This window comes from Desmodus rotundus, chromosome 10, assembly GCF_022682495.2.
Source record: "Desmodus rotundus isolate HL8 chromosome 10, HLdesRot8A.1, whole genome shotgun sequence".
Taxonomy (NCBI): domain Eukaryota; kingdom Metazoa; phylum Chordata; class Mammalia; order Chiroptera; family Phyllostomidae; genus Desmodus; species Desmodus rotundus.
In genome coordinates, this window is record NC_071396.1 from 16,554,937 (window position 1) to 16,627,025 (window position 72,089).

The 72,089-nt window shown below is 43.5% G+C and overlaps 2 protein-coding genes and 1 pseudogene across 2 annotated transcripts; 2 read left to right on the top strand and 1 right to left on the bottom strand.

The window, feature by feature from the left end:
• Window positions 1–8,919: 8,919 nt before the first annotated feature.
• LOC112306090 (disintegrin and metalloproteinase domain-containing protein 20-like) lies at window positions 8,920–11,118 on the top strand. The gene has a single exon (XM_053913120.1). The coding sequence runs from the start codon at window positions 8,920–8,922 to the stop codon at window positions 11,116–11,118; it is 2,199 nt and encodes a 732-aa protein (XP_053769095.1).
• A 944-nt stretch (window positions 11,119–12,062) lies between these two features.
• On the top strand, window positions 12,063–20,447 carry LOC112306091 (RNA-binding protein 39-like; annotated as a pseudogene).
• Window positions 20,448–23,779: 3,332 nt separating this feature from the next.
• LOC112306094 (disintegrin and metalloproteinase domain-containing protein 20-like) lies at window positions 23,780–43,666 on the bottom strand. The gene is made up of 4 exons (XM_053913121.1): window positions 43,078–43,666; window positions 41,517–42,663; window positions 38,113–38,161; window positions 23,780–23,845 (listed from the first exon to the last, which is right to left on the bottom strand). The coding sequence occupies exons 1-4, from the start codon at window positions 43,664–43,666 to the stop codon at window positions 23,780–23,782; spliced, it is 1,851 nt and encodes a 616-aa protein (XP_053769096.1).
• Window positions 43,667–72,089: the final 28,423 nt, after the last annotated feature.

Sequence of the window (72,089 nt, forward strand, 5' to 3'; positions counted from 1 at the left end):
CAAAACCTACAGGAACACAAACAAGCGAAGCCCAGAGCAAGAAGAAGGAAGGAAACAATCAAAATCAGGGCTGATTTAAATCACATAGAGACTAAAAGAACAATTCAAGGGATCAATAAATCCAGGAGCTGATCCTTTGAAAAGATAAAGAAAAATGACAAGCTTTAACCAGACTCATCAAGTAAAAAAGAGAGAGGACCCAAATAAATAAAATCACATATGAAAGATGAGAAATGACAACAAATACCACAGAAAGACAAAGGATTGTAACAAACTACTATGAGCAACTTTGTGCCAATCAACTTGAAAACCTTGGGTAATGAACAAATTTCTAGAAATATATAATCCTCCAAAACAGAGTCAAGAACAAGCAGAAAGCCTGAATAGACTGATAATAACTAGTGAAATTGAAGCAGTAATCAAAAAACTCCTGGAATACAAAAGTCTTGGGCCAGTCGTATTAACAGGATTTTACTAAACATTTTGGAAAGATCTAACCCTGACTCTTCTCAAACTGTTCCAAAAAATCCAAGAAAAGTGAAGACTCCCAAACTCTTTTTATGAAGCCAGTATTATCTTAATTACGAAATAGACAGAGAAAAAACAAAGAAAGAAAACTACAGGCCAATATCACTGATGAACATAGATGATAAGGTCCTCAACAAAATACTGGCAAAGCAGATCCACCAATACATTAAAAAGGTCATACACAATTATCAAGTGGGGGATTCATCCCAGGGATGCAAGGATGGTACAATAATTGCAAATCAATAAATATAATACATCACATAAACAATATGAAAGACAAAAAATCACTTAATTATATCAATAGATGCTGAAAAAGTATTTGATAAGATACAGCACCCATTTATAAAACACTCAGCAAAGTGGGAGTAGAGGGAGCATGGTTCAACATAATAAAGCCATATACAAGAAACCTACAGTCAACATTATACTCAACAGGAAAAAATAAATGTTCCTCCCTAAGATCAAGCACAAGACAAGGTTGTCCATGTTCACTGCTTCTATTCAACATAGTATTGGAAGTTCTAGCCACAGCAATCAGGAAAAAGAAAAAAGAAAGAAAGAAAGAAAAGGGATCCAAATTGGAAAGGAGGAAGCAAAACTGTTATTGTTTGCAGATGACATGTTAGTGTACATAGAAAACCCTATAGACTCCACCAAAAATCTACCCAACCTAATAACTGAATTTAGTGAAATGGCCTGGGTAAAGTCAATATTCAGAAATCAAACGTGTTTTTGTACACTAACCATGAAATATCAAAAACAGAAATTAGGGAAAAAGTCTCATTTACTATAGCAACAAGAAAAATAAAACACTTAGGAATAAACTTCACCAAGGAGGTAAATGACCTGAACTCAGAAAACTACAAAACACTGAAGGAAGAAATGTAAAGACACAGTAAATGGAAGCACACACTGTGTTCACGGATTTAAATAATTAATATCATTAATTATTTGATGGACAATTAAAATGGACATTGATTTGGGTTCTATGGACAATTAAAATGTCCATAGAACCCAAAGCAATCTATAGATTCATCAAAATCCCTATCAAAATACCAATGCCATATTTCACAGATATAGAACACATATTATCTCAAAAATTTATATGGAAGCACATGGTAACCAATGTCCCCAAATAGCTTCAGCAATCTTGAGAAAGAAGAACAAAGTATGAGGGATCCCAATACCTGATATCAATCCATACTACAAGGCCAATGTAATAAAAACAGTCTGGTACTAGCATTATGAACAGACACATGGGAAATGGAACAGAGTAGAGAACCCAGAAATAAACCCAAGTATCTAGGTAAGTTAATATTTGACAAAGGGGGCATGAGCATACAATGGAGTAAAGATAGTCTCTTCAATAAATGGTGTTGGGAGAACTGGACTGGAACATGTAAAAAAATGAAAGTAGACCACCAACTTACACCACACACCAGAATAAACTCAAAATGAGTAAAAGACTTAAATATAAGTTGTGACACCCTAGCAATCCTAGAGGCAAACAGAAAGGGAATTTTCAGATATCCCATGTTGCAATATATGTTTTGATATATCCTCTGGAGCAAGGAAAAAATAAACAATTGGCACTACATCAAACGAAAAAGCTTCTACACCACTAGAGAAACCATCATTAACATGAAAAGGGAACTGACTATATGGGAGAACAGATTTGACAATGTTACATTGGACAAGGGTTTGATCTCCAAAATATACAAAGAACACATACAACTCAACACCAGGAAGACAAAAAATCCAATTAAAAAATGGGCTAAGGATATGAATAGACACTTATCCAAGGAGGACATGCAGATGGCCCACAGACACTTGAAAAGATGCCCACATCACTAGCCATCAGAGACATGGAAATTAAAACCACAATGAGATACCATCTCACACCTGTCAGAATGGTCATCATTAACAAATCAACAAACAACAAGAGCTGAGGAGGATGTGGAGAAAATGGAACCCTAGTGCACTGTTGGTGGGAATGCAGACTGGTGCAGCCACTGTGGAAAACAGTATAGAATTTCCTTAAATAACTAAAAATAGAACTGCCTTTTGACTCAGCAATTTCACTGCTGGGAATATGCCCTAAGAATCCAAATAACCAATTCAAAAGAACCTATGCACCCCTATGTTCATAGTAGCATTATTCACAATAGCCAAGAGGTGGAAACAGCCTAACTGCTCATCATTAACTAGTAGATCAAATACTGGTACATTTACACAATGGGATACTATGCAGCAGAAAGAAAGAAGGAACCCCTATCCTTTGTGACAGCATGGCTGGAACTGGAGAATATCAGGCTGAGTGAATCAAGCCATTCAGTAAAAGAGAAATACCACATGATCTCACCTATAGGCAGAACCTAATAAACAAAGTAAACTAATGAACAGAATAGAACCCCAGGGATGGAAACATGGAACAGACTGACAGTGGCCAGGAGGAGGGGCGATGGGGATAATGGTGGAAAGAAGGGGAAAGAGCTAGACAAATAACATGTATGAGTGACTCACCAGCATGGACAACAGTGTAGTAATTAACAGTGTAATAAAGGTGCAGGTGAGGAGGACAAAGGGGGAAAATTGGGACAACTGCAGTGGAATAATAATAAAAATGATTTAAGTTAAAAAAGATGAAATAGTGGACTAAATAAGTAGATGACACTTTTAAATTCTCATGCATATTTCAAACAGAATTTAAAAGTTTTATTAGCATTTTTTCACACTTTCTGGATCCTAACAGTCTAGTATATCCACAATTTCCAAACTTTTACATTATAATTTAATGTTCACATAATTTCTAGTTTGAAGTATAATATAAAAAGTGTACCACCATGTGCAGTATAATATTGCTACATTTTGATGGAATTTTGATCTGAGTGTCTACCACCCAAGTACAGGCAGCTGGGACATTCTTGATTCTTGATGTTGGAAGTTTTGTGATGGTATGGACAGCTCCCTGTGGAAACTCTTCCCTTATGAAAACCCAGGGCACATTGAAGAGACTCCAAATTAATCACATCAGAAATAATCACATTTGTACCTGGAAAAAAGACTGTCAATTAAAAGCATAAGTATGAATGCCTATAATTATCTTCAAATGCAAACATGATTATGGCAGCGGATTTATCCACCTGTTTTCTCAGTCTAGTGTTGTCATTGATTTTGGGGTTCAGAGGGAGAGTTCCTACCACAGATTTGATCACAGAAAGGCAACTTCAACCCCTCACTCCCAGCCTCCCCCATTGCTGTTTCTAGGGATGGTCACTGGGATCAGAAGGTGGTGGTCTCTCTCACGTAGCATAGAAAATTATTAATGAGTGATAAACACTTTCTTTCATCAGACATATATGTTGCAAATATATTGTTCCTGTCTAGGCTTGTCTTTTAATGCCATTGATAGAATTTTGGTGTGTTGGTTGGGCAAATATATATTTTTGATTTTGATAAAGGTCAATTCATTACTATTTTATTTAATGGGTCTTTCACTGGGTGATTTTACAAATGCTCCTTAGAAAAATGGTCAGCTTCCATTCTTCATGTTCATTGCTTACAGCAGCCACATGGACTAGGACATGCTCTGGTACCAGGGGAGTGGAGACAAGCTGGAAAACTTACCCACAAATCTGGAAGTGATTTTAGAACTGGTTACGGGGAAGACGCTGGACTTAGTTTGAGTCATATATAGAAATATGCTTATTTTAATGAACAGAGTATTACTAAACATGTGGGTTTGAAAACTTTTTAATTGAGGATCCAGAAGTAAGTACAAGACAAGATACAGACAGATTTAAAACGTTTTAGAGAATACCTAAATAATTATAAACAGGAGTTTGTTAAAAATATAACTACTTAAGATTCTGTAGGTGGAAAAGAGCACAAAAAAGGAACATGAGCGCAGAAAGATTCCTCATTACCCACATTCACATTTTCACAGTGTCTCTGTTACATTGGGTGACAATGCCACAGGCCCTGGATAGGAGTTGACACCTTTGAATTTTTACTCCTTTGGTCACACCATGAATCACCCAAGTTGAATAATCCACAGGGACTCCATTTATGAAATTTCTCAACATTTACAGGGAAGAAAGGACACCCCTGACTGGTGGTTCAGTGGAGATGGTGTGTCAGTATGAGGACCAATAGTTTCATTGCACAAAGAACACTGCTTAGTCCATCATTACCATCATCATCCTCATCACATCACCATCACCATCATCTTCAAAATAACCATCATCATCATCATCACGGTCATCACTGTCATCATTATCATTTCCTTACTTATAACCATTCTTATTATTTTCTGTATACATGGTGGGTGTCCACACACCATGATCCTTTATGTGAAAATAAATCAGGTGCCTCCTCTTTATATGACCCTGGGAGATTACAATCACAAGGACTCCACCTGTAAATTGACCCAAGGCCTTCCACAGAGTGGAGGACCTTGGATAGGGAACAGGCTGCATCTAAAACGTTGTGAAAAGACCCCTATCCAATTCTGCCATCACCACCACCATCATCACCACCATTTGATTACTTATAACTGTTCTTCTCAGTTTCTATAGAAGTGGTAGATGTCCCCACTAAGTGACCACTTATTTTTTTTTTCTTGCTTACTTTTTATAGTTGTTACGTGGAATAGGTAGACAGACTCTATTTTATTTTACATTTTCACTGCTTACAAATGAAGACTCTTCCATCCTCTTCTCTATCCGCCCCACATGAGGAAATCTGATAAGAGATGCTGGGTCTCTACTTTAGATGTTATTAGGAGATTGAAACCACACAAACCCCTGTAAGAAGAATTGCCCCTCCACCACCACCTCGACAAAATAAAAGCCCTGAGTGTGCCTCCTTTCCTGGCTCTGTCAAAGCCCATCTGACTTGCTGAAGGGATGGGACTTGCCTTTCCTATCCCTCCCAGAGATTTCAACTATGTGAGTGATGAATGCTCCATGTCCCCTTGGTGTGCCTGCTTGTTCTCAGCATGAACATATCATGATGCAGTGAGTTGCTCTGCTTCTGTGTGGTGTCATCTGCTCTTCGTACTGTGACCATGATGCTATATCAATCACCATCACTACTGGGAGTCTTTCTCCTCTTGCATTGGGTTCATTTCCCTCTGGTACCTGCTGTCCAGCATGCATGTGTCCTGCTTCTTACAGGCTTGGATACTGAGCTGTGCAGGGCTAGTATTCACTGTTGGGTCCAGCAGAACTTCTGGTTAGATTCAGCTGATGTGGGTCAGAATGTGTGATGATTCTCTGGAATTTGGAATAACAGTGTCTGAAAGAGACATGAGAGACTGTTGTTTTACTTTACAACAGACTTTTCTAAATCAGAGACTTTAAAGGCGTGCACAGAAACAGAAATCTAGAAAGGTTCCCTGAAGGAAACTGTTACAGGAAGAGGAACCCGCACAGGAAACCAGCCCAAACATCCTACTGCACATTCTCCTGGAATAGTCCTTGTGTTCAGGAGCCCAGAGCAATTACTGGTGGTCACAGCCTCTCTTCAGGGAGGTTGGAGACTGGGTTCATGCTGATTTCCCTTCACTCTCTTTGTCATAGTCATACACAGTTTTCTTCTCAGATCTCAGGCTGTTCCTTTGGAGGCACAGTGTGTTCTTGCCATTCTCTCCAGAGACAGTGAATCATCTATCATAGACTTGGCATAGTATGTGGTACTTCCATCAGAATTCATTCAGCAAACCCATTCCAGCCCATCTCTTGTTCCTGCATATGTATCTTCTGTGTTGATCTTGTCATTATCATGCATTATCACACTTGGGATTGCATCAAGAGAACATCCTTCTAAGCAAATGTTCACAGTGATCTGATGAGTTAAATAAATCTCTATCATTAGTGTAATGGATGTCACAAATGTTCCAAATGAAGGCACATTGCAGTTGTTCTTCATCCAATAATTCTGATGGAGAAAAATCAATTGCAAGATCAATAACTGCTTCCTGGAGTGAAGTTCACATACTAGTCATCACAGCCCTTACTGCAGGGAGGTTTCTGTCTGCGCTCACACTGACTTCTCCTCTCAGTGTCTCTTCCACAGTAATGCATGGCCCTGATCTAGGTTCTCAGACTGTTCATTTGTAGGCAGAGTTCATTCTTCACTTCGTCTCTGGATATGGTGAATAGGCCCCTCACAGAGTTGGCAAAACTTGTGGTACCACCACTACTATTAACGTATAAGACCCACTCCAGGCTCTTCCTGGGAGCCTGCGGTATCAGTTCATGGTATCTAATGAAGTTGAATTCAGCGGCCAAGCAGAAGACTCTCAGAGACTTTCCAGGATGCACCAAGTCTACCCCAGATTCCACCAGCTGCACCTGACACTGGACACCTGGAAACACAAGGATGTTGGTTAGGACACTGTCACCTGCCCACTGTTAATCTCAGTCATACCCACTCACATACTCAGTGCCTCTAATGCTCCATGAATTACCCCTTAAAAATGCAACAAGGAAAACCCAGCTGAACTCAAACCCCATGGTGAGTGGTCTGTGTTCTGTCCTGAGCAGAGACTGGCAACAGTTGGGAATCCCAGGCTGGACTGTTGTCTCAGAGCTGCAGGGTTGCGGCTGGGTTGCTTTCCATGAGCTGAGGGGTTCTATTTGCATGTCCTCCCACTCTACAGGAAACTCTGGGGTTGGACACTGACATGAAGGACATGACCACAAAGTGTGACTTCTCAAAGGTGAATATCTGTTAGGCATTACTCCCAGCCCTGGCCACAGGACACCCAGCCTTTCTCTGACTGCTTTCTGACCACACCTGCTCACAGGCTTGTCCAGCATGATGCTCTTCAACTCAGGGGGCCACCCGGAGATTCTCTCAGCGCCTGTGTGCATTGCTGCAGGTGCTTTGAGATCACTAGTCAGCTCTGTCCCCAACTGAAACAGGCCTTTCCTGCAGTAGTGTCTGAGTGACATGGATACACATGTGTGTGCTGAACATGGACTCAGAGGGTGGCTGATTCAAGCTTCAGGTCACCTGAGTATAACTGGCCCTGGGTTCTCATGGAGGGACTGACATAGGAGATGGACATGAGGGGATGAGGGGTGTTGTGTTTAAGGTACAATGTACCAGGGCTGGAAAGGAGAGAGAAGAAACCCAGTCACATGGGGCTTCATACCTAGGGCAGATTTAGTGAGTGTTTGGAGAGTAGAGGACAGGGGATGATGATGAGGTGGGTTTCTGGGGATCCTGGATGAACAAGAGAGGGTGGGCGGGGATCAGGTCCACACCCAGGTAGTTCTCGTGATCCACGTGAGTTCTGCATGTGAAGCTGAGACCCTCGTAGGTCTTATCCCCCAGGACCGTGCTCAGAGACCTGCTCAAAATGCTTCCTAGCAGCCTTGTGACAGGGTTCCATCTCTGTGCTGGCCTCCTGCCTCTGTCTTGGGGACACACTGAGAGCTGGGTCTGTTCCCAGGCTCAGTGTTCCCCCATCCAGGACACTGATGGCAGTGACAGAAGGGGTTAAACTCTGAGCATCAAAATTCAGGCACGCGGGGGAGAGGCAAGTGGCTCACTGCCCCCAAAGAGGACAGGGATCCTTACAGGACAGAAAGCATGGGGCTGATGAATCTCACGTGGGATGGTCTGCACTGTGTGAAGAAAAGAGTGTGACTCAGCACATAGATTCAGAATCACTGCCTCAGCACTGCACTGGAGTGTGGGAGAATCATTCTCATTCAGGGCACAGTGAGAATTCCTAACATGTTTGTCAGCCAGGAAAAGCAGACTGTATGGCCATAGGGTGACAATGAGGACTAGATGAGAAGGCAACCACAGTTACTTCCTATGTTCTTGCCTGCAGAGAATGGAAGAAATTAAAGACACATAAAAGAAAGCTGAAATTGCCCCCGGACGCAATAGGAGGAGAAGAAGTCATTGACCCCAAAAGGAAGCCCTTCTGCAACCCCTCTAGGAAGCAGCTTCTGAGCTGGACCACTCCATTTAGTGACACTGATGTCTCTGCTGTTCCTGAGTGCCTCCTGGTGTTGGGAGAGCCCCCTGGTGACACTGATGTCACTTGTGCTCCTGAACACTCCTGAGGGACACTGATATCTATCTCCTGGTATTCCTGAGTACCTCATGTCTCTTGAGCCCAGCCCTCCTGTCTCCCTCAGGGAGGTTTGTGTTTGGACTCACACTGACTTCCCAGCTGACTTCATGTCCAGCCCCACCCTCTGCCACACCCTGTCATTGTTACCTAGCCCCCTCAGTGGACCCTCCCTGGGTAGATTCTCTGTCACTATCTCCTTGGTAGTAAGTGTCCTTGGCAGATGGTTGGGACCTGGCTTCTCTGAGGATCCTTCCTTTTTCCTTTCCCCCTGACAGTTGTCCCCATGTGGAGACATGAAACGGTCAGAGGGTTTGGTCACCCTGAGGATGCCCCTCTTGCTCCTTGGGCTCTGGGTGGTGCTGGCTCCAGCCCAGCATTCTCAGGGTCGTCCATCATGGTACTACATCTCCTCCGAGGTGGTGATTCCACGGAAGGAGCTGCACCATGGCAAAGGGATTCAAACACCAGGTTGGCTCTCCTATAGCTTGAGTTTTGGGGGCCAGAGACATGTCATCCACATGCGGCGCAAGAAACTGTTTTGGCCCCAACATCTGGTGATGATGACTCAGGATGACCAGGGGGCCATGCAGGTGGATTACCCCTTTGTCCCTCTTGACTGTTACTACTTTGGCTACCTGGAGGAGGTTCCTCTCTCTACAGTCACCATGGACACCTGCTATGGAGGCCTGATAGGTATGATGAAGTTGGATGACCTTGCCTATGAAATCAAACCCCTCAAGGATTCCCAAAGGTTTGAACACGTAGTTTCTCAGATAGTGGCAGACACCAATGCCACAGGACCCATGTATACACTGAAGTACAAAGAAGAGAGGCGCTCAAGGTTCTCTCAAGTGAATGCCAGTGCAGCCTCCAGGCTCAGCAGTAAGGTGTATGCAGGCCACCAAGGATTTTTCAAAGGATGTCTTATAAGTTCCAATTCAGTTTATACTCAGTACAACAATGTGTCAAAATGTGCCAAATTCCTGGTAAGTCTAGGTAGTTTAATTGACTCTATGTTCCAAGGTATTAATGTAAGGTACTACATCAGTTCCCTCATCATTTATAATGTGAGAGATCCAACCGCCATGAACAACTATAGGGTACCAGGGAGTCCATTTCATGGCCATTATATAAATAACATTTATAATCCTCTTAAGCCACATACAAGCTTAATTATGATTAGAAATGGGCCCCATGAAGTTAATATTAATCCAACCATATATGGTATGTGCAAAAACACAAATCTCCTCATGCTGGGTGTTCTGTCGAGACATTATTTTTTGTTATCAATTATAGCCACCCATTTAATTGGGAGAACTTTTGGTCTGTATTATGATACGGACTTTTGTTCTTGCCAGAGAAGGGCCTCCTGCATCATGCAAAGGTACCCTATGATCACAGATGCCTTCAGTAACTGTTCCATGAATGATGCAGGAAATATAATTACATTTGTTAGACCACACTGTACACTTGACAGTGACGTTCAGTATTTCAATAGAAGCCTGACACTGGCTCTATGTGGAAACTCTGTGGTGGATGACGGAGAGCAGTGTGACTGTGGCTCCTTCAAGCAGTGTTACAGCAACCCCTGCTGCACAAGTGACTGCAGCTTTACACCTGGAAGTGCTTGTAACTCAGGCAGGTGCTGCACAAACTGCACCTACTCACCTCCGGGGACACTCTGCAGGACAATCCAGAACATATGTGACCTTCCAGAGTACTGCATTGGGCAGACCTTCACCTGCCCTGAAGATGTTTATATACAAGATGGAACCCCCTGTAGTGAAGACGGCTACTGCTATCATGGAAATTGTACTGACCGCACTATGCACTGCAAGGAGATCTTTGGTGAAGGCGCAGTGAATGGTCCAGATGCCTGCTACAGGATGAATACAAGGGGAAACCGATTTGGACAGTGTACAAGTGATAGTCGCTCCCAATTAATGCGTTGTGCTGACACTGATGTTCAATGTGGACGCTTACAGTGTACCAATGTCACGCATCTGCCTAGGTTGCAAGAACACGTTGGATTCCATCAGTCCGTGATAGAGAGGTACTTATGTTTTGGGGTGGATTTACACATTGGGTCATACACGACTGATGTTGGTCATGTGAGACCTGGTACACCCTGTGGTGGTGGGCATTTCTGCAACAACAGTATATGCAGTGGCTCTGTGGCTGCCATAAACTATGACTGCCACCCTTCCAAATGCAACCTCAGGGGAATTTGCAACAGTAAAAGGAACTGCCACTGCCACGTAGGCTGGGACCCTCCCCAGTGCATCCACAAAGGTGCTGGAGGGAGTGTCGACAGCGGACCCCCTCCAAGAAGAATGCGGTCAGTGAGGCAAAGTGACATGTCTGTGGTGTACTTGAGGGTGGTCTTTGGGCGCATGTATGCCTTCATAGCTGCCCTCCTTTTTGGAGTGGCCACCAACGTGAGAACCATCAAGACCACTACAGTCAAGGAAGTGACACCTGATAAAAACTAAGCAGCTTTCTTACCCCTATGAAACTATAGACAATATAGAAGACACATTTGCAAAAAATCACCACAACCAGCTGTAGAGCTGATGTTTACATTCCTCCATGTGCTCAGGGGACCTGCTGTACATCACAGGGACATAAGAGGAGTGGGCATTTTCCCACCAGCCCTCCAAAATAAACCTTGAACATCACATGATGGTGTCTGTACAGATTTTGTGAGCTTTTCAGGACCCTCTGGGCCTGAAACTCCAGCCTGGAGAGGAGACATGCTCAGCATCTTGTCTGAACTTGTGGCCACTGGCTACAGGACTAGGGACAATTGCCACAGATTCCTTCAGGGCCACTTCCTGATGGGTCACTGCAGTCCTGCTCCTCCAGACTGAGGCCATCCTCAGTCTGTAGGCACCTCTTCTTCTCTAACAATTCAGGTTCAGGACAATGGTGTGCTCCTCCCAACCAACCTGACATGCTTCCCCTTGGCCTGTCTGTGGGTGGTGGGGTGAGTGTGGCCCACTAACTGCCTAGTGACACCAGTGTCACCCTAGAGAGCACACTTCCCCATGCTGAGGCTACAATCCTTTGGTAACAGTCAGCCCCAAAAGAAGCAATGTGGCTGTCAGTGCCTCTGACCCCCCAAGGGAGCCCATACACGGTCATGCCCCATCTCCTCACCTGCACCTTTCAGAGAAGGGCACAGCATGTGCAGCATGAGCCATGTGAGTGCCAGACACCATTTTCACAACAGGCCTGCATGGCCGGACAGCCAGTCTCCCTCGGTATCTGAAGACCTTCCAACAAAATAGTAGTTTACAATATGATGTAAAATTAATGAAAATAAAACTTTCATTGACATTTAAAATTACATATGTCCTCCATGCAGCACAGGCACATCCTACGGAAATTTAAAAGCCAAAAATTCCCACAAATGTAAGGACCAGGGGAGTCCGTGATGGACAGACAAATTCAGCGGACATTAGGAGGTGAATTTGAGACACATGACTGTCCACATAATTTAAACTTCCCATCTGTGACTAATCACGTAGGGGTAATGGGGAGTCAATGCCCAGCAAGACAGAGCATGTGGCAGAGAGGAGAGAGATCTGATGGGTGGAGGTCCTGGGGGGTGATCACAATCCCAGTGGGGCAATGTGTGAATGTCAGAGTGAAGGACACATGTGAGGACATTGTGTGCATGTTGGGAGAGTGGAGGCTGAGCTCAGCACACAGGGGTCTGGGCAGAGCTGGTTTCCTCTTTGTTGGAAACATTTCCAACCATGGGAAAGACAAGAGCCCTGGAGGTGGTTCATTGCCAAGGGGAAAAAGGACAACCGGGAATGTGGTGAAAGAAAGGTCCGCAGGCACAGGGGAGAATCTCATCTGCAAACAGACAATCTCACTTCTTCCTTTGTTGTCTGCACTGAGAGCCACATGGGCAAGGCAGAGCCACACAGAAGGAACAAATGTCCCTGGATGCAGCTGAGAGCTTTGAGATGAAATCCCTGCTCCCCCCACCAGGCCCTCTCCTGCCCCTGTTGCTGATCTCTGTGCTCTGGCTCCTGAGAGCCCCCTGGTGTCCTGAGTAAGTCCTGCAGCCCCACCCTCCTGTCTCCCTCAGTAAGATTGGAGTCTGGGCTCACATTGACTTTCTGTCACAGTGACTCTCACACAGTAATATGTGGCTGTGTCCTTGGCTCTCAGGCTGATCATTTGAAGGATCTTGCCATTGTCTCTGGAGATGTTGAATAAGCCTTTCCCAGAGTTGGCATATCATGTGATATTTCCATCTGTGTTCATTCTACGAACCCACTCCCTCCCCTTCTCTGGAGCCTGGTTGACCCAGTGCTTATGGGAGCTACTGAAGGTGAATCCAGAGGCCACAAATGAGAGTCTCAGCGACCCCCCTGGCTGGAACAAGCCTCCGTAGACTCCACCATCTGCACCTCACACTAGACTCCTGTGAACACAGACATCACTTCAGGAAACTGGCACCCATCTGTTGTTCCTCTCAGTTATATCCACTCACAAACTCAGTGTCTCCTGTTCTTCCTAAACGATATCTTAAAATAGCAACAAAGAAAACCCACATGAACTCAAACTGCATGGTGAGTCCTCTGTATTCTTTCTTTACCAGGGGCTGGCAATAGCTGGAAATCTTGGGCTAGGCTACATTCCCAGAGTTGCGAGGGTTGGGAATGGACTGTTTTTCATGAGCAGAGGTTCGCTGTTGGGAACTTCCATGCCTGGTTTCAGAAGCTGTAACCCCCCATGGCCGAGGCTGAGTAAGAAGGTCTTAGGGACATAAATCACTAAGGAGACAAAAACTTATCTCCTCTCTCATATCCCCCTGCTCAGTCCGGGTGGATGACTGCTTAGCCAATGATGGGTAAGATTCCTCAAAGGAGGAACAACCTAATACAGGCACAGTCATGAAGGGTCCATCACGGAAGTACTTAAGGGACTGTAGAAAAGGGGTGATGAACCTTCACCCCTTGGTTTTGTGGTAGACTGAGTTCTCATTCCACTACAAGAAGTCTCCTACTGTCTTGGCTACTTTGTTTCCCTGGCTTGACTCAAGCCTGAAAGAATGCCAGATAAAGGGGGCAGAGCCCTGTACTATTACAGGTGGCTCCCAAGGACAATCAGGCCTGAAAAAGAATGCATGAAGTCCTGTGAGTCCTGCTTTGCTAAGAAAACCATTAGGTTAATCTATGTTAGCTTAGACCTCAAGCATAAAATGAGTTTGTTTCCCAAAGTTTTATGGCCCTTTTGTGTCACTCCATCTATCTGACCCTGACTCAGAATAAGCACTTCTAGTTCTTTGAATATTATGTATTTCTTGATCATTAGTGCCTGACAATGATTGATGTGCTTGATGTATACGCCCCATATTCCTATGCAAACTAAACCCTATAAAAGCCCATGGAATGAGGTGTTCAAGATCCTTCTCCTCTTAGAGATTGGCCAGCTTTTTCTCCCCAAGCATATCATGTCTTGGTAGATTTATTCTCATCTGTGGCAGCTGGGAGAGCTCTGCAGGATGGAGTTCACCACAGGTCCATATTTTCATGTCCTTCTATTATACAAGTTAGCAGTCCCCAATCTTTTTGGCATAAGGGACCAGTTTCATGGAAGATGATTTTTTGCATGGATTGGGAGGGAGATAGGAGACAGAGCTGAGGCAGTAATGCAAGTAGCACCCACAGACAGGAAGGAGGGAGTTTGGGGACACACGTTATAGGGAACTCCGGTATTGGAGACCTGCAGAGTGTTCTGTGCCTTTGTGCAGGTGTGTGGCCTAGGGAAGGTGGTCATGATAGCATTTCAATAACTAAACACAGAATCCTAAGCAGGCATTGGGCATGTCCAGGACACAACATCTGGTAACTGTGAGCTCATAGTCTGAGTCTGTGCCCTCTCCACTGGCACTACTGCTCCCCTGGAACTAATCCAGGGAAGAGGAGGACATGCCCCATGAGGGTGTAGGGCCCCTTTCCTCTAATGGAGCATGGATGTGTGTCTGTATCTATTTTAGTCTAACCTCCAGGGATGGAGACAGGTGCACACCTAGGACAGAGATCACAGGTTGCAACTTGTAGGCAAGGAGTCACACATGCTGATGTTTGTGCCAAACTATCCATACATTTAAGAAGACAGAGCAGACAGAGTGGTGAGAAGATGCATTTTTATCACTATATGACTCAGAGACACTGAGAAGCTATACATTCATGGACCTGATGGGGAGGCTGTGTGTTTCCAACAACAAGACAAGGCCATTGGCAGAGTGCTTCTGCATAGCAGTAATGACAAACAGTAAAGAATTTTGGCTGTGGTTGTCTGAACTAAGCTTTGTACCTGTGCATTCTATGCAGTAATGAGACTTCATAATGTTTGATTAATTTAGAGATCCTGGAACCCAGAGATTCCCCAAGGTAATCTGTGTGGGTCCTAATATGATAAGTGCTTATTTTAGAAGGAGGCAGAGAGTGATTAGAATCCAAGAGAAGAAGGAAGTGACATGACCACTGATGTCAGGTGACGTGTTCCAGTCTGTGGAGAAGCAGGAAGAGGTCACAGGGGACAAGGAATGCAGTTCTAGAATCTGGAAAAGACAAACAGAAGCCCACATGTGAGACTGTTCTGGCTGCAATAACAGTGTGCCATGGATGGGGAAGCTGATAAACAACAGATATTGTTGTCCCACAGGCCTGGAGGATGGCTGTTCATAGTCAAGTTGCCAGTGTAGCAGGGAATAAAACCTGTATACTACTACTCTAACATAGCATAAAATGGAATTAGAATAAGATGTACTGAACAACCGATAAAAGTAAGTCACATACTGACATGTTTTTTGGTTTGTTTGTTTATTTGTTTTTGAGTTTTTGTTTTGTTTTGTTTTGAGCATATCGCAAGCACCAGCAATTCCAGGTTGCTGTACAAGAAATGGCCTTGACCACAATTTTGGGTGATGCAGATCTCCCAGCTGCAGGAATTTGGCTGGCACTGACCATGTCCACCTCCAGGATGCTGACATTAAAGGTCCATATCAGGACCAGCAAGGACACTGCCTGCTCATCCACAGCATCTCTCCTTGACCTCTTTGTTCTTTTCTCCAACTGTTCTTCCTGCAGTGGGATTTTAAGATGGGGTTTAAGATGAGAGTCCCTCATCTTCCAGATTCTTGGCACCTATAACAAACCACTTTCCTTTACAACAACTGCCTCTTGAATATAGGCTTTTGAAGCAGTGGACGACTGGACCTGCACTTTGTTACAATTTTTGGCAAACTGGATAGAAGAAAGTGGACATCCATAAGGTCCCAGCTACTCGTGACAGCCTGGCCTCGTAACATAATTTGCAGGAATTTCCCAGCAGCTGCCAAGAGTTTTCAGGGACTCTCCCTGCTCTCCAGCTCAAGGTATCAGCTGCCTCTAAGTGCTTTGCTGAGGAAAAGAAACAGGTCTGTGGGGGAGTTGATAGACTCCAAACTGGGTAAAGTCTTTGTTGTGAATAATCAGGGGCCCCCAGCCCCACCATTTGTGTTCATTGAACCATCTGGAATTCAATAGGAATCCATAGGAACTGCAGGTGGTAGGCACAACTCAGGTACTAAGAAAAATCCCAGTTCTCTGGCGTGGGATTTGGAGCATGCTTTGGTGCTCTGGATTATGAATTTCTAAGCTTTGAGTATTTGTTCTGTCTGAAAGCTCTCATGTGTTCTGTTTGCGAGCTCTGTGAGAGCTATTGTCTGAAGTGACATTTTGGTTATAGTTGTCCTCTCTTTGCTTTCTTATATTTTGAGAACTTAGCTTGCTCTTTGCTGTTTTGTTCACACAGAAAATCCTCTGTATTTGTCACCTAGGAATTGAGCAGTTTAAAACATGTGATGGTCATTCTTGCTAATGCCCCAGTCCCTCCTTTCAGAGGATGTAGTTTGAGATTACTCATTTCTTTGAGGTTCATCTTTGCTTTACATGTTGTTTTTTTTCTTTTTGTTTGGAAATGGGCAGCTGCATCCCAATGCCAGCAGGGAGTCTATTAGGTCACATTTTAGCTGACTGGTCAACTTACAGCTATAAGTCAATGACTAATTGGGATTGTTTTGGCCAAAGGTCTGATAAATAGAATAAGATCTCTTTGGTGCAAGCTTTCATGTTGTTACATCATGAGGATTCTACTCAGGATTTAACTTGATAGTTCAAAGAGGGGGAAAAGATCTCATTCCCCTCCCAGACTATAAACTCAGAAACAAGAAAAATGAGAAGACATGTCTTTTAAACACTCTGAATCCTTCTCCTGAATGGATGGGAGCTGTGGTAGTCCCAGGAACAATGGGAAAATTAATGACACCCCCAATGTCTGTGTGTGTGCAGAAACAGCAGGGATCACTGCTTCATTTCAATATAAGAGAAAAAAGGGCACTTTTCAACTCAAGATGCTTTCCACCCAAGCCTTATATCTGCCCTGCCTCTACCCAGTCTCCTTAAACTTGTCAAGGACAAATAAAAAATAAATCTTGTCTTGGCTACTATTATTAATAATTATGTTTGTATGTATGGTAAAAAACTGTACTATGTAACATGTTATTGTTCAGGATCATGTGGTATAAAAATAATTGATATTAAGGCTTGCTTAAATTTAATTGTGTTTTAAAGTTATTAACATAAAATATTTGTTTATTTTGCCTGGGTTTGTAGGGATATAATCACATTATTTATCTGTTAAAGAATTTGTCCAGAAAATGTCTTGGGTGACAATTGACATTTAATTTTGTAAAGATGTTAAGAACTAATAAATAGAAGGAAATACTATGAAAAGTTTTCATAAGACTTTTCTATAATAAATAAAGACTTTATTCTTATATTATATAAATTATATATTAACTATACATCTATAGTTTTCCAAAGTCTTTGGTGACTTGGAATACTTGAGTTTGGGTAGATTAAATGGTGAAAGTCATTAAATATCTAGACAATTTGAAGTAACAGAATACTAAAATATTAATTGACCTGAGTTTGCCTACTTTGGCTGCTTAATGCAGAGAAGCTAGAAAGTTTATTTGGGTGTGTTAATGAATATAACTTGTACTTTATTTGAAGTATGTCTCTTGAAGTTATGAATATGTATTCCAATGAAAAAAATAGTGTTTTTAACTGTGAAATTTTTTAAAAGTACCAATTGAAATAATGCTATTTACTTACTATTCATTTCCACTAAAATGAACAATTCTAAGAATTAAGAAATCTAATTAAGTTGGGAAGAAATTATACTGTTTGATAACAGAAGGTAAAATGAAAGAAAACTCTTGCCGAAGCAAGAGAAGAAAATAATTTGTTCTAAAGTTGGTTATTTCTGAATGAAATTTATTTTTAATATTTAATTTATTTATTCTTAGAGAGGAGAAGAAAGGGAGAAAGGAGGGAGAGAAACATCAATGTGTGGTTGCCTCTCCTATACCCCCCAAACAACTGGGGATCTGGCCTGCAACCCAGCCATGCGGCCTACACTGGGAATCCAACAGGTGACCCTTTGATTTGCAGGCTGGCACTCAATCCACTGAGCCACACCAGCCAGGGCAAATTTTTAAAAGCCAACTACAAGTGACTGTGCACATTGCATAAAGACTGTGAACATCACAGAGTCACAGAGTCCATGCAAATTAAAGAAACTTTGTAAAAAAGATGTCTTGAGAGAAAATCATATAATTAAGCTGAATAATGAATTTAATTAGGTAAATGAATCTAAATATCAAAAGTAAGCTAAAAGATAATGTTTTTCGTTCCTCTTGTGTTGGTTAAAAAGGAAAAAAAAAGTTTTTTTCTGTGTCTGCCTACATGGAAAAGATACCATATTTAAAAAACTAGTTACATGTTATATTCTCTTAATTGGGCACTTGATTCCGTAAAAACCAATATTCTTTATTGTAAGAACTAAAGTTTTAAGCAGCGGCTAACACTTCAGGGAGGCTGCGAACGCTGTCGCAGGGTTTGATCCCCAGCTACCTAAGCCTCCTTCCTGCACTCCGGAGCGGGCTTCTCTAATTGCATGGTTTCTTTTAGACTCGCTAGAGCTTATCTGTCCCGGGAGCTCGAAGACTGGGTGGTACCACGGCCTGGGCGTACAGGCTTTAACTGTAGCACCAGCAGTGGCAGCAGCTCCTTTCTTTCTAAATACAAGCACCACAGGGGCCCAGAAGCCTGCACAGGCGTTAAGAGAGGAGGGCAGATGATATTGATATTGAAGCAATGCTTGGGTCTCCTTACAGGAAGGATGAGAACAAGTTGATCAGTGCTAAGGGCCATGAAGAACGTAACAAAAAGAGGGGGGAAAAGCTAGAGCAGAAGTCGTAGTCGTGAAAGGAATCGAAGCAGGGAGAGAGAAAGGAAGCAAAGTAGAAGCAAAGAAAGGAGACTGAGGCGCTCAAGAAGTCGAGATGGCAGATTCAGAGGCCGCTACAGAAGTCCTTACTCTGCACCAAAATTTAACAGTACCATCCGAGGAAAGATTGTGTTGCCTCTTAGCCTCAAATTAAGCAGAAGACGCTCCAGAAGCGAAAGTCCATTCAGAAAAGACAAGAGCCCTGTGAAGGAACCTATTTATAATTTTATAATTTAACTCCTGAGGAAAGTGATATAAAGACTGTTTTATGCCTGCAGTTGGCAGCAAGAATTTAGCCAAGGGATTTGGAAGAGTTTTTCTCTCTAGTAGGGAAGGTTGGAGATGTGAGGATGATTTCTGATAGAAATTCAAGACGTTCCAAAGGAACTGCTTATGTGGAGTTTGTTGATGTTAGCTCAGTGCCTCTAGCAGTAGAATTAACTGGCCAACGGGTTTTAGGAGTGCCAATCATATAGTACAGGTGTCACAGACAGAAAAAAAAAAAAAACAGAGCTGCTTCAATGGCTAGCAATCTACAAAAGGGAAGTGTTGGACCTGTGAGGCTTTATGTGGGCTCATTACACTTTAACACAACTGAAGATATGCTTCAGGGGATCTTTGAGCCTTTTGGAAGGGTGGAAAGTATCCAGTTCATGATGGATAGTGAAACAGATCGATCCAAAGGGTATGGATTTATTATGTTTTCTGATTCAGAATGTGCCAAGACAACTTTGGAACAACCTAATGGATTTGAGCTACCTGGAAGGCCAATGGAAGTTGGTCTTGTGACTGAATGTACTGATGCTTCCAGTGCTAGCTCATTTTTGGACAGTGATGAACTGGAAAGGACTGGATTGACTTGAGAACATCTCTTCATCTCCAATTAATGGCAAGACTTGCAGAGGGTACAGGTTTGCAGATCCCACCAGCAGCACTGCAAGCTCTGCAAATGAGTGGCTCTTTGGCATTTGGTGCTGTGGCAGGTTTGCAAACAAGACTTTCTCAACAGACTGAAGCTTCGGCTTTAGCTGTGGCTGCCTCTGTTTACCCTCTTGTGACACAGTGTTTTCAACTCTCTAACATGTTTAGCCCTCAAACAGAAGAAGAAGTTGAGAGGGATACAGAGATTAGGATGATGTGATTGAAGAATGTCACAAACATGGAGGAGTTATTCACATTTATGTTGACAAAAATTCAGCTCTGGGCAATGTGTATGTGAAGTGCCCATCAATTGCTGCAGCCATTGCTGCTGTTAATGCATTGCATGGCAGGTGGTTTGCTGGTAAAATGATAACAGCAGCTTATGTACTTCTTTCAACTTATCACAACCTATTTCCTGATTCTATGACAGCAGCACAACTACTGGCTCCAAGTAGATGATGAAGGAAGATACAGTCCCTTATGTGCATAGCTCTGTTTCTGTCTTGAGAATTCATCTTGAGTTATCTTTTATTTAGATAAAATTAAGGAGTCAAGGGTCTACTGTCATTTGTATACAAATCCTGTTACCTTGAAAAAATAAAAATGTTAACAGGAACTCATTATGCTCATTCTCCCTAACTAGCAAATCGCACTGTATACAAAGCTGTTGTTTTCTAGTTCTGTCTTTTAAATGTACGTGTAGAAAATTACATTAAAGATCTATAGGGACAGCTCTAGGGGAACAAATGTGTTTAATGTAAAAAGGCAGAGAGGAATATGATGTTTTTAATGTTTCATTTCAGAAGCCTAACTTTTTACACAACAGTTACATTTCACATTTTGCTAATGTTGATATTAGCTAATTGTTTAGTAGAGGTTTCTGAAATACATATTTAGTGTATTGAAACTCAATACAGCTTATGGCCTGTTTGATTAACATCTCACATACTGGCCAAAGGCAAAAAAAGGCTTCAAAAATATTTTATTGTTGTTCAATTACAGTTGCCTGTGTGTACCCTCCTACCACTTTCCCCCCACCCCAGCCAAACCCAACTCCTTCCCTTGCTTTCACCCTCCCTTGCTTTTGTCCATGTGTCTTTTATAGTTGTTTCTGAAAACACTTCCCCCCTCCTCCTATTATCTCCTCCCACCTGCCCTCTGGTTACTGTCAGGTTTTTCTTAATTTCAATATCTCTGGTTATATTTTGCTTGCTTTATTCTTTTGTTGATTAGGTTCCAGTTAAAGGTGAGATCATACGGTATTTGTCTCTCACCACCTGGTTTATTGCACTTAGCATAATGCTCTCCAGTTCCATCCATGCTGTTGCAAAGGGTAGGAGCTCCTTCTTTCTCTCTGTTGTGTAGTATTCCATTGTGTAAATGTACCACAGTTTTTTGATCCACTCATTTGCTGATGGGCACTTAGGTTGCTTCCAGTATTTGGCTATTGTAAATTGTGCTGCTATGAACATTGGGGTGTATAGGTTTTTTTGGATTGGTGTTTCAGGGTTCTTAGGGTATAATCCCAACAGTGGAATTGCTGGGTCAAAGGGCAGTTCCATTTTTAGTTTTCTAAGAAATTCCATACTGTTTTCCACAGTGGCTACACCAGTCTGCATTCCCACCAACAATGTACTAGGGGTCCCTTTTCATAACTCCTTTTAAAAAGTATAAAGTCTTTTGGTTCTAAACAGAAGCAGAAGTTTGTTCCATTTAACAGCTTGAAAAAGAACCAAAGACATTCTTTTTTAGCTACTATTGATATTTAAATTTATTTACCCAATTGAATCCATTATTCAGATGAAGTATATAATTTCCACTCAATATCTCATTTTACAAGTCTTTAATTTGCATGAACTCTCTGTGATGTACAGTCTTTCTTCAGTGGGCACAGTTCTTGTTATTTAGCTTTTTAAAATTCATTGAAAAACAATCAACTATAGAACAAATTATTTTCTTCTATTTCTTCAAGTGTTTTCATATGTTATGCCTTTTATTATCCAATCATACAATTTCTTTCCAATTAAATTAGAATTCTTAATTCTTAGAAACTGTGATTTTTAGTGACAATTTATGTAATCAGAAACCTTTAAGTGATCATTGCATACTTTCAGAAACAGTTCCCCCCACCACTGGCCAAACCATTAATATTTTCAACACACATATTTCAAATGAAGGACAAGATATATTCATTAACAGGTCCAGATCCACTCTCCAGCTTCTCTGCATTAAGAAGCCCATGTAGCGTAGGTTTGGTTGACTGATGGCACTGCTTTGTTAGACATCATCTGTACAAAGCACACAAGCCACGGTGACAACTGTGAGCAGGACAGAGGGAGTCATTATGCAACCGGCACCACGTCACTTCAGGAAAGAGAGGGTTTCTGCATCTGGTTGGAGATGGTGGTTTCCCAGTGGTGTGACTGTACTTAACGTCACTGTGTGTCCATTTAAAATGGATCAGCACAGTGAATATTATTAGTGAATGTATGTTTTACCACAAATATCACACCAGTACTGATGAGAGGTGTGCACATGTTTTCCATGAGAGGTGATGCCTCCTGACCCTGCAGGGTTGGGATGGAGTCAGGGCTGTAGGCAGGGGATGGTATGGAAGGTCATTCTAAGGAGCTCACTTTGGGACAATAACCTCAGAAAGAGGGGACTGCCACAGGAATGTTACTAGAAAAATTAAATCTGGGAAGAGGGGGAGCCTGGTCCAGGATTCCTGGCCACCAGATCCCTGAGATGAGAGCATGTGTAGGGTAAATGAAGGCATTCTGGCTTCCTCACCCAGATGTCTGGGTAACTAAGAGAAGCAGTTTCTCATAACCTTGAGAATGGGCCTGGTAAGTAATGTTCTCATAGCCCAGAGACTGTGTCCAATAAATGGTTTCCATGGCCTTGAGTGGGCTCACATGCATAGAATGAAGCTCTGTTGTATAATCTGTTGGGTTCCAGTTGGCTTTGTCTATATTTGAGTATATAAGGGACATGGGACTTCCTACTGGGGACACAGAGAGAGGGCAGGAGACACACAGGTGACATGCAGGGACATGCAGGGAGACACAGAGCTAGCAGCATGAGTTAATTGCCAACCATTGAGTAAAGACATGTAAGACATCTGAACGACTCTGTGAATGTTCTTCCATCAGTCTGAATTCCATGAACCTGTCTGGCATTGAAGGGTAGCAACACAGCACGTGTTAGATGGATGTGTGTGGACAAGGAGATAGGGTGAGTCATGTCCTGAGAGGGTGCAGAACATTTCAAGGACACGGATGTCTTTTCAAGGGAGATGCGATGTGTGTGGTGTGACATTAGGTCCCAGCACTCTCTGACTCCAGGCATCACAAGGATGACGGTGGGGATGCACAATTGTCCATGACGCTCATCACACACAGGACGGTGCTGCACAATATGGACCCTCCCTTCTCAGGAGACACTTTGTCCCCATGAATTGTCACTGTTCAGTGTACCCAAGGCATGTACACAACCCTTCCCTCTGCTCTCACCTGATGTGGGAGTGAGAAAAATGATAAGACCTTCAACTAGTTCCTCTTATCTGGGGTCATGGTCTCTAAAGTTCCTTGAAAACTGGGACACAGAGATGCCCAAGTGTCACCTGGAATTTGTCTCTGGGCAACATCACAGGGACAGGTGAGAGGCCGGCATGTCCAGTCCGAGGGACCCAGGACTAGGTGAGGACACACGTCACTGGGCATCCCTGGCCATGGCAGGGGCTCAGTATCCTCTCCCACATTGGTGGAGGGGAAAGGAGTGGGTTACAGAGCACAGTGTCCCCTGGGGCAATGGTGTGCTGCTCGCTGAAGGAGTTGTTCTCACTGCTTCTCTCCCTAAGAATCCACCTCACTGTCCTTCATGCCGGTCACTGTTGGTCAGCGCCCAGGGCTCCTCACAGGCGACTCCCAGCACCTGCAGGGCATTGGTGCCATCCCCATCACAGACATCACCTTGGTCCCATTTGGCTGCACCAACCCCTCACTCTCAGCTGTCCTGTCAACAAAGGAGCAATCTCCTGAGACATTTGTCACATACAGAAATCTCATGTCTGGTCCATGGGTGTCCTCAGTCTGTCAGATGTACCCCAGTCCTCACTGTGTTATGCTGCAATGGGAATGTTCTGTGTATGGAGGGTGAGTGAGACTCGGGGAAGCAAACCTGGTTTCAAGCATTCACCAGGCAGTTAAATCACACCATGCATTTCCACTCAGTTTTTTGATTTAATGAAAGATACACCTAGTCTGCTCTTTGTTTACACTCCATTTGTAATCTTGGCCCATCATGAGCTCCCAGTCCTCTTCCCCAGGACATCAGCTTCCAGAAACTCGCTCCAGGGCCTCAGGTGAATGGGGGAAGAATGGTTCCAAATTGACTCCCTATGACTAGGAATCAGGTCAGATAATCCACACACATCTCAGAACTCCTGCTGGCCCCAGGTCAGTGTCTGTGTCTCTGGGAGAAGGTGACCCCTGGGTCTCAGAGCCTCATGTGGTCTAGGAACACTGGGCACCTCCTGAGTGCCTCACCAGAGGGAAAGGGCTGCACTGCCCTGGGGGAAGTGAGCTTAAATGAAGGACCCAACATGTGTAGCACCTGTGACAGCTGCAGGGCCAGGGCTGGATGCTGGGCAGCAGGTCCCTACCAGAGTGGCCTGTTCCCTGCAGCTGGACTGAGACAGAGGCTGCACCTGCACCACCACTTGCAGGCCCTGGAGATCTCAGCCTGGTGAAGGGAAAGACTCTTCTTCACTTTGTAATAATTTCAACATCAAATATTATTTTACATGAAATTATGATTATCCAGTCTGGAAATGATGAGTCTACTTCATGTGTTTCCTTTGACTGGGAAGATGCTTAGGCATAATGTTAATCTCTTTCAGTATCCATGAGATTAAAATAGTGTGACCCTCTCATCTTGATCAGCATTGATTTTTAAACAGAAAAATGGGGGGTCCCTTATCTGGAGTCCAAGGTGCTTCATAACCTAAATGCTCTCCCATTCCTGACCCACAACATGGAGTCCAATAGAAGAAATGCTGTCGGGACCCAGAAATATATGGGGCAGTGACCTCAGTCCCTCCCCACTTATGAGAACAGAGTCCTCCACATGCAAATTTATCTCCCAGCTCAAGACTACGTTCTCCTCCGTGCTGTGGTGGCTCACAGCTCTCTTTTCACACAGGGCTAAGGTCTCTGAGGAAGGCAGAGCTCTGCTCTAGAAGATGAGAATTCTGGGTCTCCTTCTGTGTCTAGTAAGAGTCCCCTTGGGTGAGTATCTCAGATGTCAGACATGGTTTTATAAATGTAAATGTGCCTTTTTCATCAGCCTCTCTGGAGGCCATGACCTATGCTCTTGTAAAGCAGAGGACATGCAAGTGTGCCCGCTTGCCCATCAGAGCCCAGACATGTGTTTCCTTGAAGCAGTACTGGGCACTGAACAGAAGAGAGGACACCATTAATTAATGTCACCTAGGAATTTGCAAAATTGTTATGTAACATTCCTTGTGCACTAGGCCAGAGAGGCCCATTGAAAATATGGGACCCTTGTGAAGACTCAGAGGAGATTACTGAGGGTGAATAAGGCAGTACTGCGTGGCATCAGAGCTCACCAAGATGACTTCAGCAGACTAAGCTAACAGCCAGCCACAGGATACCAGTCCTCAGTGATCGATCTTGCAAATGATTTTTCTCCATCTTCATCTTGGAGAACAACCGACTGCAGTTTGCCTTTTATGGGGGAATGTTGCTGACAAACATTTACTGACACAAAAACATTTATTTGTCTCATCAGATTACTGTGAATAATTTCTTAGAAAGGATGTTTGCTTTATGCAGGTCCCAAGTGTAATAATACATGATAATGACAAGATCAACATAGAGAATACATATGCAGTGGCTGAAATGAGTTGGTGACACACAGACCTGGTACAGCTGATAAATTCTACACAGACCTAAGGTCCTGGGGAAATGGGGACTTTCTCAGTGTTTTCTCCATAGGAACCACCTGTCACATTCCCCAGACAGCAAAAACTGAAACAGATGCTCTCGTCTGTCCCTGGAAGTAAGTGAGAACTCAGTGCCTGCTGGGCTGCTGGATTTGAGGACACAAAGCCCCCATGGGGAACGTCAACACAGCTCCTCCATACTGACCCTAAAGAACACTGCTTTTGAAAGGAAGCCTGGGCAACAGGCAGTGTCAAAATTGTCACCTGTGATGCCTTGGCCAGTGTGGGAATGTCCATGAGGGACAAACTTAAGACCAAGGTGCAGGAGGAGATAGAAGTGCAGTGGAATTAGGGCCACATGCAGGGGTCCTCAGATGGGACCTTCAAGCAGAGAAGCCTGATGACGTCAGGGGCCGCAAAAGCCCTGGAGAGCTTCAGGAGTCAATAGTTTTGGTTAAGACAGTGCATAGGATAGTTTAAAGGAAGGAAGCCCCTGGTGCTTACTTTATGGACAGTGAGACATCCAAAATTTCTATGGGCAGCTGTTGAAGGAAGCAGACACAGGATAGCTGTTGTCATAACTCACCTTGTGTGAAGGCCCAGGAGCAGGCTGCCCAGGGCTGGAGAAAACCTCTGTCCCAGCTCCAGAATCCCAGCACACAGGCGGGAAGGGCTTAATTCCTCCTTCTTCACCATTTGTCTCTGTCACTCCTTCACTGGAGTGGAGGATATCCAACAGCACTGAGGAAAACAATCTACTTTACTGGTCCATGAACTCAAAGTAAGATCACGTGTAAACACCCTATGGCCAGACACAGGAATAACTTTCAGCCAGATCTTTGGGCACCTTTTGATCTACTGAAACTATCACAAAACCCAACAGTCACAACGAAGCTATTTAGGGGAAGAGTTTCTCAGATCCTGGTAATATGTGTCTGCCTAATGCATTTAGATGGAGAAGCAGCCACTTCATACTGATCTCTTTCTTAGATAGCTGCATGTGGAATGTCAGATGCAGAAGGAGCTCCTGGGCCAGAGATGAAATGAAGCCTTAACCTCCACGTGTCCCACTCCTGCAGAAACCCTGTGTCTGTTAATGTTCACCCCTCTCTCTCCTCCTGTACACAAGGGAAATCTGAAGTGAAAGTGGGGATTCTCTCTAGTTTGATGCAGGTGTGAGAATGGAGCCACATGGATGAACAATAAGATCCTGAACCAGACTCATTACCTGACATGATCCAGTCACTCCTGACTTGCTGAAAAATCTGTCCTGCTCTCAATAGACTCCTCAATGAAGTGACAACATTTTCAATGCCCCCCCTGTGTATGGCATCATCACTCTAGACTTCTGTACCAAGGAATAGTTGGTGGTCCCTCTACCTGTGCATGATGTCAACTGGGTTTGCTGCCATGAACATGGAGTTAAGTCAATGGCCATCACCACCAGGGTTTTTTGTCTTCTGGCACTGTGTTCATATGCCTCTGGCATCTACTGTTCAGCATTCATGTATCCTGCTGTTGGCTGGCTTGGACTCTGAGTTGTGTGGGACTGCCACACTGTTGTGTCTTGCAGAGTCACAGACTGGGTTCAGAAAGTTTGGTGATTCATTAGAATATGAGAAAACAAATGTATGTGACTCTGACTTTGGAGCATGCGAGAATGTTTTCCTCCTGTGACAACAAGCCTCTGTAACTCAGACACTGAAGAGGTCAGCACAGAATCATGAAGGGAGTGAGGCTCCCAGAGGGAAACTGCTGTGTGGAGAATTAATCCCACAAGCATCAGGAAATCAGCCTTTAATCTAAAGCTGGTGATCCTGGGGTGATCCCTGTATTCAATGTGCCCTGAGCGCTTCCTGCAGACTAGCCTTCTTGTCTCCTGGAGAGGTTCGTGTCTGGGCTCACACTGACTTCCCCTCACTGTGCCTCTCACACAGTTATACAGGGCCACGTCCTGGGCACTCAGGTTGTTCATTTGCAGATAGAGTTTGTTTTTTCCATTGTCTCTGGAGATAGTGAATCCATCTTTCACAGAGTTGACATAGTATATGCTTCCAACAATACTATTAATGTATGAGACCCACTAATGTATGAGACCCACTAATGTATGAGACCTAAACCCTTCCCTGATGCCTGGCAGACCCAGTTCATTTCACAGCTACTGAAGGTGAAACCAGAGGCTGCACAGGAGAGTCTCAGAGACCCCCCAAGCTGCACCAAGCCTCCCCCAGACTCCACCAGCTGCACCTCACACTGGACACCTGCAAACACAAAGATGTCCTGGTCAGCAAACTGTCACTCATCCATCGTCTCTCAGTCATATCCACTCACATAATAGATGCCTCTCAGTCTCCAAGAATTACTTCTTAAAACAGCAACAAGGAAAATCCAGATGAGCAGAAGCTCCATAGTGAGTGGTCTGTGTTCTGTGCTGAGCAGGGACTGGGAACACCTGGAAAACCTGGGCTGGGTTCCTGTCCCAAAACTGCAGGGTCAAGGCTGGACTGCTTTTCATGAGCTGAAGGGTCCTATTTGCATGTTCTCCTAAAATATAGGGAACTCTGGGGTAAGAGGGTGGCAAGAAAAACATGGCCATAGAGTGTAATTTGTCCAAGGGTGCATGTCTGTTATGAATCACTCCCCAGCCTCGGGCAGTTTGGTGCAGTAGCTCTGAGTTTCATCCTGTTACTAGAGCTTGGGGATTCAATCCCACATCTGGGCACAGATAAACCCTTGTCTGGGCATGTACAGGAGGCTCTCTCTCTCTCTCTCTCTCTCTCTCTCTCTCTCATCTCTGTCCTTCTCAACTTTATCCCTTTCTCTCTAAAAGGAAAGAAAAAATAATATTAAAAAGTCATCACTTCCTACATTTGGTACCATTCCTCCCCACTGACCCAAGTGCTCCAGGAGATGGATACATGATCTAGGAGAGTAAATTGTCATAAAGGAAGAGGGATTTAAAATGAGAGATGCCTTTGAAACTCACCAATAATGAACTCACCAAAAGAAACCCACACTCATGACCTGAAGGTGAATTAAAAGTCCAGGATGTTTGTGTTCAGGAGATGGGAAGTTCCATCTGACACTGTTTCCCCTACATCAGAGTAAATCAGAGCAATCAGAGTAAAAACTAAGAATAGAGTTTAGTGCCATGGCACATCGGATGCGGTGGAGCTAGTGCTGAATGTACAGCGGCCTCACTGCTTCACTTTTGTTTTTATTCTCTAGACTCCAGGGTAAAACCAGGTACAATTTTGGGGGACACAGAAGAGACTCAGTCATGACTAGAACTGCTTAGCTGAAAATATAGGTAAGGGCTGTCGAGTAACAATGTTAAAATTATAGAAATTTCTTATGGAAAATCTTGGTGTCAGTCACTAATGTGAAATAACAGGTGTAAATACAATATTATTGATGTGAAGGTCATCATCTTTCTTTATCCATTGATCACAGAGTAAATCAATAATTTAAATAGCTTTCCTTTCCTGCAGCTGGTGGTTCTAACTTTCTATGAAACTGGTCACCCATGGCAGTTACCCTACTCCCAAAATTACCACCTGTGGATCTGTGGGCATGTGACACAGATCTAATCAGAAGAGAACAGGTCGTCATGGGTTCATGAGAAGTAACTTTCAGAAGCTTTCTCTCCTCGCTCCTCCACATGTTTTCATGTCTGCACTTGATCCCAGGAATACTGTCATCTTGTCCATAGGAGATGGGCATCACCGGAACATGAAGTCACATGCTGCAGGGGTCAGTGTGCAGAACTGGGAAGAGATACTCCCAGGTACATGGATGGTGGGGTTCAACAACCCTGGAGTCAACACTTCTGGAATTCTTGTTCTTTATGTTGTGATTTTTCTCCACATGTAGCAAGTTCAAGTTGTTCTACGTCACTTTCCCCAGAAATAACCTCAAATTGTAATCTAGTCATTAATATAAAAAAGACTGATTTGGAAACTAACCCATCTTATTTACTCAGCCATAAAAATGAAATCTTACCATTTGGGACAATACGGATGGACCTAGGGGGCATTATGTTGAATTAAATAATTCAGACAGAGTAACACACATGCCATACAATCTCACTTCTATGTGGAATCTAAAGAACAAAATAAAGAAACAAGCAGAATAGAAACAGACTCATAAACCCAGAGAACAGACAAAAGATTTACTGGTGGGAGGATATTTGGAAGTCGAGATGGAAAAGGTGAAGGTAAAGGGGCTAAGAAGTACAAATTGGCAGTTACCTATTGAACACAGTGCAAGGAATAAAGTGAATAACTTTGTAATGGCTATGTGTGGTGCCAGGTTGATACTTGATATACTGGGCCATCATATCACACATTGTATAAATTTCTGACTACTCTGATGTAGGCTAGAAGTTCATATAAATTAAGATATAGAATGTCAACTGGAATTTTAAAAAAAGGAAATTAACTCAAATTCCAGGGAGGCTAAGTCTAGGGTGTGAGTGAAAGTGTGACAAGCAGGAGAAATAGCTGAATTCTAGGACTGTGCTCACACCTTTTATGTTTACTGGGGACCTCGTGAACATCCTGTATGTTTATTGGAGAATCCCATTGAGAACCTCGACATAGTATCATTTTCCCGTGGTTCATCATTCAGTAACAAACTGGGGGTTGCTAATCAGCACTTAAGACAATAATCTTGCTTGCTGAAGGGCCTTTCCTGTTACTTTTAGGGATTTCAACTACATGTGTGATAAACACCCCATGTCCCAGTGGTGTGCGTGTTTGTCATCCTGGGCATCCACCTCAAGCTGTTGCACATCCCACTGCCTTCTGTCACGTCACCTACAGTTGGTGCTGTGAGCATGCTGCCAAGTCAGTGACTGTCACCAACGGCATTCTTTCTCCCACAGTAGGTGGTTCATACGCCTCCGGTGCCCCCTATCCACCATGCACATGTCCTGCTGCTGGCCATCTGTGTGGGGCTGGGCTGACTGTAGGGCCCAGCAGAGTCTCTGGTTCGAATCAGTTGACACGGGTCAGAAGGTTTCAGAACGCATTGGAATTGGGCACAAGAGAGTCTGAAAGAGGCACTCTGCCTTTTGTCTATGTAAGAATGTTTTGTTTCTTTACAATAGACGTTTCTAACTCAGAGGCATCAGAGGCAAGAGAAGAATTAGGAACCCTGAGGGGAACTATTAAAGGAAAAAGAAACCAGACAGGAAACCAGCCCAAACTTTCAACTACACCTGCTGCTGGGAGAGTTCTTGTGTTCAGGGACCCTGCACGCCCCCTGGTGGTCGCAGTCCCTCCTGCAGGGAGGTTGGTGTCCACTAACACTGAATTCCTCACTGTGTGTCTCACACAGTAATAGAGGGCCATGTCCATGGCTCTCGCGCTGCTCGGTGTTAAATAAAAGTGGCTCTTGGAGGTGTCCCTGGTGATTCTGAGTCGGGATTTCAGCGTTGGGTTGTAGTCTGTGCTTCCCCCACTCCATACATCACCAAGCCACTCCAGCCCCTTCCCTGGAGACTGGCGGGCCCAGTGCACAGCGTATCTCATTAGAGAGAGTCCAGAGACAGTGCAGGTGAGAGACTGCAAGGGCTCCACCAGTCCTGGGACAGACTTCTGCAGCTGCACCAGGGAGAGGACACCTGGGCACAAGGGACATCGGTCCCTGTCAGTCACGTGCAGTCACCACCATCCCATAGACCTGTGTCTGACATCAGAGACACTCACCCAAGGGCACTGTTGCCAGGCACAGGAGGACACCCAGCTTTCTACAGCACAGCTCTGTCTTCCCCAAATAACTGAGTTCTGCCTGAGGAGAGAGGTGAGAACCCCCACAGCCTAGGTGAGGATTCACCTTGGAACTGAAAGAGAAATTTGCAGGTGGGGAAGCCTTTCCCATAGGTGTAGAGAGATAGAGGTCAGGTATCCTTGTCATTCTAGGACCTCTGTGGCTAAATATCTTCTCGTGAACTCACTCAACATGTACGTCAACGGTAGGGGATCACCTTGTTTATGAGACACATTGGAATTAGATTAAAGGATGGCCACACATTTTGAACATAAGGAGAAAGTGTGGACGAGATGAGTCAGTGACACTTTTAAATTCTCAAACATCTTTCAAACAGAATTAATTTTTAATTAGCATTTTCTCACATTTCCTGCACCCTCAAACTCTAATATATCCATGGTTTCTGAATTTTACATCATAATTTAATATTGAAACCATGTGTCATTTGGTATATAAATTAAGCAATGGAGCAAAGCCATTTTCAGTGCCATATTTTTTACCTTGTGATATCATTTTGATCTATGTAACTATGGCCCAAGAACAGGCAGATGGGACATTCTTGACTCTTCACGTTGGAGGTTTTGTGATTGTGGCTACCACTCCCTCTGCATCATCCCTTATACAAGCCCAGGGCACACTGCAGAGGCTCCAAACTAATCACATCAGACATAGTCACTACTTTACAATGACACGGACTCCAGCCAGTGGTGTCTGTGGTGTTGTGGATGTGATGAACAAAATCACATCAACTGCAGAAGTCTTGTGGAGAAAAGGAACGGCATGGCCATTCTCTGAGTGAGAGAATGCCCTGACCCTTGCCTGGACAGGCTTTTATTGCTTTCTGGGAGCATTACATCAAGGAAGGTCCTCATTCGTCAATGTCAGGCAGTAATGATCAAACAATATATACCATTCAAAGAACTATGAAGGATTATTCTGAGTCAGGGTCAGTTAGCTAAAGGGAAATAAAACTTTGGGAAACAAACTCATTTTATGCTTGGACCCTTATCAGAAAATTGAGGGCATTCTCAGCAAAGCAGGTTTCACAGGATTTTATGCATTCTTTCTTAGGCCTGATCGCCCTGGGGAACCACCTGTTCCTGCCCAGGGCTGCACCACCCTCCAGCATTGTTTCAGGCTTAATCAGGCAGGGGAAGTAAAGTAGCCAAAAGACTAGGAGACTTCTTACAGACAGAATGAGGCCCTTGAAAAACTGATGGGTGAGGGTCCCTCACCCCTTTTCTATAGCCCCCTAAGTCTTTCCCTGATGGCTGCTTTGCAACCATGCCTGTCTTAGGTCATCCCTCCCTTGAAGGATCTTACCCATCATTTACTAAACAGTCATCTGCTTGGGGCCAAGCAGGGTGAAGTAAAAGGGGGCAGAGGCAGCACCCTTGCTAGGAAGATAAGCTTTGTCTCCTTAGTGGCTTAGGGTACCAAGGTCCTTCACTCAGCCTTAGTCATGGGCGGTCAAAGCTTTGTTCCCAACATTACATGGAACGAAGATCGTCAATGAAAATAGTAACTGAATGTCTAAAATTCAGTATCTTCAAATGCAGAAATGGAAATGTCAGGGGATTTACTGACCTGTTTTCTCAGCCTAGTGTTGTCAATGAGGTTGGAGTTCAGAAGGAGGGAAGTAAAGAGAGCTCCTAGCACAGATTTGCCTCCACCCTGACAGGGAGGAGAGGGCACCTCTGACTGGAGGGGCCCTGGTGATGGTGTGTCTGCGTGAGGAGCCACAGTTTCATGGGACCAAGAGCCCTGTCTCAGCCCACCATCATCATAATCATTAACATCATCATTGTTATTATTCGATTGCTTATAACTGTTCTTAATCTCTGTGTACATGGTGATTGTCCACACACAGAGACACAGTATTAGAACATAAACCAGGTGTGTCCTCTCTAGATGCCAATGGGAGAGTGAAACCACAGAGGCCCCACCTGTCATTTGACTTAAGGCCTTCCAAAAAGCTGATGACTTGGATGAAAAAATGGAACCCACCCAAGAGATTGAACCAAGACCATTGTCCAATTCTATTGTCAACATTTATTTTTTTTAATTTTTACTTATTTTATTTTATTTATTTAAATTCTTTTTTGTTATTCAATTACAGTTGTGTGCCTTTTCTCCCCATCCCTCCACCCCACCCCAGCTGAAACCCCCTCCCTCCCCCACCTCCACCCTCCCCCTTGTTTGGTCCATGTGTCTTTTATAGTAGTTCCTGCAATCCCCTCTCCTCACTGTCCCCTCCCCACTCCCCCCTGCCTCTTGTTAGATTGTTCTTAGCTTCAATGTTTCTGGTTATATTTTCTTTCCTTTTTTCTTCTATTTATTATGTTCCAGTTAAAGGTGAGATCATATGGTATTTGTCCCTCACAACCTGGCTTATTTGACTTAACATAATGCTCTCCAGTTCCATCCATGTTATTGCAAAGGGTATAAGCTCCTTCTTTCTCTCTGCTGCGTAGAAGTCCATTGTGTAAATATACCATAGTTTTTGGATCCACTCATTTGCTGATGGGCACTTAGGTTGCTTCCAGTACTTGGCTACTGTAAATTGTGCTGCTATGAACATTGGGGTGCATAGGTTCTTTTGGATTGGTGTTTCAGGGTTCTTAGGGTATAATTCCAGCAGAGGAATTGCTGGGTCAAAGGGCAGTTCTATTTTTAGTTTTCTGAGGAAATTTCATGCTGTTTTCCACAGTGGCCTCACCAGTCTACATTCCCACCAACAGTACACTAGGGTTCCCTTTTCTCCACATCCTCTCCAACATTTGTTTATGGATTTGTTTATGCTGGCCACTCTGACTGGTGTGAGATGGTACCTCACTGTGGTTTTAATTTGCATCTCTGTGATGGCTAGTGATGCTGAGCATCTATTCATGTCTCTGGGCCCTCTGTATGTCTTCCTTGGAGAAGTGTCTGTTCAAGTCCTTTGCCCATTTTTTAATTGGGTTGGTTGTCTTCCTCTAGTGAAGTCGTGTGAGTTCTTTATATATTTTGGAGATCAGGTTCTTGTCTGCGGTATCATTGACAAATATATTTTCCCATACTGTTGGTTCTCTTTATAATTTGGTGCTGTTTTCTTTAGCCATGCAGAAGCTTTTTATTTTGATGAGGTCCCATTTGTTTATTCTTTCCTTTATGTTCCTTGCTTTAGGGGACATGTCTGTGTGGATGTTGCTGCATGGAATGTCTGAGATTTTCCTGCCAATGTTTTCCTCTAGGACTTTTATGTTGTTACAACTTATATATAAGTATTTATCCATCTTGAGTTTATTTTTGTGTATGGCATAAGTTGGTGATTGAGTTTCATTTTTTTGCACGTAGCTGTCCAGATCTCCCAACACCATCTGTTGAAGAGGCTGTTTTTGCTGCATTTTATGCTCCTGTCTCCTTTGTCAAATATTAATTGACCGTAAAGCCTTGGGTTTATTTCTGGGCTCTCTGTTCTGCTCCATTGGTCTATGTGCCTGTTTTTATGCCAGTACCAGGCTGTTTTGATTACAGTGGCCTTGTAATACAGTTTGATATCAGGTATTGTGATCCCTCCTGCTTTGTTCTTCTATCTCAAAATTGTTGCAGCTATTCAGAATCGTTTAGGGTTCCATATAAATTTCTGAAATGTTTGTTTTATATCTGTGAAATATGTCATGGGTACTCTAATAGGGATTGCATTGAATCTATAAATTGCTTTGGGTAGTATGGCCATTTTGATGATGTTAATTCTTCCAATCCATGAGCCTGGTACATGCTTCCATTTGTTTGTGTCTTCCTTAATTTCTTTCTTCAGTGTTGTGTAGTTTTCTGAGTACAGGTCTTTTACCTCATTGGTTAGGTTTATTCCTAGGTACTTTATTTTTCTTGTTGCTATATCAAAGGGGATTTATTCCTGATTTGTTTCTGCAGTTTCGTTGTTGGTGTACAGGAATGCCTTTGATTTCTGAGTATTGACTTTGTATCCAGCTGTTTTGCCAAATTCATTTATTAGGTCGAGTAGTTTTTTGGTGGAGTCTATAGGATTTTCCATGTACACTATCATGTCATCTGCAAACAGTGACAGTTTCATTTCCTCCTTTCCAATTTGGATGCCTTTTATTGCATTTTCTTGTCTGATTGCTGTGGCTAGGACTTCCAATACTATGTTGAATAGGAGTGGTGAGAGAGGGCATCCTTGTCTTGTTCCTGATCTTAGTGTGAAAGCTCTAAGTTTTTGTGCATTGAGTATGATGTTGGCTGTAGGTCTCTCATATATGGCCTTTATTATGTTGAGGAATGCTCCCTTTATTCCCACTTTGCTGAGTGTTTTTATCAGAAATGGGTGCTGTATCTTATCAAATGCTTTTTCCGCATCTATTGATATGATCATGTGATTTTTGTCTTTGCTGTTGTTGATGTGATGTAGTATGTTTATTGATTTGCGAATATTGTACCATCCTTGCGTCCCTGGGATGAATCCCACTTGGTCATTGTGTATGAACTTTTTAATGTATTGCTGGATGTGGGTTGCCAATATTTTGTTGAGAATTTTAGCATCTATGTTCATCAGCGATGTTGGCCTGAAGTTTTCTTTCTTTCTTGAGTCTTTATCTGGTTTTGGGATTAGGATGATGCTGGCTTCATAAAAAGAATTTGGGATTCTTCCATCAGTTTGGATTTTTTCGAATAGTCTGTGAAGGATAGGGGTTAGCTCTTCCTTAAATGCTTTGTAGAATTCTCCTGTGAAACCATCTGGTCCAGGGCTTTTGTGTGTTGGGAGTTTTTTGATGATTGCTTCAATTTTGTCTGCTGTTATGGGTCTGTTCAGGTTTTCTGCTTCTTCTTCATTCAGTTTTGGAAGATTATATTTTTCAAGGAATGTGTCCATTTCACCTAGGTTTTCAAATTTCTTGGCATACAGGTCTTCATAATAATTTCTTACAATCCTCTGTATTTCTGTGGTATCAGTTGTAATCTCTCCTCTTTCATTTCTAATTGTGTTTATTGGGATCCTCTCTCTTTTTTTCTTGATGAGTCTACTTAAAGGCTTGTCGATTTTGTTTATCTTTTTGAAGAACCAGATCCTGGATTCATTGATCCTTAGAATTGTGCTTTTCATCTCTATGTCATTTAACTCTGCTCTGATCTTGGTTATTTCCTTCCTTCTACTTGCTCTGGGTTCTCTTTGTTGTTGTTCCTCGAGTTCTTGTAGGCATAGGGTTAGGTTGTTTGTTTGAAATGTTTCTATCTTTTTAAGGTAGGCTTGTATTGCTATGAACTTCCCTCTGAGAAATGCATTTGCTGTGTCCCATAGGTTTTGGGTTGTTGTGAGTTCATTTTCATTTGTTTCCAGAAAGTTTTTGATTTCTTCCCTAATCTTGTTCTTGACCCATTCATTGTTTAATAGCCTGCTATTCAGTCTCCATGATTTTGAGTGTTTTGGGTTTTTTCCTTTGGGGTTGGTTTCTAGTTTCAGTCCCTTATGGTCAGAGAAAATGCTTGATATTTCAATTTTCTTGAATTTGTTGAGGCTTGCTTTTTGTCCTATCATGTGGTCTATCTTTGAAAAAGTTCCATGTGCACTTGAAAAGAATGTGTATTTTGCTTCTTTGGGATGAAAAGCTCTATTTATATCAGTAAAGTCCATTTCATCTAGGGTATTGTTAAGTGACACAATATCCTTTTTGATATTTTGTTTGGAAGACCTGTCCATTTTTGACAGTGGAGTGTTAAAGTCCCCTACTGTAATTGTGTTGCTGTCAATATCTTTCTTGAAGTCCTCCAAGATTTTTTTTATGTATTTGTGTGCTCCTATGTTGGGTGCATATATATTTACAATGTTTATGTCTTCTTGGTGGATTCTTCCTGTGAGCATTATGAAGTGACCTTCTGGGTCTCTCTTTATGGCCCTTTTTTGGAAGTCTATTTTGTCTGATATGAGTATTGCTACCCCTGCTTTTTTTCCCTGTCCGTTTGCTTGGAAAATTTGTTTCCAGCCCTTCACTGTCAGTCTGTGTAAGTCTTTTGTCCTGAGATGGGTTTCTTGTAGGCAGCATATGTGTGGGTCATGTTTTCTTATCCATTCAGCTTTCTATGTCTTTTGATTGGAGCATTTAATCCATTTATGTTTAAGGTTATTATCGATAGGTAGTTATTCATTGCCATTTTTTCCTACCTGTGTTCCTCTCTCTTTCACTTTTCCTTCCTTTCCTTAAAGCAGTCCCTTTAGCATCTCTTGCAGAGCTGGTTTGGTGGAGCTGTATTCTTTTAGACTTCTTTTGTCTGGGAAACTCTTTATTTGGCCTTCTATCTTGATTGAGAGCCTTGCTGGGTAAATAGTCTTGGTTGCAGGCCTCTGGTTCTCATTACTTGGAATATTTTTTTGCCATTCTCTTCTGGCTTGGAGCGTTTCCATTGAGAAGTCAGTTGCTAACCTTATTGGAGCTCCCTTGTATGTTACTTCCTGTTTCTCCCTTGCTGCCTTTAAGATCCTCTCTTTGTCTTGGAATTTTGCCATTTTAATTATGATGTGTCTTGCAGTGGGCCTCTTTGGGTTCCTCTTGCTTGGGACTCTCTGTGTTTCCTGGATTTGTGTGACTTTTTCTCTCATCAGATTAGGGAAATTTTCCATCATTACTTTTTCAAACAGGTTTTCTATCCCTTGCTCTTCTTCTTCTCCTTCTGGTATTCCTGTTATATGGATATTGTTATGTTTCATGTTGTCCTGCCTTTCCCTTATTCCCTCTTCATTCTTTCTAAGCCTCTTTTCCTTTTCTTGCTCTTTCTGGGTGTTTTTTTCTACTTTGTCCTCCAGCTCTCTGATCCGATCCTCTGCTTCATCAAGTCTGCTCGAGAAGCACCTCGAGCACCTCTTTCCCTTGGCTTTCATTGGATTTGGTTTGCATAGGAATACAGAGCGTATACATAAAGCTCACCAATCACTGCCAGCAGTAAATTACAGGGAATTTTGAAATTCCTTGAAATTATTCAAAAGATAATATTCAAAGAACTAGAAGGGCTTATTCTGAGTCAGGGTCAGATAGATAGAGTGACAGAAAAGGGCCATAAAACTTTGGGAAACAAACTCATTTTACGCTTGAGGCCTAAATAGCTAACATAGATTAACCTGAGGGTATTCTTAGCAAAGCAGGACTCACAGGACTTCATGCATTATTTTTCAGGCCTGATTGTCCCTGAGAGCTGCCTGTAATGGTATAGGGCTGCATGCCCTTTATCTGGCATTCTTTCAGGCTTCAGTGAGGCCAGGGAAACAAAGTAGCTGAGATAGTAGGAGACTTCCTGTAGTGGAATGAGGACTCAGTCTATAACAAAGCCGAGGGGTGAAGGTCTATCAACCTTTTTCTGTAGTTCCCTAAGTCCTTCCCTGATTGTCCATTCATGACTCTGCCTGTCTTAGGTTGTTCCTCCTTTGAGGAATTTTACCCATCATTGGCTAAGCAGTCATCCACCCAACTGAGCAGGTGGATATGAGAGAGGGGATAGGTTTTTGGCTCCTTAGGGGCTATGTCCATAAGAAGTTCTTACTCAGCCTTAGCCACGGGGGGTTACAGCTTCTGAAACCAGGCAGGGAATTTCCCAACATGGACCCTCTACTCATGAGAAGCAGCCCAGCCCCAACCCTCGCTGCTCCGGGACTGTAGCCTAGCCTGAGATTTCCAGCTGTTGCCAGTCCCTGGTCAGGACAGAACACAGACCACTCACCATGGAGTTTGAGTTCAGCTGGGCTTTCCTTATTGCTATTTTATGATGTAGTTTACAGAGCATTAGAGACACTGACTATGTGAGTGGATATGACTGAGAGGAACAACAGATGGGTGCCAGTTTCCTGATATGACCTCTGCATTTGCAGGTGTCCAGTGTGAGGTGCAGCTGGTGGAGACTGGGGTAGGCTTGGTGCAGCCTGGGAGATCTCTGAGACTCTCATGTATGGCCTCTGGATTCACCTTCAGTAGCTCCCATAAGCACTGGGTCCACCAGGCTCCAGGGAAGGGGTCGGAGTGGATTTGTAGAATGAATACTGGTGGAAATATCACATGATATGCCAACTCTGGGAAAGGCTGATTCACCATCTCTAGAGACAATGGCAAGAACACACTGATCCTGAAAATGATCAGCCTGAGAGCCAAGGACACAGCCACATATTACTGTGTGAGAGTCACTGTGACAGAAAGTCAATGTGAGCCCAGACTCCAATCTTACTGAGGGAGACAGGAGGGTGGGGCTGCAGGACTTACTCAGGACACCAGGGGGCTCTCAGGAACCCAGAGCACAGAGACCAGCAACAGGGGCAGGAGAGGGCCTGGTGGGGGGAGCAGGGATTTCATCTCAAAGCTCTCAGCTGCATCCAGGGACATTTGTTCCTTCTGTGTGGCTCTGCCTTGCCCATGTGGCTCTCAGTGCAGACAACAAAGGAAGAAGTGAGATTGTCTGTTTGCAGATGAGATTCTCCCCTGTGCCTGCGGACCTTTCTTTCACCACATTCCCGGTTGTCCTTTTTCCCCTTGGCAATGAAACACCTCCAGGGCTCTTGTCTTTCCCATGGTTGGACATGTTTCCGACAAAGAGGGAACCAGCTCTGTCCAGACCCCTGTGTGCTGAGCTCAGCCTCCATTCTCCCAACATGCACAAAATGTCCTCACATGTGTCCTTCACTCTGACATTCACACATTGCCCCACTGGGATTGTGATCACCCCCCAGGACCTCCACCCCTCAGATCCCTCTCCTCTCTGCCACATGCTCTGTCTTGCTGGGCATTGACTCCCCATTACCCCTACGTGATTAGTCACAGATGGGAAGTTTAAATTATGTGGACAGTCATGTGTCTCAAATTCACCTCCTAATGTCCGCTGAATTTGTCTGTCCATCACGGACTCCCCTGGTCCTTACATTTGTGGGAATTTTTGGCTTTTAAATTTCCGTAGGATGTGCCTGTGCTGCATGGAGGGCATATGTAATTTTAAATGTCAATGAAAGTTTTATTTTCATTAATTTTACATCATATTGTAAAATACTATTTTGTTGGAAGGTCTTCAGATACCGAGGGAGACTGGCTGTCCAGCCATGCAGGCCTGTTGTGAAAATGGTGTCTGGCACTCACATGGCTCATGCTGCACATGCTGTGCCCTGCTCTGAAAGGTGCAGGTGAGGAGATGGGGCATGACCATGTATGGGCTCCCTTGGGGGGTCAGAGGCACTGACAGCCACATTGCTTCTTTTGGGGCTGACTGTTACCAAAGGATTGTAGCCTCAGCATGGGGAAGTGTGCTCTCTAGGGTGACACTGGTGTCACTAGGCAGTTAGTGGGCCACACTCACCCCACCACCCACAGACAGGCCAAGGGGAAGCATGCCAGGTTGGTTGGGAGGAGCACACCATTGCCCTGAACCTGAATTGTTAGAGAAGAAGAGGTGCCTACAGACTGAGGATGGCCTCAGTCTGGAGTGGCAGGACTGCAGTGACCCATCAGGAAGTGGCCCTGAAGGAATCTATGGCAATTGTCCCTAGTCCTGGGGCCAGTGGCCACAAGTTCAGACCAGCTACTGAGCACGTCTCTTCTCCAGGCCAGAGTTTCGGGCCCAGAGAGCATTCTGAAAGGCTCATAAAATCTGTACAGACACCATGATGTGATGTTTAAGGTTTATTTTGGAGGGCTGGTGGGAAAATGCCCACTCCTCTCACGTGTCTATGATGTACAGCAGGACCCCTGTGCACGTGGAGGAATGTAAACATCAGCTCCACAGCTGGTTGTGGTGATTTTTTGCAGATGTGTCTTCTATGTTGCCTATAGTTGCATAGGGGTCAGAAAGCTGCTTTGTTTTTAATCAGGTGTCACTTCCTTGACTGTAGTGGTCTTGATGGTTCTCGTGTTGGTGGCCACTCCAAAAAGGAGGGCAGCTATGAAGGCATACATGCGCCCAAAGACCACCCTCAAGTACACCACAGACATGTCACTTTGCCTCACTGACCGCATTCTTCTTGGAGGGGGTCCGCTGTCGACACTCCCTCCAGCACCTTTGTGGATGCACTGGGGAGGGTCCCAGCCTACGTGGCAGTGGCAGTTCCTTTTACTGTTGCAAATTCCCCTGAGGTTGCATTTGGAAGGGTGGCAGTCATAGTTTATGGCAGCCACAGAGCCACTGCATATACTGTTGTTGCAGAAATGCCCACCACCACAGGGTGTACCAAGTCTCACATGACCAACATCAGTCGTGTATGACCCAAGGTGTAAATCCAACCCAAAACATAAGTACCCCTCTAACACAGACTGATGGAATCCAACGTGTTCTTGCAACCTAGGCAGATGTGTGACATTGGTACACTGTAGGCGTCCACATTGAACATCAGTGTTAGCACAACGCATTAATTTGGCATCACTATCACTTGTACACTGTCCAAATCGGTGTCCCCTTTTATTTATGAGGTAGCAGGAATCTGCACCTTTCACTGCGCCTTCACCAAAGATCTCCTTGCAGTGCATAGTGCGGTCAGTACAATTTCCATGATAGCAGTAGCCGTCTTCACTACAGGGGGTTCCATCTTGTAGATAAACATCTTCAGGGCAGGTGAAGGTCTGCCCAGTGCAGTACTCTGGAAGGTCACATATGTTCTGGATTGTCCTGCAGAGTGTCCCCGGAGGTGAGTAGGTGCAGTTTGTGCAGCACCTGCCTGAGTTACAAGCACTTCCAGGTGTAAAGCTGCAGTCACTTGTGCAGCAGGGGTTGCTGTAACACTGCTTGAAGGAGCCACAGTCACACTGCTCTCCGTCATCCACCACAGAGTTTCCACATAGAGCCAGTGTCAGGCTTCTATTGAAATACTGAAATTCAGTATTGTAGCTGCAATGTTTCCTATTATAATTAACTACGTTGCCTGCATGCAGCATGGAACAATTACTGAAGGCATCTGTTATGAGAGGGAACCTGTACATGATGCAGGTGGTCCTTCTCTGACAATAACAATAGTCATCATCGTAATACAGACCAAAACTTCTCGCAGTTAATTGGGTGGCTATAATTGATAACAAAAAATAATGTCTTGACAAAACACTCAGCATGAGGAGATTAATGTTATTGCATAAACTATATAACGCTGGTTGAAAAGTAAGTTCATGGGGCCCTTCTCTAATAAAAACTAAGCTTGTATGTGGCCTAAGAAGATTATAAATGTTATTTTTATAATGGGTTTGAAATGGACTCCTTGAATTCATAGGGTTCTCCATGTTGGTTGGATCTCTCACATTATAAATGATGAGGGAACTGATGTAGTACCTTACATTAATACCTTGGAACATAGAGTCAACTATACTACCTAGACGTACCAGGAATTGGACACATGTTGACATATTGTTGTATAGAGTATAAACTGAATTGGAACTTATAAGACATCCTTTGAAAAATCCTTGGTGGCTTGCATACATCTTACTGCTGAGCCTGGAGGCTGCACTGGCATTCACTTGAGAGAAAAGGGAGCGCCTTTCTTCTTTGTACCTCAGTGTATATGTGGGTCCTGTGGCATTGGCGTCTGCCATTATCTGAGAAACTATGTGTTCAAACCTTTGGGAATCCTTGAGGGGTTTGATTTCATAGGCAAGGTCATCCAACTTCATCATACCTATCAGGCCTCCATAGCAGGTGTCCACGGTGACTGTAGAGAAAGGAACCTCCTCCAGGTAGCCGAAGTAGTAACAGTCAAGAGGGACAAAGGGGTAATCCACCTGCAGGGCTCCCTGGTCATCCTGAGTCATCATCACCAGATGTCGGGGCCAAAACAGTTTCTTGCGCCGCATGTGGATGACATGTCTCTGCCCCCCAAAACTCAGGCTGTAGGAGAGCCAATCTGGTGTCTGAATGCCTTTGCCGTGGTTCAGCTCTTTCCTTGGAATCACCACCTCGGAGGAGATGTAGCGCCATGAGGGACGGCCCTGAGAATGCTGGGCTGGAGCCAGCACCACCCAGAGCCCAAGGAGCAAGAGGGGCGTCCTCAGGGTGACCAGACCCTCTGACTGCCTCATGTATCCACACAGGGACAACTGTCAGGGGGAAAGGAAAAAGAGAGGATCCTCAGAGAAGCCAGGTCCCAACCATCTGTCAAGGCCACTTACTACCAAGGAGATAGTGACAGAGAATCTACCCAGGGAGGGTCCACTGAGGGGGCTAAGTAACAATGACAGGGTGTGGCAGAGGGTGGGGCTGGACATGAAGTCAGCTGGGAAGTCAGTGTGAGTCCAAACACAAACCTCGCTGAGGGAGACAGGAGGGCTGGGCTCAAGAGACATGAGGTACTCAGGAATACCAGGAGATAGATATCAGTGTCCCTCAGGAGTGTTCAGGAGCACAAGTGACATCAGTGTCACCAGGGGGCTCTCCCAACACAGGAGGCACTCAGGAACAGCAGAGACATCAGTGTCACTAAATGGAGGGGTCCAGCTCAGAAGCTGCTTCCTAGAGGGGTTGCAGAAGGGCTTCCTTTTGGGGTCAATGACTTCTTCTCCTCCTATTGCGTCCGGGGGCAATTTCAGCTTTCTTTTATGTGTCTTTAATTTCTTCCATTCTCTGCAGGCAAGAACATAGGAAGTAACTGTGGTTGCCTTCTCATCTAGTCCTCATTGTCACCCTATGGCCATACAGTCTGCTTTTCCTGGCTGACAAACATGTTAGGAATTCTCACTGTGCCCTGAATGAGAATGATTCTCCCACACTCCAGTGCAGTGCTGAGGCAGTGATTCTGAATCTATGTGCTGAGTCACACTCTTTTCTTCACACAGTGCAGACCATCCCACGTGAGATTCATCAGCCCCATGCTTTCTGTCCTGTAAGGATCCCTGTCCTCTTTGGGGGCAGTGAGCCACTTGCCTCTCCCCCGCGTGCCTGAATTTTGATGCTCAGAGTTTAACCCCTTCTGTCACTGCCATCAGTGTCCTGGATGGGGGAACACTGAGCCTGGGAACAGACCCAGCTCTCAGTGTGTCCCCAAGACAGAGGCAGGAGGCCAGCACAGAGATGGAACCCTGTCACAAGGCTGCTAGGAAGCATTTTGAGCAGGTCTCTGAGCACGGTCCTGGGGGATAAGACCTACGAGGGTCTCAGCTTCACATGCAGAACTCACGTGGATCACGAGAACTACCTGGGTGTGGACCTGATCCCCGCCCACCCTCTCTTGTTCATCCAGGATCCCCAGAAACCCACCTCATCATCATCCCCTGTCCTCTACTCTCCAAACACTCACTAAATCTGCCCTAGGTATGAAGCCCCATGTGGCTGGGTTTCTTCTCTCTCCTTTCCAGCCCTGGTACATTGTACCTTAAACACAACACCCCTCATCCCCTCATGTCCATCTCCTATGTCAGTCCCTCCATGAGAACCCAGGGCCAGTTATACTCAGGTGACCTGAAGCTTGAATCAGCCACCCTCTGAGTCCATGTTCAGCATACACATGTGTATCCATGTCACTCAGACACTACTGCAGGGAAGGCCTGTTTCAGTTGGGGACAGAGCTGACTAGTGACCTCAAAGCACCTGCAGCAATGCACACAGGTGCTGAGAGAATCTCCGGGTGGCCCCCTGAGTTGAAGAGCATCATGCTGGACAAGCCTGTGAGCAGGTGTGGTCAGAAAGCAGTCAGAGAAAGGCTGGGTGTCCTGTGGCCAGGGCTGGGAGTAATGCCTAACAGATATTCACCTTTGAGAAGTCACACTTTGTGGTCATGTCCTTCATGTCAGTGTCCAACCCCAGAGTTTCCTGTAGAGTAGGAGGACATGCAAATAGAACCCCTCAGCTCATGGAAAGCAACCCAGCCCCAACCCTGCAGCTGTGGGACAAGAGTCCAGCCTGGGATTCCCAGCTGTTGCCAGTCTCTGCTCAGGACAGAACACAGACCACTCACCATGGGTGTGAGTTCAGCTGGGTTTTCCTTATTGCTATTTTATGATGTAGTTTACAAAGCATTAGAGACACTGACTATGTGAGTGGATATGACAGAGAAACAACAGACTGGTGACAGTTTCCTGACATGACGTCTGCATTTGCAGATGTCCAGTGTGAGGTGCTGCTGGTGGAGTCTGGGATAGGCTTGGTGCATCCTGGAGAGTCTCTGAGAGTCTTTTGCTTGGCCTCTGAATTCATCTTCATTAGATACCATGAACTGGTACCTCAGGCTCCCAGGAAGAGCCTGGAGTGGGTCTTATACATTAATAGTAGTGGTGGTACCACAAGTTTTGCGAACTTTTTGAAGGCCCTATTCACCATATCCAGAGATAAAGTGAAGAACGAGCTCGACCTGCAAATAAACAGACTGAGAACCAAGGACAGGGCCATGCATTACTGTGCAGGAGACACTGAGAGGAGAAGTCAGTGTGAGCCCAGATAGAAACCTCTGTGCAGGAAGGGCTGTGACCACCAAGGGGTACACTGCACCCCAGGGGGCATTCAGAACACACAGTGATTGATCTTGAAATTGATTTTTCTCCATCAAGTACCTGGATGCAAAATAACATGAAAGCCTGTGCTTTCATTTGGGAACATTTGTGACAACCGTTACTCTAAAGATAGAGATTTAATTGACTGATCAGATTGCTATGACCATCCTAAGCATAGAAGGATGTTCTCTTGATGCAGGTCCCAAGTGTGACAATACATGATAATGACAAGATCAACACAGTGGATTCATATGCAGGAACCAGAGAAGGGGATGGAGTGGGTTTGTCAAATGAATTCTGATGGAAATACAACATACTATGCCAACTCTATGAAGAGATGATTCACTGTCTCCAGAGACAATGGCAAGAACACACTGTACCTCCAAAGGAACAGTCCAAGAGCTGAGAACACAAACATGTATAACTGTATGACAGACACAGTGAGGAGAAGTCATCATGAACCCAGTCACAAACCTCCCTGAAGAGAGGCTGTGACCACCAATAATTGCTCCGGGTCCCTGAACACAAGGAGCATTCCTGGAGAATGTGCACTAAGATGTTTGGGCTGGTTTCCTGTGCGGGTTCCTCTTCCTGTAACAGTTTCCTTCAGGGAACCTTTCTGGATTTCTGATTCTGTGCACACCTTTGAAGTCTGTGATTCAGGAAACTCTGATGTAATAAAAAACAACAATCTCTCATGTCTCTTTCACACACTCTTGTTCCCAATTCCAATGAATCATCACACATTCTGACCCACGTCATCTGAATCTAACCAGAAGTTCTGCTGGACCCAACAGTGAAGACTAGCACTACACAGCTCGGCATCCAAGCCTGCCAGAAACAGGACACATGCATGCTGGACAGCAGGCACTGGAGGCATATGAACCCAATGCAAGAGGAAAAAGACCCCTAGTAGTGATGGTCACTGACTTGGCATCATGGTCACAGCACCAAGAGCAGATGACACCAGACAGAAGCAGAGACACCCACCACAGCATGGTATGGATGTTCATGCTGAGAAAAAGCAGGCACACCAAGGGGACATGGAGCATTCATCACTCACATAGTTGAGATCTCTGGGAGGGATAGGAAAGACAAGTCCCATCCCTTCAGCAAGTCAGTTGGGCTTTGACAGAGCCAGGAAAGGAGGCACACTCAGGGCTTTTATTTTGTCGAGGTGGTGGTGGAGGGGCAATTCTTCTTACAGGGGTTTGTGTGGTTTCAATCTCTCAATGACATCTGAAGTAGAGACCCAGCATCTCTTATCAGATTTCCCCATGTGGGGCGGATAGAGAAGAGGATGGAAGAGTCTTCATTTGTAAGCAGTGAAAATGTAAAATAAAATAGAGTCTGTCTACCTATTCCATGTAACAACTATAAAAAGTAAGCAAGAAAAAAAAAATAAGTGGTCACTTAGTGGGGACATCTACCACTTCTATAGAAACTGAGAAGAACAGTTATAAGTAATCAAATGGTGGTGATGATGGTGGTGGTGATGGCAGAATTGGATAGGGGTCTTTTCCCAACGTTTTAGATGCAGCCTGTTCCCTATCCAAGGTCCTCCACTCTGTGGAAGGCCTTGGGTCAATTTACAGTTTACAGTGGAGTCCTTGTGATTGTAATCTCCCAGGGTCATATAAAGAGGGGGCACCTGATTTATTTTCACATAAAGGATCATGGTGTGTGGACACCCACCATGTATACAGAAAATAATAAGAATGGTTATAAGTAAGGAAATGATAATGATGATAGTGATGGCTGTGATGATGATGACGACGACGATGATGATGATGATGATGGACTAAACAGGGCTCTTTGTGCAATGAAACTAGTGCTCCTCATACTGACATACCATCTCCAGGGAAATACCAGTCAAGGGTGTCCCGTCTTCCCTATAAATGTTGAGAAATTTCATAAATGGAGCCCCAGTGGATTATTCAACTTGGGTGATTCATGGTGTAACCAGAGGAGTAAGAATTCAAAGGTGTCCAACCCCTATCCAGGGCCTGTGGTATTGTCACCCAATATAACAGAGACACTGTGAAAATGTGAATGTGGGTAATGAGGAATATTTTCACGCACATGTTCCTTGTTTGTAATGATTTCCACCTGCAGAATCTTAAGTCGTTATATTTATGACAAACTCCTGTTTATAATTATGTAGGTATTCTCTAAATGTTTTAATCTGTCTCTATCATGCTTTGTACTCACTTCTGGGTGTTCAATTAAAAAGTCTTTAAACCCATATGTGTAGTAATACTCTGTTCATGAAAATAAGCATATTTCTGTATATTACTCAAACTAAGTCCAGCATCCTCCCCTTACCCAGTTCCAAAGTCACTTCCACATTTGTGGGTAAATTTTCCAGCTTCTCTCCACTCCTGGTACCAGAGCATGTCCTAGTAACTGTGGCTGTTTAACCAATGAACATGAATAATGGAAGCTGACCATTTTTCTAGGGAATATTTTGTAAAATCACCCAGTGAAAGACCCATTAAAACAATAGTAAATAATTGACCTTTATCAAAATTAAAAGAAAATATTTGCCTGATCAATACACCAAAAATTCTATCAATGTCATTAAAAGACAAGTGTAGACAAGAATAATATATTTGTAACTCATATGTCTGATGAAAGAGAGTGTTTATTACTCATTAAGAATATTATATGCTGTTGCAAAGAATATGAGCTCCTTCTTTCTCTCTGCTGCAATAGCCAGAGCAGATGGGAGAGGGGACAGTGGGCAGAAGGGTTTTCAGAAACTACTATAAAGCACACATGGACAAAACCAAGGAGGGTGGAAGCAAGGGAGGGAGGGAGGTTTGGCTGGGGTGGGGGTTAGGGGTTTGGAGAAAATGCAGACAACTGTAATTGAACAACAATAAAATATTTTTTTAAAAAATGTTCTACCCTACATGGGAGAGACTACTACCTTCTGACCCCAGTGACCATCCCCAGAAACAGCAATGGGGGAGCCTGGGAGTTAGGGGTTCCTGTCAGGGTTGAAGTTGCATTTCTGTGATCAAATCTGTGGTAGGAATTCTCCCTCTGAACCCCAACATCACTGACAACACTAGACTGAGAAAACAGGTGGATAAATCCGCTGCCATAATCATGTTTGCATTTGAAGATAATTATAGGCATTCATACTTATGCTTTTAATTGACAGTCTTTTTTCCAGGTACAAATGTGATTATTTCTGGCGTGATTAATTTGGAGTCTCTGCAATGTGCCCTGGGTTTGAATAAGGGAAGAGTTTCCACAGGGAGCTGTCGATACCATCACAAAACTTCCAACATCAAGAATCAAGAATGGGAGAACCAAGATAGCGGCGTAGGTAGACACACTGCACCTCCTCACACAACCAGAACTGACAGAAAATCGAACAGCAAGGAAGTCCCACACCAAGAAGATAAAAAATTAAACATTCATCCAGACCGGTAGGAGGGGCAAAGGCAGGCAGCCAGGGCGGAGAAGACTCATGTTGCCCCGGTGGGACCGAGACTGGCAGAGTGTGGGGTGAATGGGGCAGGCAGTCTGACCACTAGCAGACCCTGAGGCCCCACATTCACACACAGATAAACCGAGAGGGCCAGACTCAGAGTGGCAGAGAACGGGGCAGGCAGAGCTGTGGGTAACACTCCGAGGCCCCACATTCACGCATAGATAAACTTGGACAAATGGCGGGGAGTGAAGCAGACCGTGTAACCCAGGGCTCCAGCGCAGAGAAATAAAGCCTCAAGCCTCTGATTGAAAACACTGGTGGGGGTTGGGGCGGCAGCAAGAGAAACTCCCAGCCTCACGGGAGAGGTCGATGGAAAGACCCACAGGGGCCTAGGGAATGCACAAGCCCACCCACTTGGGAACCAGCACCAGAGGGGCCCAATTTGATTGTGGGTAGCAGAGGGAGTGACAAAAATCCGGCAGAGAGTGGAGAGGGTGCCATTACTCCCTCTCGGCCCCTCCCCCACATACAGCTTCACAGCACAGTGTTGCAGAGCAGCGACCAGCATTACCCTGCCCTGGGGAACACCTAAAGCTCCGCCCCTTTAAGTAACAGAAGCACCAAGACAAAATAAATAAATAAATAAATAAAAGGCCTAAATCACAGAACACTTCAAAGCTCCAGAAATAATTCAACTAAGCAGTGAACAGATAGCCCACCTATCAGATGCACAGTTCAAACCAATGGTAATCAAGAATCTCACAGAATTGGATGAATTTAGTCAAAAACTAGATGAAAAAATGAAGGCTATGCTAAGAGAGACAAAGGAAAATGTACAGGGAACCAAAATAGTGAGGCAAAGGAAACTGGGACTTAAATCAACGGTGTGGACCAGAAGGAAGAAAGAAACATCCAACCAGAAAAGAATGAAGAAACAAGAATTTGGAAAAATGAGGAGAGGATTGGGAACCTCCGGGACATCTTGAAACGTTCCAACATCCGAATTATAGGGGTGCCAGAAGGAGAAGAGGAAGAACAAAAAATTGAAAACTTAGTTGAACAAATAATGAAGGAGAACTTCCCTCATCTGGCAAAAGGAAATAGACCTCCAGGAAGTCCAGGAAGCTCAGAGAGTCCCAAAGAAGCTGGACCCAAGGAGGAACACACCAAGGCACATCATAATTACATTACCCAGGATTAAGCAGAAGGAGACAATCTTAGAAGCAGCAAGAGAAAAGGACACAGTTACCTACAAAGGAGTTCCCATAAGACTTTCAGCTAATTTCTCCAAAGAGACCTTACAGGCAAGAAGGGGCTGGAAGGAAGTATTCCAAGTCATGAAAGGCAAGGACCTACATCCAAGATTACTGTATCCAGCAAAGCTATCATTTAGAATGGAAGGGAAGATAAAGTGCTTCCCAGATAAGGTCAAGTTAAAGGAGTTCATCATCACCAAGTCCTTATTATATGAAATGTTAAAGGGACTTATCTAAGAAAAAGAAGATAAAAAATATGAACAGTAAAAATGACAGCAAACTCACAGTTATTAACAACCACACCTAAAACAAAAACAAAAGAAAACTAAGCAAACAACTAGAACAGGAATGAAACCACAGAAATGGAGCTCACATGGAGGGTTGTCAATAGGGGAGTGGGAGGGGGAGAGGGGGGAGAAGGTACAGAGAATAAGTAGCATAAACGATAGGTGGAAAATAGACAGGGGGAGGGTAAGAATAGTGTAGGAAATGCAGAAGCCAAAGAACTTATAAGTATGACCCATGGACATGAACTATAGGGGGGAATGTGGGAGGGAGGGCGTGGGCAGGATGGAGTGCAGTGAGGGGAGGGGGAAATGGGACAACTGTAATAGCATAATCAATAAATATATTTTAAAAAATAGAATCAAGAATGTCCCAGCTGCCTGTACTTGGGTGGTAGATACTCAGATCAAAATTCCATCAAAATGTAGAAAATATTATTGCAAATGGTGGTACACTTTTTATATTATACTTCAAACTAGAAATTATGTGAACATTAAATTATAATGTAAAAATTTGGAAATTGTGGATATACTAGACTGTTAGGATCCAGAAAGTGTGAAAAAATGCTAATAAAACTTTTAAATTCTGTTTGAAATATGCATGAGAATTTAAAAGTGTCATCTACTTATTTAGTCCACTATTTCATCTAACTTAAATCATTTTTATTGTTATTCTACTGCAGTTGTCCCAATTTCCCCCCTTTGTCCTCCTCACCTGCACCTTTATTACACTGTTAATTACTACACTGTTGTCCATGCTGGTGAGTCACTCATACATGTTATTTGTCTAGCTCTTTCCCCTTCTTTCCACCATTATCCCCATCGCCCCTCCTCCTGGCCACTGTCAGTCTGTTCCATGTTTCCATCCCTGGGGTTCTATTCTGTTCATTAGTTTACTTTGTTTATTAGGTTCTGCCTATAGGTGAGATCATGTGGTATTTCTCTTTTACTGAATGGCTTGATTCACTCAGCCTGATATTCTCCAGTTCCAGCCATAGGATAGGGGTTCCTTCTTTCTTTCTGCTGCATAGTATCCCATTGTGTAAATGTACCAGTTTTTTGATCTACTAGTCAATGATGAGCAGTTAGGCTGTTTCCACCTCTTGGCTATTGTGAATAATGCTACTATGAAACATAGGGGTGCATAGGTTCTTTTGAATTGGTTATTTGGTTCTTAGGGCATATTCCCAGCAGTGAAATTGCTGAGTCAAAAGGCAGTTCTATTTTTAGTTATTTAAGGAAATTCTATACTGTTTTCCACAGTGGCTGCACCAGTCTGCATTCCCACCAACAGTGCACTAGGGTTCCATTTTCTCCACATCCTCCTCAGCACTTGTTGTTTGTTGATTTGTTAATGATGACCATTCTGACAGGTGTGAGGTGATATCTCATTGTGGTTTTAATTTCCATGTCTCTGATGGCTAGTGATGTGGGCATATTTTCAAATGTCTATGTGCCATCTCTATGTCCTCCTTGGATAAGTGTCTATTCATATCCTTAGCCCATTTTTTAATTGGATTTTTTGTCTTCCTGGTGTTGAGTTGTATGTGTTCTTTGTATATTTTGGAGATCAAACCCTTGTCCAATGTAACATTGTCAAATCTGTTCTCCCATATAGTCAGTTCCCTTTTCATGTTAATGATGGTTTCTCTAGTGGTGTAGAAGCTTTTTCGTTTGATGTAGTGCCAATTGTTTATTTTTTCCTTGCTCCAGAGGATATATCAAAACATATATTGCAACATGGGATATCTGAAAATTTCCTTTCTGTTTTCCTCTAGGATTGCTAGGGTGTCACAACTTATATTTAAGTCTTTTACTCATTTTGAGTTTATTCTGGTGTGTGGTGTAAGTTGGTGGTCTACTTTCATTTTTTTACATGTTCCAGTCCAGTTCTCCCAACACCATTTATTGAAGAGACTATCTTTACTCCATTGTATGCTCATGCCCCCTTTGTCAAATATTAACTTACCTAGATACTTGGGTTTATTTCTGGGTTCTCTACTCTGTTCCATTTTCCATGTATCTGTTCGTAATGCTAGTACCAGACTGTTTTTATTACATTGGCCTTGTAGTATGGTTTGATATCAGGTATTGGGATCCCTCATACTTTGTTCTTCTTTCTCAAGATTGCTGAAGCATTTGGGGACATTGGTTACCATGTGCTTCCATATAAATTTTTGAGATAATATGTGTTCTATATCTGTGACATATGGCATTGGTATTTTGATAGGGATTTTGATGAATCTATAGATTGCTTTGGGTTCTATGGAAATTTTAATGATATTAATTTTTTCAATCCATGAACACAGAATGCGCTTCCATTTACTTGTGTCTTTACATTTCTTTCTTCAGTGTTTTGTAGTTTTCTGAGTTCAGGTCATTTACCCCCTTGGTGAAGTTTATTCCTATGTGTTTTACTTTTCTTCTTGCTATAGTAAGTGAGACTTCCCCCCCACCCCCAATTTCTGTTTCTGATATCTCAGTTAGTGTACAAAAATGCATTCAATTTCTGAATATTGACTTTACACAGTCCTTTTTGTTAAATTCAGTTATTAGGTTGAGTAGCTTTTTGGTGGAGTCTATACGGTTTTCTATGTACACCTTTCTATGGGGTTTTTTAGAACCCATTTTCTATAGGGTTTTCTATGTATCTCCTTTCCCTAACTCTAGAGGGAGCTTCTGATGTGATAGATAGGACGAGATCTCTGGGTCTCCTCTGGGAGGCACTGTTCATTCTTCTGGGAAAATTGTGGGTGCATTTCCCTTGCCCCTACACCTCCTGCCTTAGTCTGTCCCAGTTTATTTCCAATAATGTATACTTTCTGCTTAAATAGCTGTCTGTTTCATGGGAGTCAGGGAGCAATCTGTGTAAGAGTATTAGCTCTCTTCTGCTTGGTGTAGTCTACAGCTCTGTGTGTGAATCAAGTTGGGCGGTGCTCCAAATCCCCCTTGCTGTAACCTTTCTTAACTTCCTGCTTTGATGGCCTCAACGAAATAGGGCCCTAAAACACAGCGTACTTTGTCTCCCTGTGGGGAGTTCAAAATTGGCTCTTTTAAGGTTTAATCATGCTGTCTTACTCTTGCAGAAAAGCCCCGTTCTGGTTGTTAAGCCTGCCCAGCCAATTTTGCAGATCTTTTGAGGGGAACTTCAGCCAGCGAAGTTCCCCAGGCCACCACAGATGAGAATAAGAGACATCCCAGACAGAATCTTGTTGCTCTGATGGGAAAAGGGGTGATGATTCCCTCTAGTGGAGAATGCCCCAAAACCCTTCTCCCACATGACATTTATTAGGATTGGGAAGTGCAGAGGGATACAGCACATGTGCATAGCTTATTAATCAGTGTCCAACAGGCTATAGTAAAAAAAAAACCTAACACTATCTATAGGTAACAATTGAAGAAACACAGAAATCTTTTCAGGTTGGGGTCTGTGAGACATGCAGACCCAGATGGCTGTAAAGGTGTATATCATGAAGTAGGGAGTTTCACTCCTTATGCCTTGAACTCAAACATCTGGGTTAGACTGACAGGGCTTATTGCTGAGCAGAGACAGCTTCAAAGGACAAAAATGTGCATTTCAGGCCTGATTCCCACAGGACCTTCAGTTTTAGAATAGAGTCATGCCTGCCACCTGCGTTATGACCTGGTTTTCCAGGGAGACTTACTAGCCCCTTTCAGAGCTTGCTCTCCTGGGGTTCTACTCTCCAAAACCACACAGAGCAGCCCCCAACAATCTTTCCCTGCTCCTGCGAGAAGAGGGAGCTGGGCTCAATTTTCCCTTCCTGATGGTTCTGCCAAGCAAGGGGCCTCAGTCTGGCCTACAATAATCACAGGTGCACAGTTTCTAGCCCACTGCCCTCAGAGCACCCTGAGGCCTACACTCTCCACTGTGTGCCAATGCCCTGGGCTGGGGCCCAGAAACTGCCTTGCTTTGCACCCCTTGGATCAGTCCACCCGGTGCACTGAATGGGAGCAAATCATGCCTGCAATCCTCCCTCCTTGTTTCTCAGAAAGCTATGCACGAGTGGTCCCTGCACAGCCCCTGTCAATTCCCCCCTTTAAAAAAAGTCTCTGTGGGTGCCACTGCCTCTCTGAGCCACTACCCAGCTTTCCACGTACTCCAGCTCTTGGCAAGTCAAGAGTCCATCTCCATCATGGCCAGGTGCAGCCCTCCTCTGGCTCCAGCTCTAGATGCAGCCAGAAAACTGCCCCCCCACCCTGCCACTCTCCGGCACTGTACTGGGCTGCAATCACTGCCCCAGCTAGGATGTGCCACCAGCTTTATGAGTATGTGCAGCCTGTTTCTCCCCAGTGGGTTTGTGAATTCAAGTCGCTCCTGGCGAGAGTCTGTGGTCTCCCTGCTTTGGGAGGGGATGGAACCATTAGGCTGATATTCCTAATCAGGCTCCCCTCTAGCGTTGTCCCTGCAACGGCCACTGTTTCAGGAGCCATGCCCAGGGACTTTCCCCATCCACCTATAAAAGCTCCTTACCACCCATTTTGAAGCATCCTCTGTATCCTTTGGCCTCCAAACTTCATGTCAGCCAGGATTCTGTTGACTGTTCACTTTGTTTTCCGGAAATCAGCTATGTTTCCCAGTTGGTGGCAAAAACGAGTGGGTTCAGCTCCCTCCTACTTTGCTGCCATCTTTGGATTCCTGAAGAATCTTTAAAAATCCCACCACTGCTCAGATGGAGCCCATTCATGATTCTTCCTGGACAACTGAAGGTCTGAACGTACTGCTTGTGTCAGGTCTTGCAAGTTTCATTCTCTCTTTAGTTCATTCTGCTCTCTGGTCTCCACACACCCCCATGCTGCTCCCCTGGTATAATTAACCCTCTGCTCTGTCAGTCCCCACACTCAGCTTCACAGCACTCCCTGAACAAGGATTTTGTAGCCTTATTTATCTGTGGCTACGTTCATCTTGAAACGACCTCTTTCCTTTTAGTCTGGCTCATCTGCACGGCACATCCATTCATACCTCTTAGTGCGTCCTCCACAGCTTCCTGACATTTAGTGATATCACATTGATTATGTGTTTTGAAATCCAGCAGAATGATCCACACTGTAAACTACAAGCCAATGCATTAATCCACAAAGTCCTCACCACCATGCCACGAACATGTGTTTCTTTAGGTCAGAAAGCCCAGGAAAGCATGGGTCCGTACACAACAGTCAGCATTGTCCTACACATTCTAGTGGCCACTGAGTTCACAGAAGGTCATCCCCTGGACCTGACCTTGGAGTCTGAGCAGGGCTGCCTTCCACTAAGGCTGAAGCAGCTCTGAAGGAAGGTCCTCTGCTCAAACATATTCAGCCTGTCTCCTCTCTGTATCCTACCCAGGAAGCTCCCACTTTGGGACTTTAAGATTCATCTGTGCACAGACCAAAACTGGCATCAATCCTGTTACTTAGATCAGGCTAGAATCCCCACCATAGATACCTGATAACCCTCGATAACTGATTGGGTTCCCCACTCAACACCACGCCCAGGTGATGTCTGATCAAATTGGCTTGCTTTCAGCATGAATGCTGTCAGGTTGATTACGTGGTCCCCCCTCATCCCTGCTGTTTCTTCTTCATTCTTTTCTACCCACTGAACCTACCCTTCTCCCTGCACCTAAATTCCATCATGCCTTTGTTTTATTCGGAGTTGAACCCAATCTCTCTCTGCTACTGCAGAACTCCATTGAACAGTCCTCCGAGTCCCATTGGCCTTCTTGTTGGTAAACAAGTCAGCCTTGTCTGTCCTCATGGTCCCAGCCCATGAAATACCCAACACCCACTCAGTGTCTAGTTGATTATTTCAGACCATGTAAACCTTGGGAGGTTGCACTCCACCCCAATCAGAATTTACCTGTCTTTTAACGTGGGTTTGCTCTTCCAAGAGCACAGTCTGGATGTGAATGTCTCAATCTCTCCTGGGAGGCTCACACATGCACCTCTCCTCATGCCCTAGGGATTCCAGTTTATGAACCCAGGGAGGTCTCACCTGGGTTCGTAAACCGGAATGAACCTGGGTTCTCAAATATGCACTCTCGCGTGGGGCACCATTCATTTAAACCCAGCACCCCCATAAGTGGAGTGACCCTCACCACCTGGATGAGTCCTCAGTGATGTCCCTTGCCATCCTCCAGGATGGCCAGTGCCACTGTCCTTGCCACACTTCTAGATGTCCTCCCAGGTGAGTCATGAACCCAGCATTGGTGTCCTAGTGGAGGGAGGGCACAAGGATAAGAGGGTGAACCATATAGCACAATGTAAACTCCCAGTGAGGCTTGGATGGCCCAGGATGAGGTGCCAGCCACTTCTGGAAGGCGGTTCCCATGGCAGGGACTGCAAGGATCTCCCATCATCTACCAAGAGTTATTAGGGTCTTTCCATAATCTACCTCTCAAGGCATGAGCTACCTTTAAATGACTTGCTGATGAAAGACAATGAGTCTCTGAGGAGTTGAGAAACTCCAAACTGGGTAAAGTGCCTGGTGTATACAACCATGAGACCCCAGCCCCACCATTTATGTTCTTTGAACCCTCTGGGATTCCATAGGAATTGACAGGCTCTGCGTGGTAGTAGAAAATGCTCAGTGACTAAGAAAAATTCCAGTTCCCTGGTGTGGGATTTGGAATGTGCTTTTGGTGTTTTATGGATTCCTGGGTTTTGAGTACTGGTTCTGTTTGAAAGTTCTCATTTGTTCTGTTTGGGAGCTCTGTGAGGAATCTTGTCTGTCTGAAGTGAAATTTTGGCTACAGTTGTTGTCTGTTTGCTTTTTTAATCTTTTAATGACTTGGCTTGCTCTTTGCTGTTTTGTTCATATGGATAGTTTTCTCTTTGTCATCTGGGTGCTGTGCAATCTAAAACTTGTGGAGGTCATTCATGCTAACGTTCCAGTCCCTACTATTAGAGGATTTGGTTTGAGAGTCATCACCTGTTTGCGGTCTATCTTTGCTTTAGATATTGTTTTTGTTTCTGTGGGGAAATGGGCAGTTGGGTGTTGATCCCATCGGTTCACATTATAGCTGACTGGTCAACCTACAGTTTAAGTCAGTGACTAATGAGAATTGCTTTGCCAAAGGTCTGATTAATAGAATAAGATTTCTTTGGTGCAAGCTTTATTGTTGTCACATCATAGGGATTCTACTCAGAAAGGATTTAAATTGGTGATTCAAAGAGAAGGAAAGCATCTAATTTTCCTCCCAGACCATAGCTCAAAAAGGAGAAAAAAAATGAGATGATAAGTCTTTTAAACACTCTGAATTCTCCTTCTGGAGATTGGGAGCTGTGGTGATGCCAGGAACAATGGGAAAATTAACTCAACCCCTCAGACTCTGTGCAGGTGCAGAAGTATCCTAGTTGACTGCTTCATTTCATTGTGAAGGAAAAAATGGCACTTTTTAACTCAAGCCACTCTCTGCCCAGGCCTGATTGTCCTGCCTCTCTTACAGCCTCCTGAAAGTTGTCAAGGACCAATAAAAAAAAAGAAAAAAGAAAAAAGAAAAAGAAAGTCTTGTCTTTCCTGTGTTATAGTAATACTGTATGGGAAAAAAAGAACTATCTAAAACCTAACTTTTCAGGATTTTGTGGTCTGGGAAAATAATTGGTTTCAGGGCTGGTATACATTTAATTGATATCTTCAAATTTATGAACATTAAGTATTTGTTTTGCCTCGGTTTTCAGCATTAAATTCACGTTGTTTATCTCTCTTCCAGAATTTGCCAAGAAAGTTTTTTGAATAATAATTGACTTTAAAAAGTCATAAAGTTGTTCAGAACTAATAAGTAGATACAAGTAAAATGAAAAGTTCCTATGGCTTTTCTTTTATCCTTCAAGTATATCCAATATATATCATTTCCAAATTCTTTGAAGTTAATTTTGCTGGGTTTAATGGTGAAAATTATTAAATATATAGATATTTTGAAGTAACAGGATAGTAAAATATTAATTGATTTGAGTTTGCCAACTTTTTTTTCTTATTATTGAGAAGCTAGACAGTGTATTTGGATATGTTAGTGAACATATCTTGTACTTTATTTGAAGTATGTCTGTAGAAAATATGAATGTGTATTCCAATGGAAAAAAATTACCTGTTTCTAAAGGTTATTAAATGTTCATAAAAGTCTCAATCAAAAGAATGCTGTTATTTACTTTAAGTTTTCATTAAAAATCAAGGTTTCTAACAATTAAGAATTATGATTAAGTTGGAAAGATATTTTATGGTTTTATAATAGAAGGTATAAAGCATGAAAACACTTGTTCAAGCAAAAGAAGAAAATAATTTGTTGTAAAGTCGGTCATTTCTCAATGAATTTTAAAAAGCAAACTATGATCTCCTGGTCTGGATGTCCTAGGGTTGCCCTTTCTTCCATTTGTGGGCTCTCGTGTTGTACTTGAGCTTTACCTGTTGGTGGCTCCTTTGTTGGTAGGTGTTCCCCTACAGTGGGTTTATTGGTATTCACAGCTCCTGCCTTGTCTTGCACGTGATCAGGGCCAGGGTGAAGCTGAAATGGAGTAAGACAGTGGGAGAATATTCTATGGGATTTAAAATGCTAACAAGTAGAGAACACAGACGAGGCCCTTTCTCCAAGGAGGACATACAGAGGGCCCAGAGACATATGAAAGGATGCTCAGCATCACTAGCCATCAGAGACATGGCAATCAAAACCACAACGAGATACCACTTCACACCGGTCAGAATGGAAATCGTAAAGAAATCAACAAAAAAAAAAAAACGTGTTGAAGAGGTTGTGGAGAAAAGCGAAACTTAGTGCACTGTTGGTGGAAATGCAGACTGGTGCAGCCACTGTGGAAAACAGTATGGCATTTCCTCAGAAATTGAACTGCCTTCTGACCCATAAATTCCAATGCTTGGTTTATACCCTAACAATCCTGAAATACTGATTCCAAAGAACCTATGCACCCCAGTGTTCATAGCAACACAATTCACAATAGCCAAGTGCTGGAAGCAACCTATGTGCCCATCAGCAAATGAGTGGATCAACAAACTATGGTACATTTACATGATGGAATACTCCACAGCAGAAAGGAAGAAGGAGCTCTTACCCGTCATGACAGCATGGACGGATCTGGAGAGCTTTATGCTAAGTGACCTAAGCCAGGCTGTGAAAGACAAATACCATATGATCTCACCCTTAAGTGGAACCTAGTTAGCAAAACAAACAAGCAAGCAAAATATAACCAGAGACATTGAAATAAAGAACAGACTAATGGGAAACAGATGGGAAACAACTTTCATTGTTTTTGCTGTGGAAGAGTCTGCCTTGATATGCCAGCGGGAGCCTCATGCATCTCGTGTCTAAGGTGAGTCACTATTGCCTCATTTAATTTACTTGATTTAACATAACTTTTTTTTCCAGAAACCTGCTTTATGTTTTTAGACATTAGATGTTTAAGTTTCAAGCATTTATACATTTAAATAGGAGGACAGACTGCTCTCTGTGGTATGATGTCCAGAGTCAGGCATCCGGAGTCAGGGACAGGCTTCAGACACCGTGTCTGGTGTCTGGTACGTGGCATGGTTCGGGGTTAGGATTAGGGCTTGGGGTTGGGGTTGATACCATGACTTGTCTTTAACCTCATTCAAAACCATCGTGTTAGGCCGTATTGCAACAGGTGTCCTATCAGCGTGTGGTAAAAAATCTCACCACAAGTGGTGAATGTATGGTTGGCCATTTTCACACTGAAGACGCATGAACATAAGTGACATTTTGGGTCCCTTTGGCTTTGTCATTTCAAGAAAAGTACAAGCGCAACTGTAAGGCAGGAAAAGGTCTGTGGTGTGTGTAGAGAAGATGCTGTGACTGACGGAGCATGTCAGAAGTGGATTGTGAAGGTTCCTGCTGGAGATTTCTCCCACGGGTAGGCAGGCCAGGTGCAGTGGAGAGCCCTCAATGGCAGACCTTCACTGAGGACAGATCACGATGTCGTGGCAGGTGGAGACAGGCAACATGTTCAAAATATCCTAACCAGGCTTTGAAAATCATTCACACCTGCTTGGGTACATTAATCGCATTGATGTTTGGGCTCCATAGGAGTTAAGCAGGATGGTGGGGGACCCTTTCTTGACCGCATATCCACAAGTGGTTCTCCACCGAAACATAAGGAAAACGTTCAGTTTTCAGGTCAAATTGTGAGGAGGTGATGGATTGTTGCTATTTTAGAATAATGTGGATCTGGAGAGATTGTGGGCAAACAAAGGAACTGCCACTCGCCCCTCCAAAGAGTGGTCTTCAAGCAAGGAGGTGATCATGCCCCCGTGGTGAATTCAGGAGATAGTCCTGCAGTAGGAGCTTATTTTGAAAAGCCAGCAGGTTACTGGCAGCATGCATTGCTCCCAGTCAAATCAACTGAAAGTTCTGCCCAAGAGAAAGAGTCCGGAATTTGTCAGCAGAAGACACGGAAGCTTCGGGATAAGGTGAGAGAGCACGTTTCTCTTTGGTGGCCAGAGAAAAACAGTTCCAGTGTGGCTTCACAGTTGTGACTCATCCACAGTACTCACCAGACCTGACACCTTCCCAGGCTGTTTAGTTCATCTCTCTGAATTTTTCTTTATTGGAGAGACATTTCCATTCCCTGGAAAACTGCAGAAGACACCTGGAAGAGATCTCTGCTCCGAGAGAGAGAACAATGTTGTGGGACGGTGGAATGGCGAAGTCGCCTGAAAGGTGGCAGAAGACAGTGGAAGAAAACGGTGATGATGTTGTGCAGTTATGTTGTTGGGGGAAAATGAGAAGTGTGCCAGTCATTGTTTCTCACGGTAAAAAGCAAAGGAATCTTTCAGCCAAGCCATTAGTGGGACACGTATTCCATCTGTTGATCTCTGCTGCCATCTCGTGGCGACTTTTGGGAATGACACCTCATATAGGTCAGGAAAAGTGGTTATTTCACTGAAATATCAACGACTTTTGATGGCAGTGATATTTACAAGTGCATGTGGAAACATCTAAATGTCAGGACTATACAGTAACCTTGTGACTGGTCTCCACAGTAATGGCCAAGGGAGTAATAAGCATGTTTTTTGTGACGTTTCTTGGAAGTGGCTTTGTAGCATAATAGAAGCAGGTTTTTGCAAGTACCAAGTGTACTTGAAAGTCGTTTGTAATTTGCTGTCTGTTGCAGCTTCCTTAAACAACACAGAGGTAAAATTTACATATAGTGCTGCTACAAGAGATACAAAAAAAAGCAAAGTAAAATTCAAGCACCATCATTGTATGTATGTGCCTTTCCGGACAAGTCTCTAGGCTTGTTTTCTCCACTTTGCCTGGACTTTGTTTACCTCATTGGGTTCCTCATATGTAGGCAAAACTAGTGATTTTCCAGCTTCTGTTTCTGACCTGTGCATTCAAGGGTGAAGATATCTTTCTCAAGTTTTGGTATGGAGCATCTTTCCTATCATTCAGGTCCAGATATTTTGTGATTCATTTTGGAGCTTCTGTAGGAGTCTGGAACTACAGAACTTTCTAGTCATCCATTCCCTGTGAATGCTAGCTTAAATGCTATGAGAGCAAAAAACATATTGTATAGGATTTTGAGGCTGTAATGTTGGTTGAACATTGCCTTAAATCAGGCTGGTAAAAATGTCAGTTTGGTTCCCACCCTCCCCCCCACCACACTCCCACCTCATCACCTCACTCTACTTGCGCATACTTGCCTTTAATGTCATTTGAAACCGTTTTGTTAGACTGCATCATGACAGCTGTCATACCTGCTTGCATTAAAACAATCTGAACACAACTGGTGAATGAGTGTGACCGTTTTAACACTGAAGATGGATGAACATAAGCAATGTTTTTGGCCCTTTAAGCTTTCTCATTTCAACAAAGGTAAAGGCGCAACTGTAAGGCAAAACAAGATTTGTGGTGTGTATGGAAATGTTGCTGTGAGTCATGGAATGTGCCAGAAGTCTCATTCCAGAGATACCTCGTGTGAAGTTGTCCCAAGGGTCTGGCAGACCAGTTGCAGTGGAGAGTCATCAATGGCAGATGTTAACTGAGGACAGGCCACGTTATGGAATGCAGGGGACAGGGGGCATGCTCAAAGTATTCTAAGCAGGCTTCAGAAATCATTTGCGCCAGCTTGGTTATGTTCATCGCTTTGACGTTTGGGTTCCACAGAAGTTAAGTGGGGTGGTAGGGGACCTACCCACAAAGGGTTCTCCACAAGGGGTTGACTGCGTTTCCACAAGGGGTTCTCTACAGAAGCGTAAGGAAATCATTTATTTTCCAAGACCAATTGTGAAGGGGGATGAACCATCAACATTTTACACTAGTATTGAATGGGAGAGATTGTGGGCAAACAAAGGAATCACCACCAGCAGCCCCTCCAAAGGGCGGTCTTCATCCAAAGGAGGTGGTGTTGTGTATGTGGTGGATTCAGGAGGGAGTCCTGCAGTAGGGGCTCCTTGTGGAAAACCAGCAGGTTACTGGCAACAAGCACTGCTCCCCATCAGACCAACTGAAAGTACCGCCCAAGGGAAAGAGTCTGGAATTCATCAACAGAGGACTCCAAAGCTTTAGGATAAGGTGAGAGAGTACAATTCTCTGTGGTGACCAGGGAAAACCAGTTCCAGCCTGGCTGCGCAAACGTGACTCATCTACAGTACTCACCAGACCTTGCACCTTCGCATGGCCATTTAGCTTGAGCTTCCCTAAATTCTGTTGTTGGAGAGAAATGTACATTCGCTGGAAGTCTGCAGAAGGTAGCTGGAAGAGTTCTCTGCTCCAAAAGATAACAATATTGTGGGACGATGGAATGGTGAAGTCGCCTGAAAGGTGGCAGAGGGCAGTGGAAGAAAATGGTGATGACGTAGTGCAGTCACGTTGTTTGGGGAAAATGAAAAGTGTGCCCGTCATTGCATCTCAGGGTAAAAAGCAAAGAATCCTTTCAGCCAAGCCATTCCAAGTGTTGGTCTCTGCTGCCACCTCATGGCCATTTTGAGTAACGACACCTTAGTGCAGGTCAGCAGGAAAAGTGGTGGATTATAGTGGAGTATCAATGACTTTTGATGTCAGTGGTGTTTATTCGTACATTTGAAAACGTCCAAATGTCAGCACTGTCCAGTTATCTTGTGACTGTTCTCCAGATTAACAGCCAGGGTCCGATAAGTGGGTTTTATGTGACATTTCTTGGATCTCACTGTGTAGCGTAATAGATTCGGGTTTCTACAAGTGCCAAGTGTGTTTGAAAATCATTTGTAATTTGCTTTGTCTGTTGCAGCTTCCTTAAACAATGAAGAGGTAAAATTTATTTAAAATTCTCCATCAAGAGGTAGAATAATAAAATGAAATACAAGCGCTTTCATTTTATGTACATAAAGGCCCTTCCTACTTGTGTATGGGCTCGTTTCCTCTGTTTTTCCTGGATTTTGTTTACTATTTTAGGTTCCTCATATCGGTGCACAATGTGTACACTTCCAGCTTCTGTTTGTAACATGTGCATTCAAGGGTGAAGACTTCTTTCTCAAGTTTTGGTACAGAGCACCTTCACTATCATTCAGGTAAAGTTATTTTGTAATTCCAATGGTGATTCATTTCCAAGGTTATATAGGAGTCCATTTCATAAATTGTGAATGACAGAACTTTCTAGTCATCCATTCTTACTGAATGCCAGCTTAAGTACCATGAGAGCAAAAACATATTGTATACATTTTGATACTGTGATGCTGGTGGAGTATTGCTTTCACTTGGGCTGGCCACAAAGTCACTTTGTGCTGCTCCTACCCCTGCGTGTCCTGTGACTCTGGTCCCAGACACTTGTCTTTAACGTTATTTGAAACTATATTTTCCTTTCTATTTTTTTATTTTTTAAGATTTTTTATTGGTGTTCAAGTAAAGTTTTCTGCCTTTTCTCCCCAGCCCTCCCCACCTCCCTCCCCTGTTTCCAGCCCCTCTTTGTTATTGTCCTTTATAATTGTTCCTTCACCCTTTCCCCTATTATCCCCTACCCCTACCCCTCTGGTCACTGTCAGCCTGTTCTCAGTTTCAGTGTCTCTGGTTATATTTTGCTTGTTTGTATGCATTGTTGATTAGGTTCCTGTTAAAGGTAAGATCATATGGTATTTGCCCCTCACTGCCTGACTTATTTTTCACTCAGCATAATGCTCTCCAGTTCCATCCGTGCTGTCACAAGGGTAGGAGCTCCTTCTTTCTCTCTGCTGCGTAGAATTCCATTGTGTAAATGTACCATAGATTTTTTGATCCATTCATTTACTGATGGGCACTTAGGTTGCCTCCAGCATTTGGCTATTGTAAATCGTGCTGCTATGAACACTGGGGTGCATAGGTTCTTCTGGATTGGTGTTTCAGGGCTCTTAGGGTATAAACCAAGCATTGGAATTGCTGGGTCACAAGGCAGTTCCATTTTTAGTTTTCTGAGGAAACTCCATACTGTTCTCCACAGTGGCCTCACCAGTCTGCAACCCCACCAACAATGTACTAGGATTTCCTTTTCTCCGCATCCTCTCCAACATTTGTTTGTGGATTTGTTTATGTTGGCCACTCTGACTGGTGTGAGATGGTACCTCATTGTGGTTTTAATTGCATCTCTCTGATGGCTAGTGATGCTGAGCATCTTTTCATATGTCTCCGGACCCTCTCTGTGTCTTCCTTGGAGAAGTGTCTGTTCAAGTCCTTTGCCCATTTTTTAATTGGGTTGTTTGTCTTCCTTGAGTGCAGTCGTGTGAGTTCTTTATATATTTTGTCTGAGGATTAATTGGAAAAATGTGTTTTCCCATACTGTTGGTTCTCTTTTCATTTTAATGCTGATTTTTTTAGCCATGCAGAAGCTTTTTATTTTGATGAGATCCCATTTGTTTATTCTTTCCTTTATGTCTCTTGCTCTAGGGGACATATCAGTGAAAATATTGCTGCATGGAATATATGAGATTTTCCTGCCTATGTTCTCCTCTAGGACTTTATTGGTGTCAAGACTTATATTTAAATCTTTTATCCACCTTGAATTTATTTTTGTGTGTATTGTAAGTTGGTGCTCAAGTTTCATTTTTTTGCATGTAGCTGCCCAGCTCTCCCAACGCCATACATTGAAGAGGTTATTTTTATTCCATTTTATGCTGCTTCCCCTTTGTTGAATATTAATTGACCATTGAAACTTGGGGTTATTTCTGGGCTCTCTGTTCTGTTCCATTGGTCTATGTGTCTGTTTTTATGCTACTACCAGAGTGTTTTGATTACAGTGGCCTTGTAATACAGTTTGATAGCAGGTATTGTGATCTCTCCTGCTTTGTTTTTCTTTTTCAAAATTGCTGCAGCTATTTGGGGTCATTTATGAATTTTCCATATAAATTTTTGAAGTGTTTGTTCTATATCTGTGAAATATGCCATTGGTACATTAATAGGGATTGCATTGAATCTATAGATCTCTTTGGGTAGTATGAACATTTTGATGATGTTAATTCTTCTGATCCATGAACACGGTATATGTTTCCGTTTGTTTGTGTCTTCCTTAATTTCTTCCTTCAGTGTTGTGTAGTTTTCTGAGTACAGGTCTTTTACCTCCTTGGTTAGGTTTATTCCTAGGTATTTTATTTTTCTTGTTGCTATATGAAATGGGATTTTTTTTCCTAATTTCTGCTTCTGATGTTTCATTGTTGGTGTACAAAAATGCGTTTGATTTTTGAATATTGACTTTGTATCCTTCTGTTTTGCCAAACTCATTTATTAGGTTGAGCAGTTTTTTGGTGGAATCTAGGATTTTCTATGTGCACTATCATGTCATCTGCTAAGAATGATAGTTTTGTTTCCTCTTTTCCAATTTGGATGCCTTTTATTTCCTTTTCTTGTCTGATAGCTGTGGTTGGACTTACAATACTGTGTTGAATAGGAGTGGTAAAAGTGGACAACCTTGTCTTGTTCCTGATCTTAGTGGGAAAGATTTTAGTTTTTGCCCATTGAATATGATGTTGGCTATAGGTCTCTCATCTACGGCCTTTATGAGTTTGAGGAATGCTCCCTCTATTCCCACTTTGCTGAGTGTTTTTTATCATTAATGGGTGCTTTACTTATCAAATGCTTTTTCTGCATCTATTGATATGATTATGTGATTTTTTCTTTATTTTTGTTTATGTGATGTTTTACATTTATTGATTTGCGAATATTGTACCATTCTTGCATCCTTGGGATGAATCCCACCTGGTCATGGTGTATGATCTTCTTAATGTATTGCTGGATGTGGGTTGCCAATATTTTATTGAGGATTTTAGCATCTATGTTCATCAGCAATATTGGCCTGAAGTTTTTTCTTTATTGTGTTTTTTTTCCCTAATATGTCATTCCTTTTTATTAGCTAGGATTAAAATTTTTTTTTTCATTGATTATGCTATTACAGTTTTCTGAACTTTCCCCCTCTATTGCGCCTCTGCCCTGCCCCCCCAACCCTCCAGCATTTCCCTCCCTTAGTCCACGTCCATGGGTTGTACATATAAATTCTTTGAGTACCCTGTTTCCCATGCCATTTTTTATCTCTCCCTGTCTACCTTATGCCTACTAACCATGCTTCTTCTCCCTAGTACTTTCCCCCCCATTCCTCCCTTCCCCCTCCCCACTGAAATCCCTCTGTGTGATGTCCATTTCTCTGACTCTGTTCCTGTTCTGGTTGTTTGCTTAGTTTTTGTTTCCATTGTTTTTTGTTTCTTTTAGGTTCATTTGTTGATATTTGTGAGTTTGTTGTCATTTTACTGTTCATCTTTTTGATCTTCTTTTTCTTAGATAAGTCCCTTTAGCATTTCATATAATAAGGGCTTGGTGATGATGAACTCCTTTAACTTGACCTTATCTGGGAAGCACTTTATCTTCCCTTCCATTCTAAATGATAGCTTTGCTGGATAGAGCAATCTTGGATGTAGGTGCTTGCCTTTCATGACTTGGAATACTTCTTTCCAGCCCCTTCTCGCCTGTAAGGTCTCTTTGGAGAAATCAGCTGACAGTCTTATGGGAACTAATTTTTAGGTAACTGTGTCTTTTTCTCTTGCTGCTTCTAAGATTGTCTCCTGTTTCATCTTGGGTAATGTAATTATGATGTGCCTTGGTGTGTTCCTCCTTGGGTCCAGCTTCTTTGGGACTCTCTGAGCTTCCTGGACTTCCTGGAAGTCTCTTTCCTTTGCCAGATTGGGGAAGTTCTCCTTCATTATTTGTTCAAATAAGTTTTCAATTTTTTGTTCTTCCTCTTCTCCCTCTGGCACCCCTATAATTCGGATGTTGGAATGTTTCAAGATGTCCTGGAGGTTCCCAATCCTCTCCTCATTTTTCCAAATTCTTGTTTCTTCATTCTTTTCTGGTTGGATGTTTCTTTTTTCGTTCTGGTCCATACCGTTGATTTAAGTCCCAGTTTCCTTCGCCTCACTATTGGTTCCCTGTACATTTTCCTTTGTCTCTCTTAGCATAGCCTTCATTTTTTCATCTAGTTTTCGACCAAATTCAACCAATTCTGTGAGCTTCTTGATTACCAGTGTTTTGAACTGTGCATCTGATAGGTTGGCTATCTGGTCGCTGCTTAGTTGAATTATTTCTGGAGCTTTGAAGTGTTCTGACATTCCAACCTTTTTTTTTTTTTTTTTTTGGTCTTACTTCTGTTACTTAAAGGGGCGGAGCTTTAGGTGTTCCCCTGGGCGGGGTAACGCTGGTCACTGCTCTGCAACACTGTGCTGTGAAGCTGTATGTGGGGGAGGGGCCAAGAGGGAGTAATGGCACCCTCTCCACTCTCTGCCGGATTTTTGTCACTCCCTCTGCTACCCACAATCAAATTGGGCCCCTGTGGTGCTGGTTCCTCAGTGGGTGGGTGGGCTTGTGCACTCCCTAGGCCCCTGTGGGTCTTTCCATCGACCTCTCCTGTGAGGCTGGGAGTTTCTTCTGTTGCCGCCCCAACCCCCACGGGTGTTTTCAATCAGAGGCTTGAGGCTTTATTTCGCCAAGCTGGAGCCCTGGGTTACACAGTCTGCTTCGCTCCCCGCCATTCATCCTGGTTTATCTGTGTGCGAATGTGGCACCGCAGGGTCTGCTAGTGGTCAGACTGCCTGCTCCATTCGTCCCACACTCTGCCAGTCTCGGTCCCGCCACGGCAACACGAGTCCTCTCCGCCCCGGCTGCCTTCTTCGCCCCTCCTACCGGTCTAGATCAATGTTTATTTTTTATCTCCTTGGTGTTGGACTTCCTTGCTGTTTAATTTTCTGTCAGTTCTGGTTGTGCAAGGAGGCACAGTGTGTCTACCTATACCGCCATCTTGGTTCTCCGAGAATATGTCTTTGTTCTTTCTTTCATCTTGGCACAGCTGATAGGTGGTAAGGGGGCAGGGACGTAGGTATTCACCCTGGAGAGGTAACCTTCTTTGCTCTGCAGCAGCACTGCCTGTGGGGGGAGGGGCCAGAGAGGGAATGGTGTGTCTCACCTGCTGGTCTCTAGTGCACTTTTCAAGGGATTCTCGGACTCTTCTGTGAGACTGTAAGTTTAACCTACCATGGCAACCCCAGCCATAGCCCACAGTCATTTCTGAGTCCCCTTAAGTCAGACCCTCCCAAGAAGCCTGCTGAGCTGGGCAGCCAGCCCCATTCCCAATGTTTGTGCACTGGCGAGGTTTTTCTGAATCTTTGGCCTGGTCCACTGCCTTACCGGTCTGGTTGTTCTGGTTGATATTTTCTTTAATTCCTTGGTTGTTAGAGTTCCATGCAGTTTGATTTTCTGGCACTTTTGGTTGTTTATTGATTTCAGCTTGGTTGTTGTCCTCCTTTTGGTTGTGCAAGGAAGCAAAGGGTCTCTACCTATGCCTCATATTGGCTGGGACTCCTTTGCTTTGTCTTTATCTGGTTTTAGGATTAGGATGATGCTGGCTTCAGAAAGAGTTTAGGAGTCTTTCCAGTTTCTTGGATTTTTTGGAATAGTCTGTGAAGGATAGGGGTTGGCTTTTCCTTAAATGCTTTGTAGAATTCTCCTATGATACCATCCGGGCCAGGGCTTTTGTATGTCGGGAGGTTTTTGATTACTGCTTCAATTTCATCTGCTGTTATTGGTCTGTTCAGGCTTTCTGCTTCTTCTTCATGGAGTCTTGGAATATTATATTTTTCTAGAAATTTGTCCATTTCACCTACATCTTCAAATTTCTTGGCATACATTTCTTCATAGTAATTTCTTACAATCCTTTGTATTTCTGTGGTATCAATTGTAATCTCTCCTCCTTCATTTCTGTTTGTGTTTATTTGGGTCCTCTCACTTTTTTTCTTGATGAGTTTGCTTAAAGTCTTCTCAATTTTATTTATCTTTTCAAAGAACCAGCTCCCGGATTTATTGATCCTTAGAATTGCATGTTTAGTCTCTATGTCACTTACTTCTGCTCTGATTTTGGTTATTTCCTTCCTTCTACTTGCTCTGAGCTGTCTTTGTTGTTGTTCGTTCTCATAGGTGTAGGGTTAGGCTGTTTATTTGAAATGTTTCTATCTTTTTTTGAGTAAACCTGTATTGCTATAAACTTCCCTCTCAGGACTGCCTTCACTGTGTCCCATAAGTTTTGGTTTGTTGTGAGTTCATTTTCAGAAACTTTTTGATTTCCTCCCTGATCTCATTCTTGACCCATTCATTGTTTAATAATATGCTATTCAATCTCCATGAGTTTGAGTATTTTTGACTTTTTTCCTTGAGGTTGGTTTCTAGTTTCAGTCCCTTGTGGTCAGAGAAAATGATTGATATGATTTCAGTTTTCTTGAATTTGTTGAGGCTTGTTTTGTGTCCTATCATGTGGTCTATCTTTGAAAATTTTCCGTGTTCATTTGAAAAGAATGTGTAGTTTGCTTCTTTGGGATTAAAAGCTCTATATATATATCAGTTAAGTCCATTTCATCTAGGGCGTTGTTCAATGCCACAATATCTTTGTTGATATTTTGTTTGGAAGATCTCTCCATCTTTGACAGTGGGGTGTTGAAATCCCCTACTATAATTGTGTTGCTGTCAATATCTTTCTTGAAGTCCTCCAAGATTTTCTTTATGTATTTGGGTGCTCCTATGTTGGGTGCATATATACTTACAATATTTATGTCTTCTTGGTAGATTCTTCCTTTGAGTATTATGAAGTGACCTTCTGGGTCTCTTTTTATGGCCCTCTTTTTGAAGTCTATTTTGTCTGATATGAGTATTGCTACCCTGGTTTTTTTTTCCTGTCCATTTGCTTGGAAAATTTGTTTCCAGCCCTTCACTTTTAGTGATTGTAGGTCTTTTGTCCTGAGGTGGGTCTCTTGCAGGCAGCATATGTGTGGGTCATGTTTTCTTATCCATTCAGCTATTCTATGTCTTTTAATTGGAGCATTTAATCCATTTACATTTAAGGTTATTATTGATAGGTATTTATTCATTGCCATTTTTTCATACCTGTGTTCCTCTCTCTCTCACTCTTTTCCTTCCTTTTCTTAAAGCAGTCCCTTTAGCATCTCTTGCAGAGCTGGTTTGGTGAAGGTGTATTCATTTAGACTTCTTTTGTCTGGAAACTCCTTATTTGGCCTTCCATCTTAATTGAGAGCCTTGCTGGGTAAAGTAGCCTTGGTTGCAGGCCTCTGGTTCTCATTACTTGGAATATTTCTTGCCATTCCCTTCTGACTTGAAGCGTTTCCATTGAGAAATCAGTTGCTAACCTTATTGGGGCTCCCTTATATGTTGCTTCCTGTTTCTCCCTTGCTGCCTTTAAAATTCTCTCTTTGTCTCGGAATCTTGCCATTTTAATTATGATGTGTCTTGCAGTGGGCCTCTTTGGGTTCCTCTTGATTGGGACTCTCTGTGTTTCCTGGATTTGTGTGACTTTTTCTCTCATCAGATTAGGGAAATTTTCCATCATTATTTTTTCAAACAGGTTTTCTATCCCTTGCTCTTCTTCTCCTTCTGGTATCCCTATTATATGGATATTATTACATTTCATGTTGTCCTGCATTTCTCTTAATCCCTCTTCATTATTTCTGAGCCTCTTTTCCTTCTCTTGCTCATTCTGGGTGTTTTTTTTCTACCTTGTCCTCTACCTCACTGATCCGATCC

What these genes read in the sequence shown, in the direction of transcription:
- LOC112306090 (XM_053913120.1), top strand. Translation starts at nt 8,920, where the DNA reads ATGAAACGGTCAGAGGGTTTGGTCACCCTGAGGATGCCCCTCTTGCTC.
- LOC112306094 (XM_053913121.1), bottom strand. Translation starts at nt 43,666, where the DNA reads ATGAGGCAGTCAGAGGGTCTGGTCACCCTGAGGACGCCCCTCTTGCTC. An exon ending in TGCAGCCTCCAGGCTCAGCA is followed by an intron (nt 42,664 to 43,077) that starts GTAAGATGTATG and finishes TATCAATTATAG; the next exon opens with CCACCCAATTAACTGCGAGA. An exon ending in GGAGTGGCCACCAACACGAG is followed by an intron (nt 38,162 to 41,516) that starts AACCATCAAGAC and finishes TGCAAGACACAT; the next exon opens with CATAATTAAAATGGCAAAAT.